General features: G+C 41.7%; 5 protein-coding genes and 1 pseudogene across 6 annotated transcripts; 3 read left to right on the forward strand and 3 right to left on the reverse strand.

The window, feature by feature from the left end:
- Window positions 1–18413: 18413 nt before the first annotated feature.
- On the forward strand, window positions 18414–24759 carry LOC115728201. Its single transcript, XM_030658536.2, has 4 exons — window positions 18414–19774; window positions 22128–22699; window positions 22800–23019; window positions 23250–24759. Exons 1-4 carry the CDS (start codon window positions 18536–18538, stop codon window positions 24597–24599), a joined length of 3381 nt encoding a protein of 1126 aa, XP_030514396.1. The 5' UTR covers window positions 18414–18535; the 3' UTR covers window positions 24600–24759.
- LOC115728206 lies at window positions 19757–31852 on the forward strand (annotated as a pseudogene).
- Window positions 31853–32259: 407 nt separating this feature from the next.
- Window positions 32260–33670, forward strand: LOC115728207 (uncharacterized protein At4g14100-like). The gene is made up of 2 exons (XM_030658544.2): window positions 32260–32826; window positions 33301–33670. Exons 1-2 carry the CDS (start codon window positions 32319–32321, stop codon window positions 33447–33449), a joined length of 657 nt encoding a protein of 218 aa, XP_030514404.1. The 5' UTR covers window positions 32260–32318; the 3' UTR covers window positions 33450–33670.
- An 815-nt stretch (window positions 33671–34485) lies between these two features.
- On the reverse strand, window positions 34486–57246 carry LOC115728202 (protein NRT1/ PTR FAMILY 6.1). Its single transcript, XM_030658537.2, has 5 exons — window positions 57235–57246; window positions 36982–37277; window positions 36575–36792; window positions 35791–36371; window positions 34486–35674 (listed from the first exon to the last, which is right to left on the reverse strand). Exons 2-5 carry the CDS (start codon window positions 37238–37240, stop codon window positions 34804–34806), a joined length of 1929 nt encoding a protein of 642 aa, XP_030514397.1. The 5' UTR covers window positions 37241–37277; window positions 57235–57246; the 3' UTR covers window positions 34486–34803.
- On the reverse strand, window positions 43414–46822 carry LOC115728205 (peptidyl-prolyl cis-trans isomerase FKBP19, chloroplastic). 2 transcript variants are annotated; one of them, XM_048279501.1, is made up of 12 exons: window positions 46771–46822; window positions 46649–46725; window positions 46446–46530; window positions 46212–46346; window positions 45571–45656; window positions 45380–45430; window positions 44978–45058; window positions 44856–44900; window positions 44532–44587; window positions 44008–44083; window positions 43798–43926; window positions 43414–43711 (listed from the first exon to the last, which is right to left on the reverse strand). In XM_048279501.1, the coding sequence occupies exons 2-11, from the start codon at window positions 46715–46717 to the stop codon at window positions 43831–43833; spliced, it is 780 nt and encodes a 259-aa protein (XP_048135458.1). In that variant the 5' UTR covers window positions 46718–46725; window positions 46771–46822; the 3' UTR covers window positions 43414–43711; window positions 43798–43830. The 2 variants fall into 2 exon arrangements, with proteins under 2 accessions (XP_048135458.1, XP_030514403.1); XM_030658543.2 differs by lacking the exon at window positions 46771–46822 and having other exon boundaries at window positions 46622–46732.
- LOC115730162 (transaldolase) lies at window positions 50505–54627 on the reverse strand. Its single transcript, XM_030660758.2, has 7 exons — window positions 54307–54627; window positions 53534–53705; window positions 53211–53260; window positions 52286–52586; window positions 51385–51573; window positions 51108–51290; window positions 50505–50917 (listed from the first exon to the last, which is right to left on the reverse strand). Exons 1-7 carry the CDS (start codon window positions 54501–54503, stop codon window positions 50672–50674), a joined length of 1338 nt encoding a protein of 445 aa, XP_030516618.1. The 5' UTR covers window positions 54504–54627; the 3' UTR covers window positions 50505–50671.
- Window positions 57247–60948: the final 3702 nt, after the last annotated feature.

Consider the following 60948-nt stretch of genomic DNA (forward strand, 5'->3'; position numbering starts at 1 on the left):
TTCGAGACTGAGACTACAGGTCAAACGAAGGAAAAAGCAAGATAATAACGATAATAATAATGAAGAAGCAGAAGAAAGTTTAGGGCCTTCAGACTTTCTCCGTATGACCCGCCAGGTAACAATAAGGAGTATGATGACAAAAGACAAGCCCCGAGTACTATCGTAGTCGATGATAGGTGGATTGACTTTCAATATTTGCTAGTATTTGATGAATATCTTCATAAAAGAATTTGTAGATCGTCACCATTTCTCCTGGCCATAATTGGCGTCTCTATTCAATTTGACAGAACAAATCATATATAAGTGAAGATAGGCAGAACAGATCCTCATAAGTGAGGTAAGATCGTCATGATTGAGGTCCCGTATGGGTTAGAGATGATTGATCTAGAGAGATTGAAATCTAATGCTGGTCAGATATATGGTAGTGCATGAAGATGGATTAATGGAAGATTGGCAGCCATGGCAAACTCATGGATGAGGGGGACATTCATTAAGGTACATGTGTATCAGTCCTAGAGAAACAAAGTTCTATTTGTGACAACTGTCGGCTCATGATTCGATATTGTAAACCTTTTTTCAAGTAAAATAAGCCAAATTTTGCTATACACTCAAACAATATTGACATATTGTAATCTCTCGAATTGGCTTAGTAGTCAAACTTAAGGCACGTGAGTGTCTGAATTAGGCGCATGACACGGATTTGATTTTCACACATTGTAAAAGGCAAACAACTTCATTATTGAGTAAGCTCGTGTTATATTTCATCCATGAGATTAGTGAAGTATTTCAAGAGAAAAAACCTACACTGCTTCCGATAAGTAGCTAGGGTCAATTGTGCAAATTGAATGAGATTCATATGCTTTACGTCCACACTAAGCACACTAAACATAGAAAGAGAAAGCTTCATATGAGCTGTAATTGGATAAGTTATGCCGACGACAAATAAACTTGATATTATCAAAAGAGAAATCTCTCTTCTTGGATATGAAGCAAAGTATTCTGTCCTATCCAAAGGACCATCTATGTATATCTGTCAACAAATCTAGACTTCAAGAATCAGAAAAGTTAACCCACAGAAAAGACAAGCCAGTCCTTGTTAATTGCAAACTATAAGTTCAAGAGTTTCTTTCATGTGCAAGTGGCGACGTCTTCATCTTTGAGTTGAACCAAAACATCGAAGGCTGTCTTAAATCATTAAAAAAAATCAACAACAACAACCTGGGGTTATATGATCTTACAACAAAACAAACCTCTCTTAAACACTTGCAGAAAAAGGATGGGGTTTATGAAATTGCATGATAAGAGAAATTAAAATCCTCCCGACAGTCATTTTACTCATAATGTAATGGATGAACCGTTAATGTCTTTTTTTTTTTCCACTTTGAAATGATGCAAGCGATAATGTTCAGTTAGACAATAATGAAGATATGATTCCCAACCGAAACATAGTTGATTTCTTGTTCACATCGCCAGAAAGATCTCGTCAACCTCTATGAACTCAGTATGGGATCGCAATCCATAAAACGACCCATGAAAAAGAAAATCTATTTGGTACGAACGCTATCGTGATCGGGACAAATTCATATGGGAAAGCTTGTCTAGACATGGTGAAAAAATATGTGACGATTGAATAAATCTGGCTCGTTGAATCGAAAAGATTAACCTTTACTAGAGCTAGCTTGAAAAGTTTATACGCATTTCACACTGTTTACACACAGTTGAAAATATCCCATCATTTTCTAGTAGCTAGTAAACATGTGGGGGTTCGAATTAGATAGATCTGCTTAGCGTAAGATCACCCGACGCAAAGGTAACAGAGGGAGATTAGCAAAAGACTAATGAAAAGATCATTGGGTATATGCACTAGATTAATGAAAAGATTTAACAAGAAAGAGGGTTTTGGTAGGCCGCACATTGAAGAGTTAACAAATGATGGGGTCTTATTAATTAATGATAGTAAGACACATATGTTGGGATTTGCTAGATTTGGTTGAGTTCATTCAAGTGGAGGGATTGGGGGGGAAAAAAGCAACAAAGGGAGGGATGGTGTGATGCGAGGGAACAGGAGCCCTTGAGAAGGGGAGGGGAATAGGAGCGAAACAAGGGAGGAAGGATCGAGGAGCCTTGGATCGATCCTTCGTGCGTTTGTGGATACGTGTGAGCCTTTTGGCTTCCCTCGTGCCAAAAGTTTCCCCCCCAAAAAAATTGGGTCTCCCCCTCTTTAAATGCTCCCTAGTTCTGGCCCTTGTATTGTGCGTCTTGTGTTCTATCCACTGCAAGCTGGGAAAGACGAATAGAGAAACTTTGGCCCTTAAACTATTTTATTTTCTTAATCGTTCTTCCTTCACGTGCCTTCTAGATCATTAGAGGATGAGAAAGCATATTATGTTAGTACTTCGTCTCGCGCGAATACCGATATGATGATCGAGGCCTTGCGGTGTGGATCCTGATATGCGGGACCGTGGGCAAAGGATTGTCGAAGTTTAAGGTATGGGGATAAGGAAATCAATAAATGACTGGATGACTATGTTTTTGGCGGATCTGATTGGAGGAAATTTTACAAACTGATCGGGACGCTACATACAAAACCCACATCCTTACTCTCTCCCTCTCTCGCATTTGCATCGCGGCCGCCACATTGTTGCGATGCCGCCGCCAATAGCCTTGTACCCCCTGGATCCTCTATTTCTCTCTTGCTTGGGTTGGATTGAGAAGGTTTAGGGCGCGCATGACAACACTTCTGCAGAATTTTTGTTCCAAAAGTGCTTCTAAAGTAGAGATTTGTCTAGCAACGCAATTTCTGGAGCAAAAATCCGTTTGGTTATGCGATTTCATTTTTCTTCTCCTAGAACATTTTTTTGCTAAAGAAGTAGTTTGGGAGCCACTTGAAGAAGTAAAAAAACAAAATTTACTTCTTTCTGGAAGAAGAAAAAATTAACTTATGATCAGAAGTTACTTTCTAAAGTAGAAGTGTTACCATGCGCGCCCTAAAAGCCGTCATGACCTCGGTTTCCATGGATCGAATCGGATCGAAGGTCGCACAAGGTCTTGTGGAGGTCTGTAGAGGAGGAGGGGCATACGTAGGGGCTCTCGATGGCATGGTGAAGGCTCGTTGGCTCGGTGATGGCGGCTCATAGGCTCGACGATGGTGACCCGCAGGCTCGGTGATGGTAGCGGCTCAGGCTTGCTAACATCAGCAGTGCGGTGGTGACGTCAGTGGCTACTCCACAATTAGCAAGAGTAGAGGGCAAACTAGGGAGGGAGGAAGAGACAGATAGAGAAGATTTGGCCACCTCATTAAGCGTAGGGTTTTTCCGGTAACCCCACCAATCAAAGTCTGAGTCGGAGGAAAACACGAACCAAAGGCGAAAGGAAAATTTGATGATTCGAGCTTGAAACATTTAGAATTGTTACCTATTCAAAGTTGAATGCCCAACCATTTACTCCAAATCGCTTAAACTCCTTCACATAAAAGGAGAAAATCGAAATGTATATGCCCACCTTAACTCCACAAAAACGATTGCTGTTTCGTAAATAGTTTTCATGTTGAAGCGGATGGATCAATTCCATGGCCCATTCCGCTCTCGTGGAAACTGAAGTTAAATAGACATGATGAACGGGGACTAAAAGCTCTGCATGACCCAAAAGGGCAAAAAATACAGAAAAGGAAAGCTGTAAGGGCATGTATTAATTAATCCTTGTTGGGTGGTGATTTAGTTGTGAAGATACATAGACAATGCACACGCATTGGTGGGTGTGTGTTGACATCTTGCCTGCCTATTGTGGGATTAGAAGCCCTATATGTCTTGGCATCGAAGACAACCTCATGAGCGACTTGAGCTCTTTGTCTCCGGGGAGTTAGTCTCGAATTTCAGTATCAATTACATAGGCCAAATTCGCATTGGTTTAGTTGAGAACAACCCTTATCACACATCTCTTAATAAAAACTAGAGAAGAAATATGTATGTAAGAATTTCGGTAAAGACACCGCTTAATAAAAAGGATAACTTTAAATTAATTATTCTTGTGCTTTAATATTTTTTTGGATAATCATAAAAAAAAAGAGTCATAAACCTATTGTACGGATGTCGATTCAGTCATAAACCTTTTAATTTGATTAATTTAGTCCTAAACCTTTTGACAATTTGTCAATGTAGCTATTTGGGCCAATTATGGCCCACAGTAGGCGACGTAAATGCCGGTCGTCTTACGTAGTACACCCAACACCGGCATGGATAATTTTTTCCTGCATTATTTATAATATTTTTGAATTTTTTTTTCCTTTTTCTCTTTTTTTTTTCTTTCTTCTTTTCCTTCTTCCTTTGTCAATTGCTAGGCCTCGGCAATGGCTAGCGACCAGAAATAAGCAAGGCCCAACCTAGCCAAATTTGGCAAGGGTGAGCCTCGTTCGAAGTCGGCGAGGTTGGCCCTTGCCTGTGGCTGGTCGCCGACCATTGCCAAGGCTGGCAGAGGAAGAAGGAAAAAAGAAGAAAAATTTCAAGAAAATTATAAAGAATTGAAAAAGTGCAAAAAAGATTGTTCATGTTAGTGCCGATCGTGCCACGTAGAAAGACCGGCATCTACATCGAAGCAATTGCCGGTCAAAATTGATCGAAAGGACTATATTAACAAATTATCAAAAGATTTAGAACTAAATTAGTCAAATTAATATGTTTAAGACTGAATTGGCGTCCGTATAATAGGTTTAGAATTTTTGTGATAATTTTCTTAATATTTTTTAGCGGCATAGATGGGGCTTCCACCTGTGAACATCAAATAGCTTAGGAGAACTTCAGTAAGCCGATAGACGAATGCAAAATAAGAATAGAAACTCAGTTAGGAAAAGGTTGACTCTAGAGCTTGCGGGAGGACGTTTTATAGCTCGTAATTATCTGGTCAATCCTAGATTTACTATATGCCAATTCAATTTTAAATATTTTAATTTTGTCAATATCCTCCTAACGCTTTACACGAAATTCCAATGGAGTTATCCGATCAATTCTTGCCTAAAATCGCTAAAATTGTGGTGTGCTACATAGGACGGCCAGCAATGACTGGACCGCCACGTTAGAGATTTTCTGGTGAAAATTGATCGGAAGAACTACATTGGAATTTTGCGCAAAGATTTAGGAAAATTTTGACAAAACTGAAAAGTTTAAGACTAGATTGGCATCTTTATAATGGGTCTAGGATTGATCAAGTAACTTTCCCTTTAATAAATTCACTTAGATCATCAAAAGCCTTTCTGAGAACTTAAGACTTTGCTCTCGTGGTTATGCGCAAGAACAAAATTGACTGTGGACTCTTGTAATTCTCCAACAGTTGGCAGCGCCACTTGTAATATGTGAGAATGTACTTAAAATAGAGACCAGTCCAGCATTGGGATTCATACGGAGATAGCGCACTTCTGGGTCGAACTTAGATGTCTTGTGGACAGTTGTAAACAAATGCTCAAGCATGTACGATGAATTACAAACCTTGTTGGGCTGCCAGTGCCGGAAACCGGACATGGTCCAAAAGAGTGCCGAACCATTATAAATCTTCTTCGCCAACCACACATATCTCAAAACTTTCAATTTATTTATGTTTGATTTAGGAGTTCTACGTTCGAGCTAAACTTCTACAAATTAACAAGCTATCAATGTACTACACTTTTTATTCGGTAAGTTCAGTTTTCTTCATGAACTCTAGGGAAATGGAGGACAAGATTTATTCGCAAGCCCAAGCCCCAACTACTTGCACCCGTTATTGTCTATGTTGTTCTCTATTCTTCTACTATGCATGTAAAAATTACAATGAATCGTATTTACAAATTCGATATAGACCTGGCATCCGAACCGTCGAAGTATCTCACATTACTTTTTTATGAAATTTATGTACACTTTATATACATTTGGTTTCATTCCACCTATTAAGTTTAACCCATTCGGTTGGACACTTTTTAACATAATATCAGGATTATGTTCTGGCCCAATTTATTTTGCATGTACCCTTGCGTGTCCGTCAAATTTCACAAGCCGTTTGTATCTCGGATCCCTTATTTAGTGAGATTTATATGCTCTATTGATTTGGACATTGGCTGATTTAGACCAATATAGGTTATAAAAATCCTGAAGTTGGACTCCATACATGCCTTGTTCACATTGCTTCCCAACCATTCTCTAGTTGAGATCTACACCATCTCATCTTCAAAATTTTCACTTTGGCTCTTCCCCCAACCTCAATAGGCTTAGTCGCTCTTGCCCTTTAATTAATCGCGGACACATCTTCCACTCCTTTTGTCTCTTTTCTAGGTATGTGCTGGGTGGAAAAACATATGTTCATGGGTTGCTTGGTTACTAATTAAATCATGTTTGTCGGGTAATCCGATAGTAATCGCACGTTAATCCAACACTAGGCCCCCTCCCAATTGGTCAGCAAAGCTTCGAATCGAGTTTAGTAATCCGGGTCGATCTGAACGGGAAACGTTCACACTTATCCATGGGGATTACTTAATTAATCCTCACCATGTAGTTTAAGTACCTAATCATATGCCGGCAGGCAAGAGAGCTGGCTCCAAGTTGATGCCAGACCACGAGAAATCTTTCTTTAATTAAGGTTTTAATGAGAGATGTTGACATCGTTTTCTTAAACGGGAGACTCACAAGATCCAAGAACACAATATTAAATTGGTAAATTTGAAAATGGCGCAAGTCAGGTTGGTGAAGTGATGATGTTTATACGTAGCAGATTTGCAAAAGATGGGGAAAAAATCCCTATGAGAAGGCCCTTTGTAAATGAATTAGGCAGGCCGGTGATGGAAACATGGGCCTTCAGAATCGGATCATTAGACTTTTACCATAGTTAGTCGATGCACTAAACTTTTCAATTTTCTCTTACATCGGATGCACAGACCAGAATCTCATTAATTTTCCGTCGAAATGCTGACTTGTCGAATGCGTGACCAATGTTATGAAAGCCGTGTGACCGCCATATCAGCATGTTGTCGTAAAATTGATGGGTTTCGGTCAAAGTGTCTCATCAATTATGAAATGATGAAAGTTTAGTGCATAAAAATGGAAGTGCAATGACTTCATGACAAATTCCATTACTATTCAATAACCCAAGTTCGTAGAAATGGCAAAATGTTTCCTTGCATGTCCTCGTGTGCTCGACATCGATTTGTCATTAGTTTCTTTGATTGCATTCTATTCATGACATAGCATCTAGTAGTACGCTATTTGTCATGTGACACGTGATGTCATTTTTTTCACAAAGGTCGGGTAGTTTCCGAGTCAATTTTTGCGCACCTTGACTTATCTACCTCTCCAAGTGATCTTCTTTTTGTGGTCGAAAAAGAACTTACTATTCATTTAACTTTCAGTACTGGAAAAACAAACAGAGCTAGCATCTAGACAAATTATATCCTAAAGGGGTTGGGGGGCCTTTGGAAAGCCAATTAGGAGAGAGATGTCCTAGTCTATGGGCCTTTGCCATCCAGTTTGCACAACAATTTGCTCCTCTTGGAGTATAGACAACTTTGATATTCCTTAGCCGGGCTAGAATTCCTTTGCACTCCAAGTGATCTTAAATGCTCGCTTTTCTATATCGACTTGGTTCATCCAATTTTTTATTTTTAAATTCTTTCGACTAGGTTTGAACCAAGGCTATTAGGAACAAAACGAAGCATTCTATTTTCACATCACTCATCCTATTACATGCTTTGCCATTCGCGGATACATGTCATGTCATATTCATTTTATATTCTGCCACGTTAGACTTGTGTATATACTTGTCATCTAATCATTATCATACTACATACTTTGTCATTCATCCATCTTATTAAGGAAAAATTGCCTAGGCAATCCTAAATCTTGTGTATGGAATTGAATCAAGTCATAAACTATTCAATTGGTTTAATTTAGTCCCAAACCTTATTCAAAAAGTGCAATAAAAAAATTGCTTGCGTGTCACTAAAAAAATGTTTATAGGGAATTGGTAAATCACACTTTCAATATAATACGAGGACTTGATTGCATTTTGCAATAAAAGTTGAGGACATAATTGCACTAATTGAAAGGTTAACAAGTCGATTGCACTTTTTGCTGAAGGGACAAGGCTTGATGGAAGCAATTCAAAGATTTAGAACCCAATTACATTATGTACATAAGGTTTTAGACTCATGGTGCATCTTTCCCATATTTTTGTAACCCAATTCTTATCTCAATGAAAATGATGCCTTCAAAGTTTGTGAATCTATCACCGTACGACTTGTCTGCTTATCTTGTGATTTAGGATGCACTCAAGGAAAGTCTTACTTGGATGACAGGGCAGTCAAACTGGTAGGTCAAGTCCAAAATGGTTCAACCTATATTAATCAAGTTAACTTTACTTGACCCATTTTCATGCAATGTAAATTCAATGACTCGTACTCGACACATACCCGACTTGGCCCATATTACCAAAAGTTCTAGGGAAACCTAAACCCATCCATTTAATCCACTTTAAACTCTTCAAGTGTATATGTTATTTCAATTAAAACTTCAACTCAAATAAATAAATAAAAAAAGCAAATTAAACAATAAAAAAATTAGTACATAAAATTTAAAAAAAACCTAGGAATTGAAATACTCATAAAGAATTGTAGGGTGGCCAAACTGATTTTCTAACTCGAATTTAATGAGCCCAATTTCATATGAGTCACTCATTTTTTTTTTTTTATAATTTTGTAGGCGCCCTAGGAAGTTCATTCCATGACAGTGAGAATAGTTGCATTAGCAGAGAGTTCATATTCCAAGGAACTTCAAGTAAGTACCTTGCTCTAAATGAGGTGGACGACCCACTTCACTAGAGTCGTAGCTCGGGCTCTGGTGATTCAACCGAGAGGTGGCCACGAGCCGTGAACCGCCGGCGATTCTGGTTCATGAACCAGCGGTTCCGGTTCCGGGCCAGTTCAAGGTCGGGTTCCGGTTCCGAATTTAAAATTTAATTTAAAATAATAAATTATGAAATAAAAAATAATAAACTATCAATTATAAATTATAGTCAAATTGTACATTGTAATCAAATTTGGGGGGAAAAAAAGGAAGAGGGAATGGGCTTAAACTTAATGAATTATCATTAAGCGCTTACATATCTTCTTGGGGATAGAAAAATCAAAGCCCATGTAGTTCTTTTACCTTTGATAACCCCAACTTACCTCATCGTCATCGTCGCTACTTGTTGTGGTACCCGTGGCGGTGGTATCTCCACTATCATCATTGAAGAATTCATCGTCTCGATCCAGTTTTTATTGTTGAAATTTAGCCTTTATCCAATCATGGATACAAGCTTGAGCCTCCACAGCATCCGGATTTAATCTTGAATGGCGGTCATCCAAAATTAATCCTCCAGCGCTAAATGTTTGTTCAACTACAACTATTGAAGAAAGGGTTGTTAACATCTGTCTTACAATGAGAGCGAGGACCGAGAATTGGGTTGAATGAGTCTTCCACCACTCCAGAATTTTGAAATTTGTGCTGTGTTCGAAATCACGGAGCTCAAAAACAATGGTTAAATAATTTTCTAATTCGAAAATATTACATGTTGCTCTCTTTTGTCTTTTTGGTCTATTAATTAGCAGATTGTACCATCTACTAAGTCTACCACTCTCCTCCCTTTGTAAGCCACTAGGTTGAGAAGATCCACTTCCACTATTACCTTAACCATATATGTTACAAAATTCATTATATAATGCTACTACAATGTTTTTTACCTCTTTGTGTATAGTTTTAATAACTATTGTTTCATTCAAATGTAAACAATCATAGTAATAATCATTTAGATAATCATACAAACCATCTAATTTAGTATGTGGATCGAAAACAATAGCAACCAAATAAATAAAAGGAATACAGGCATAATAATGTAGCCATTTTGCTTTCATTGCTATAATAGTCGGTGCTAATTGAAAATCTTGCTCATATTCACAAAAAATACCAGCAATGTTAACACACTTTATTAAAAATAAATACGTAGTAGGATAATAAACACCAGTTAATGTATAAGTTGCATCATTAAAAACTTTCAAAAAATCTAAAATTTTTTGCAAACAACCCAATCGTGAGGGAGTAAAGTAATTTCAGAAACATTATTTGAAATAAACGTACATAATAAATCTTTATAAGTAAAAGATTGATGAACCAATTCGTAAGTAGAATTCCAACGAGTCGGAATATCTTTTGAAAACCTTTTTTATTTTTGTCCATGTGATTTACAAAATCTGCCACATTCTTTCATAACTTGGGGACGACTTCATAAAAATTTAATTACTCTCTTTATTAGGGTGAGAAAAATCTCAAGAGTTCGTAAACTATCTTGTATACATAAATTTAAAACATGGCAAGCACATCTAATGTGAAAAAATTGTACGCCAAAAGAGGATTTACAAATATTTTCTAAATCGGGAATGAAAGCGGTATTTGACGCGGCATTATCAAAACCAACTGAAAAAACTTTATTAATTAAATTATATTCTTCTAAAATTTGCATAATCATTCTATAAATATTGTTGGCGGTATGCATTTCATTAAACACTCGAAATGCATGTACTCTTTTTTTAATGTTCCAATCGTCACCTATCCAATGACATGTGATACTTACATAAGAATGAATTGCTAAGAATCATTCCAAATATTGCTACCTATATGCACAAGTCCATTAAAATCCGCAAAAAAAAAATTGCAAAGCTTTTTTTTTGTTTTTTATACACCCTAAAAAGGTCTCGTTTAAGAGTAGTTCTTGGAACAGGTTTTTGCTTGCGGAGTACATGCAGCATTGATGAAAAAATTCAAACCAAAATTTTCTCCAGTAGTAAAAGGTAAATGTTCAATGGCAACATATTGAGCTACTGTTTCTTTATAAAGTTCATCACTATAACGAAATAAATGAGAATTGTTAGGATTGGTGTACCCGAAAATTTGTTGTTGCCTGGTGTCAATCCCCACTTGCGTTGCATGTTTTTACGCCAAATGCCGACGGTATGTTCCATATACGTCTTCTTTTATTAAAATTGTACAATTTCGTACAATATTTACAATTTATCTTGTATTTGTCTCCGCTTACATGTATCTTATCGAAGTGTTGCCATAAGTTGGATGTACTCTCCCGGGCCTGCCGTTCCAGCTCCTTTGTTGTCGACGTTTCTTTGATGCCAGCAAAAGAATAAAAACTTTCTTGTGTTGAGACATGTTCAACGTTGGGAACATAGTTGATATTATCATTATCGTCTACTCAACATATAAACTTACGATGATCATGATGTTGAGAATAATCGAACCTCCCCTCCCCATCGGCATCGGGCTCTTTCCCCTATCACCAGTTCCGCTTCCACTTGCCATTTTTTTCAAAAAATTGAGCGGAAAGCCGATTTAGAAAATTGACACAATTGAACCGGGATGGAGAAGATTGAGAGAATTGAGAATTTGTGCGAAAAAATGAAATTGGGGGGGGGCGGCGGAGGGGAGGGCTCGGAGGGGGCCCGGGTGTGATGGGCCCGGTTTCCCCAATTGGGCCGCCCTCGGGCCTCGGTGCCTCTTTTTTTTTTTTTTGCTGGTTCCTAAGTTTTTAAAATTGGAACTAGCCCGTGAGGGGCCGGGCCGATTCCGGTTATTCCACGAGCCGGTTCTGGCAAGCCGGTTCCAGGCCCAAGCCCGTTCGTGGCCATGTCTAATTTGACTGTCCAACGATCCTTTTTCCGGTTCAATGTCGGGTCTCCATCTGCACAAGTGGTGGTGGTGGTTCAGCATTTTGGACATCGAACCGGTTAGATGTTGTAGCTTCGACTCGAGCAACAATCCTTCCCTTGCCTCCGCTGCAAATGTGGTTCCGGGGCTGCCTAACCCATCTTAGGGGGCTCGGAGGGGGCCCGGGCGTGATGGGCCCGGTTTCCCCAATTGGGCCGCCCCCGGGCCTCGGTGCCTCTTTTTTTTTTTTTTGCTGGTTCCTAAGTTTTTAAAATTAGAACCAGCCCGTGAGGGGCCGGGCCGATTCCGATTATTCCACGAGCCGGTTCTGGCAAGCCGGTTCCGGGCCCAAGCCGGTTCGTGGCCATGTCTAATTTGATTGTCCAACGATCCTTTTTCCGGTTCAATGTCTGGTCTCCATCTGCACAAGTGGTGGTGGTGGTTCAGCATTTTGGACATCGAACCGGTTAGATGTCGTAGCTTCGACTCGGGCAACAATCCTTCCCTTGCCTCCGCTGCAAATGTGGTTCCGGGGCTGCCTAACCCATCTTAGGTTGAGGCTAAGGCTGAGGTTTTGCTTCTTCCGTCGTGGATGAGGTCGTGGCTCAGCTCACTCGATCGGTGAGGTTACGCGTGTTTTTACCGAATGGTTCCGATTAGCATACTCTCGGCACGTGAGAACTACATTTGAATTTTCCGATCCCATATTAGATTTACATGATTTATTGGCTAGATAGTATCCGTGTCGATGTGATCCGAAACAAAGCAAGAGTTCCTCGATTACTTGGCCTTCTCTTCCACACTCTTGGTGCCTCGGACCCACTGTTGAGTGCTATATACATGAGTGAGTTAACATCGGTTATTTTTTGGCCAATTAAGGATTAGTGATGAAAAATTCAGTCGCATTTGCTCCTCCCGGACATTATCAAACCATTGTCTCATAACTTAAGATCCTTAAGACAAACAAGTGGATTTAAGATCCAATTGAGTCGAGCACGGGCAAGACTAAGTCAAAGGGTTGCCTTCGAATCGTATTGCACCACGATCTTGCTTACTACGTTTAGCCTGGGCTTGTTTCGATTGGGAAAAATACCAAAAAAATCCTAAACCTATTGCATTTGTACCAATTCAGTCAAAAGCCTTTCAATTTGACCAATTTACTTCTAAACTTTTTTGCATTAGTACAAATTCAGTTCATCCAGTTAATTTTGGTAGAAAATCACCGACGTGGACATTGATGGTAGGAGTGATCGGTTCCCGGTTCGGTCTGGTTTCCGGGCGGTTCCATTGGACTGGACACATACCCAAAAAAAATATGCATCATTTCTAACATGGAGCACATGAGCTTGGTTACTTTTAAAAAATAAAACAGAGTGTAATTAAATAGATTTCTACATAGGAGAATCAAAAATAGCGAGTGCCAATAGCTTCTCAATTTGGTAAAATTTTTTGGACACCCTTAACAAGTAAAGAGATGGTAACTTTAAAAAAAAAATTCGATCGGTCCGGTCCCGGGCGGTCTGGTCCGGCGATCCGGTCCTAGGACCTTAGAACCGAGAACCGGACCGCTCCCTCTAAAATCGGGGAATTGGACCACCGATCCCGGTCCGGGTGCTCCGATTTGCTCACCGCAAACCGGTGGTGTCACGTAAGACAGCCAACACTAAGGTGGACATTTTTTTAATATTTTTTTCCCTTTTTTCCATTATTTTTTAATTGCCTTTTTCTTTTTTCTTTCATTTTGTTCTTTTCCTTCCACATTGGCCAGCAAGGGCCGCCGGCAACCCTCGCAGACAACCGGGCAAAGGCCAACTAGCCCTCGTTGACCGCTAGCGAGGGTTGGCCGGCCATTGGCGAGGGTTGGTTCGCCTTCGTCAATCACTACGAGGGTTGCGGCTAAGAAGGCCCAAGGTCACGACCTTTGCTAGCCAATGTAAAAAAAAATTAAAAAAGAATAAGAAAGAATAAAAATTAATTTTTTATAATTTTTTTAAAATGTCAACTTTAACGCCACATAAGATCGCTAACGCTGAGGTGGAAATTTTTTTTAAAAATATTTTGTCCCTTTTTTTCATTCTTTTTTAATTGTCTTTTTCTTTTTCTTTTATTTTGTTCTTTTTCTTTCAAATTGTTCGACAAGTGTCATTGGCAACCCTCACCGACCACTAGGTGAGGACCAACAAGCCCTAGTCGATTGCTAGTGAAGGTTAGCTAGCCCTCAACGGTTGTTGGCGAGGGTTGACTAGCCCTCACCGGTTGCTGCGAGGGTTGCGGCCCTCGCCAAATCTAGCCGAGGGTCGCGAGGGCCTTTGCGGCTGAGAAAGCTTAGGGCCATGACCTTTGCCAGCCAATGTTAAAAAAAATGAAAAAAGAAAAAAAATTAAAAAAGAATAAGAAAGAATAAAAATTAATTTTTTATAAATAAAAAATAAAAAATTGAAAATGTCACCGTCAACGCCACGTAAGACGGTTAGCACTAAGGTGAGCAATTTTTTTTTTATATTTTGTCCCTTTTTTCCATTCTTTTTTAATTGTCTTTTTCTTTTTTCTTTTATTTTGTTCTTTTTCTTTCACATTGGTCGGCAAGGGTCGTTGACAACCCTCACCGACCACCGGGTGAGGGCTCGCCAGCCCTCGTCGACCGCTAGCAAGGGTTGGTTGGCCTTCGACAGCCGTTGGCGAGGGTTGATCGGCTCTTGCCGATTCTTGCGAGGGTTGCGGCCCTTGCCAGATCCGGTCGAGGGCTGCGAGGGCCTTTGCGGTTGAGAAGGTCCAAGGCCATGACCTTTGCTAGCCAACGTTAAAAAAAATTAAAAAAAAATTAAAAAGAATAAAAAAGAATAAAAATTAATCTTTTATTAAAAGTAAAAATTTGAAAATGTCAACGTCGGTGCTATGTAAGACGGCTAGCACCGAGGTGGGAATTTTTTTAATATTTTATCCCTTTTTCCATTCTTTTTTAATTGTCTTTTTCCTTTTTCTTTTATTTTGTTCTTTTTCTTTCACATTGGTCGGCAAGGGTCATTGGCAACCCTTGCCGACCACTAGGTGAGGGCCCGGCAGCCCTCATTGATCGCTAGTGAGGGTTGGCTAGCCGTCGACGGCCGTTGGCGAGGGTGGACTAGCCCTTGCCGGTTGCCGCGAGGGTTGCGGCTTTCGCTAGATCGGGCCGAGGGCCGTGAGGGCCTTTGCGGCCGAGAAAGCCTAGAGTCATGATCTTTGCCAGCCAATGTCAAAACAAAATATGAAAAAAAAAAATTTAAAAGAATAAGAAAGAATAAAAATTTGAAAATGTCAACGTGAACGCCTCGTAGGACGGCCGGTGTCCACCTCAACGATTTCTAGTTAAAATTTTCTCGAATGTACTGAATTGATACAAATACAAAAAGCTTTAACACTAAATTGATCCAATTGAAAGGTTTGAGATTGAATTGGCATCAATGTAGTAGGTTTATGACTTTTCTAGTACTTTTTCCTATCTCAATTCCTATCGATTATGAGTTTCAGGACTTAATTTTTTCGGTAAGCTCTTATATTGTTCCAACATAAGACAAGAGGGATCATATTATTGAAAGGAAGCGAGTTGGAAAGTGACAAGGGAAAGTTGTTCGAAAAATTTCTAAATCGATTACACTTTTATCAATTTAATAAATTAATAAACTATCGTAGGAGAATTTATATATGACAATTTTTGTATGTTTCGAATGAATTTAGGTATGTATCAAACTATGCAAAAGTCAAATAGTAAGAGAGACAAAACTTTAAAAGAAGAACAAGTAAGACAGGATAGGCACTTCGAATAAATTCGGATGTACTTTTGTCATAACTTAAACAAAATCATCTTATCCAACACGAAACATATGGAAGGACTGAAAACTTTACAGAAAGTTATTGTTTACCTCCATGTGACTTGTGAGTTAAGTTACAAAGTCTTGAGTTTAAGTCATTATGGGGACCACCTTGTCTAGGACACATGCAATGGCGGATCAAAAATGGAGATTAGAGAGAGGCGAGACAAAGATTATTCTTCTGGCAAAATTGTTACCTCGAAAAGAATAAGAACTTTTTGGACCTACGAAAGTGGGGCCACCACTATCCCCGTGGATCCGTTACTGTAAACGTGTACGGGCTTTGATTAGACCTGATCATGGGCCTCGTGGCAAGCTGGCCCCGTCCAGCCCTCGAAGCACCGCTTTGGTCATTTTGTTGTCGTGCTTCGGCTCAATCTTGTGTAAGTATAGCTCTCTGGGCATTAGCATGCAAACTCAATCCCAAGAAGTTTTTTCTTTCTTTATTGCAGTTACTCCCAAGAAGTTGGCGCGCAATTTCCGGGGGAGGGTAGAACGGGAATTTCACCGGTAGCTTCTCCCAGGTGCAATCCTCCTCGTCGAAGATGGGAATATTGCAATAACCTCCCCTTGAGAAACAAGGGCTTGGTGTAAAAGAAGGCTTCTGGCACACGGGGAAGACCCACAAGCGGCGAAAAGCAGAAGCTCGAGTCGATGTTGAGTCCAATTATAAATTGTCATCTCATCTCCAAATTGATTATGAACTCACGAAATTACTGAGACGTTCAAGCTCAACTCAAGTTCAAAAACACACCACTTAGTCTTAGTCATTCGGCCAAACTCCCCTCTCTCCTAATGGAGCAATTTCAGACGGGATACGGATTTCGTCCGACCGAGGAAGAACTCATCAATAATCACCTGATGAGGAAGGTGCTTGGATGCGCCGACGAATGCGCCATCCCCGAGCTCGATGACTTCTACGCATGGGATCCTTGGGATTTACCGAGGGTCCATCAAGGTGAGTGTCATTCGCATACTTGTCTCATTTTCGCTTTGGCGTGTGCCGCGGTACTTATTTTGTGACACTGTCAAAAGCTATTGCGCATAGAAAAAATTTGTTCATTGTCTATTCGCCATGCACGCGTGCAGAAATATCGAACGTTCCATCGGATGGGTGGGACTGGTTCTTCTTGTGCCCTTCTCCTTACTACCTATCCCAGAACAGCGATCGCGTCAAAAGGAAGACTAGGAGCGGTACTTGGAAGATCACTAGCCAGAGGGACGATATCAGAGCCCGAGACACCAGGATGCTGATCGGCACGAAAAGGATTTTAACCTTTTACAAAAGCCGGGCGAAGCGCGGATGGATCATGCACGAGTATCACCTGAATCCCGAGCTTCTCGATGGATGCAGCTCGATCCTCCAGGTTCTCCAATTGGTCCATCTAAGATTTCTCTTTTCATGTTTTTTCCACGTGCAAGATGAATTAGCGAGAAGTGAATCAGTTCCGTGCATTAGGCTGGCCGAAGAATGTGAGATGATGGTTCTTTGGAGCTATATCTATAATAAGCCAGTTGCACCATCGTATTATTGTTAATTTTTTCGTTTTGACCGTGTGACATTTTACTTTAACATGTTCTGTTTTGTACTTACGTTCCGCATGGCAGTTAAAGGAATAAACAAATTATTACAGGTACCGTACATCCTCTGTCGCTTGAAGAGGAAACCAGAAGAAAGCTACGATGTTAATCCAAGTTTCGAAGGAGGTTCGACCGTAACCGATGACGCTCCCGTTGCTCCTCAACATGAGTCTATAGAAGACACGGATCCGGAGGTAAGTAAATCCCAAAGGACGAATCCTTCTTTTCGACCGAAATAATGTCCCACGCACCGAGTAACTCGAGAGTCTTTTGACGCGGTAATTTTTTCCGTCCGGCATCAGGCATCGTATCAAACGACTCTGGCGTCGCTCTCCCAATTGGAGATCCTCGGCGACAACCCGCCGGATTATTGCTCGCATTACTCTTATGATCTGCAGCCCCACGTGTACGGCAACGGCCAGGTAAGACGCACGCCGTCGCTCATGGCATGCGCTGATAGTTCAATGGATCGGCGAAACAGATTAACCATACACTAATTCGTAATCAAACTAATGATCGCTGCGTCTGGTACAGGGCAACGATTTCTATGATCCTTGGAGCTGAGGAATCACCACTATGAGCTCTTCAGACAACGTGGCTTTGCAGGAATCTTGGGTTAGAGAATTTTCATGTGCGTTTTTTTTTTTTTTTTTTGGCGGGGGAGGGTCAAAATAGTTTTCATGTACTGTAAGCGTGCGTGTTTTGTTTGCCTATGTAATATTTTGAGAACGACTGTACTGCATATTATGTAATGGGCTTGTGCCAACTAGATAGTTGGGCTAAAATTGCGAGTACGAAACCATCATTGCGATATCGATCTTCCGTTGCGGCGGTTCGGGCAATTTCGCAGCGACCCGTTTCGGCGGGATGCTTTTGTCTAAGTCGACCGGCTCGGAGCAAACTCGAAAATATATTTATAGTTGGATGTGATCGAAGATAATGTGAAGCTTTGACAATATCAAAGATTAGGGGTTGACCGGCAGGAGGAAAACGAAAAAAAGAAAACAAACTGGGCCGTTCTCATAATATCATGGGCTGGGCCCCGTCAATTTGGGCCCATTCAACCCATCGGGGAACCGACCCAGCGTCACGCGCGAACTCGCCGGTCCTCGAGGCTCAGCGAGTCACCTGTCCCCATTCACTGCATAACAAAACAAACAAAAGAGAAACAATTGTGAACGTTGATTAATCCGCCAAAATCCGAGGATCCGACGGCCAGTATCGATCCAGACACGTCACCGCCCGTCTCCAGAGTCGCGCACAGCGTCTCCTCCAGATTTGGTCACTCAACTCGAAGACCAGCAGACCAGCCCAAGTACTCACAAGAAAACCCTCGCTGTCTCTACCTCCGTCACGTCGCGCGACCGCCGTTTTTGGCTACACACTCGCCCGTCGCCGGCGAAGATGATGCCGTCGGAGCTCCAGCCTCGGTCCTTCCGCCCGTATATCTCCTCCTCTGTCAGCGCGCCGACATTCTCCTCCCACGACAACGGATCGCCGCCCTACTCCCATGCCCCTCACGGCTCTAGCCCTAGCTCCGGCGATTTCTCCGGCGGGGGATCCCGATCGGCGAAATCGTCGTCTCGTTTCGCTCCTTCCACCTTCTCTCACAACGCCCGCGTCGCCATCGCCCTCGTCCCCTGCGCCGCCTTCCTCCTCGACCTCGGCGGCACGCCGGTGGTCGCCACCCTTACTCTCGGCCTGATGGTCGCCTACATCCTCGATTCCCTCAGCTTCAAGTCTGGCTCCTTCTTCGGCGTCTGGTTCTCTCTCCTCGCAGCTCAGATCGCCTTCTTCTTCAGCTCTTCGCTGATCTCGACGTTCAATTCGTTGCCTCTCGCGCTTCTCGCGGCCTTTCTCTGTGCGGAGACAAACTTTCTGATTGGTGTGTGGGCGTCGCTTCAGTTCAAGTGGATTCAAATTGAGAATCCTTCGATTGTGCTCGCGCTCGAGCGGCTTATCTTCACTTGCGTGCCAATTGCAGCCTCGGCACTCTTCACTTGGGCGACGGTGTCCGCAGTTGGTATGAACAATGCTGCATATTATCTAATGACGTTCAATTGCGTATTCTATTGGCTTTACTCGATCCCTCGAGTATCGTCTTTTAAAGCTAAACAGGAGTTGAAGTATCAAGGTGGAGAGGTTCCAGATGATAATTTGATCCTCGGGCCGCTTGAGAGTTGCATTCACACACTGAATTTGCTCTTTTTCCCTTTTCTCTTTCACGTTGCATCGCATTACTCTGTGATTCTCTCCTCAGCTGCTGCAATTTGCGATTTGTTTCTGCTTTTCTTTATCCCTTTTTTGTTTCAACTGTATGCGTCGACAAGGGGTGCACTTTGGTGGGTGACAAAGAATACCCATCAGCTGCAAAGTATTCGCTTGGTGAATGGTGCAATATCGTTGGTGGTGGTTGTGATTTGTTTGGAAGTAAGAGTTGTTTTTCACTCTTTCGGGAAGTACATTCAGGTTCCCCCGCCATTAAATTATCTTCTTGTAACAACTACAATGCTCGGAGGGGCTGCTGGTGCTGGTGCTGGTGCTCTCGGTATGGTTTCTGATGCTTTTAGCTCAGTGGCTTTCACTGCTTTGGCTGTAATCGTCAGTGCTGCTGGTGCAATAGTTGTGGGATTTCCTATAATGGTATGCATTTTAATTACCCTTTTTTTAGATTTGAAGTTTAAACATGTGTGAAACATGCATCATTTGTGGACATTGAATTAGTGTCACCATTTAGTATTTCTTCAAGTGTCCTGTTAAGCGTTCAACAAGTAACTGGAAGCGTTGTCATGGAGTAAAGGGAAAAAGCAGATGACTTCAGTGCCGATGAATGACAAGTTTGGTCTTTGTTTACAAGTTTTCATTTTTCTTTGGAAGTGTATTATTGCTTTCAATAAAAATTCTCTAGCACATAGCTTTGGACTTCTCTCTTTTCTGGCATTTTGGTAGGCTATAGGTGCTCGATAAAAAAAGTACTGGTTATTCTATCGCTAAGGTAATATGCTGAATAATTTATTCTGTATTGCCCGAAGCTATGGCTATTAGTACGAGTCAACTATTTAGTGAAATCTTAGTTAGCTTGTCATTACATGAGCATTTTAGTAGGTATGTTTTGCCTCCACTTTAACAGTGACACTAATCCCAATATGGGAAACATGAAACTCAGTTTTTGCTGGAAAAACCCTCTCCCACAATCCCATGTCCAGGACGGAATGACCCTCTCCCCCGTGCCTTGTCCCTCTTTACCATTGCTGCTATGAAACCTATGACATTGCTGATGTAGTGCTACATATTGGCCGTTGCATCATTCACACTACTTTCATATACAGATGATGTAATGGTAAAAATTGCACAACCTCATTGTAGCTGCTTCCTCTTCAATTTGGAATCATGTCACTCCATCCCACCACTTCAACCGACACCTAAACTGTAATACATGATTATTCAAAATAACTGGATCCCATTTTCTGTTTGCTCCCACTATTATATTCTTTTCCGGCCAATATGCTGCTGAGGGTGAGGGTGGTTGACAAAGGTGGCGATACTCTGATTTTGACAATAATGGGGTTTGTTTGTGCCTTTCTTTGTTCTTTGTTTTATTTTATCTATTTATTTATTTTTAATTTTTTTGGGGTTGGAGGTGTTTGGTGTGTAGTGAGGAAGGAAGGGCAGAACAAAAAACTTTTGCTGATGTTGCTTTGTTTGATATGGGATGTTCTACTTTGGCTTCTTGCTATGGTGTTTGGAGAGGTAAAGGCAGAAGCTTCGAAGGGCACATGTCTCTTTGCGAGATTATTTTGGCACTGGGAGATGGATAAAAGATTTCTTTATGGCTAAGAATCACAAACCTTTATGTGGATAGTCATGTAACCTTTTCTTTCCCATACTGAAGTTGTTTCCCCCTTTGACTGGTGGTTTAAGGAATTGATAATGTAGTCCCCTAAGATTCAAGGTTCAAAACTAACTTAGTCTATCTATAGTATTGGATGAAAAGAATAAACTTCCTTGGATTTTGAATGTCTGCAGTTGGACTTTACGCCTTTACAATCTGGGTCGATAGCATATGGAAGGTGGCTCAGTCCTCATGAATAAGTGATGGTGCATTCTGTTACTCGTAGGTTGCATATCTGATTATTTCATAACATTTTGCCACATGAAGGGTTCATGCTCGCAAGCAGTGTTCTCAAAGGCAAGATGGGAGCTTGTCCCTATGTGCCGAAGCAAGGCAAGTCTGGGGATTGACACCTTGCCTGGTCTCAAGGGAGGCGACTTCACGTAGGCACTACCTAGGCGAGTGTTCACGATGACTAAGGTGACTGGAGAGAAGTTAGAACTTGGACCTAATTTAAAGGTGGCCAGGACTATCATCTTGAGTGTGGAGAGAGAGAGAGAGGTATGCCACAGATTAGAGTCGTCTGGTATAGTGCCCTGGAGGCAAACTGAGCAGGTTGATGTCATTGGCTAGAGGTAGAAGATCATGCAGCTTCTTTGTTTTATCTTAGTGCTGACTTGTCTCGGTAGTGTGGCCTAAACTCTGATCTTTTCTTGACTACAGGCCTAAAAAAGGTCGGAATATGTAGAGGACTTTTCCAACTTAAAAGCCCCAGCAATATTCCGGAGCATAGTCCTAAATTAAGATGCAATTGAACTCTACTTCTCTCGTGATATAAAATGGACAAGTTTGCTAGCATATGAATCCGAACCTTTTAAGTTAGAGCCTCGCATTGCTCTGGCAAGTGCCTTGGGCGTTTAGCCCATCAAACATTATGGTTCTAGTGCCTTATGAGTGCTTGGCAAGTCCTGATTTGATATCAGCAATTCCTTAAGAAAATAAATTGTGAGCTCTGGCAATCTGCAAGTCCTAATTTGATATTTGAACATTCTATAGCTGGTTGCAGTTGAACTTTTCATTGCTTGGTTAAATTTTTCTATAGGGAGTTTCACTTGGCATTTACAATCAATCATGGATATGACAATTTATTATTTTATCTTGCAGTTTCTTCCATTGCCATCAATCGCAGGCTTCTATTTTGCTCGATTTTTTACTAAGAAGAGCCTCCCGTCGTACTTTGCATTTGTGGTTCTTGGAAGCTTAATGGTTGCATGGTTTATTATGCATAATTTCTGGGATCTGAATATCTGGATGGCCGGCATGTCATTGAAATCCTTTTGTAAACTCATTATGGGAAGTGTTGTTCTGGCCTTGACAGTTCCTGGTTTGGCTCTTCTGCCATCAAAACTGCATTTTCTGATTGAGGTTGGCTTAATCAGTCATGCCCTGCTTCTATCCTACATTGAGAATCGGTTTTTCAGTTATTCCAGCATATACTATTATGGGTTTGAGGAAGATGTTATGTACCCGAGCTATATGGTAATATTGACAACTTTTCTGGGTTTGGCTTTGGTGAGAAAACTGTCTGCAGATCATCGTATTGGACCAAAGGCGGTTTGGGTATTGACTTGCTTGTACTCTTCAAAGCTAGCCATGCTGATCATTGCATCAAAATCTGTTGTCTGGACATCAGCTGTCCTGCTGCTGGCAATATCTCCTCCTTTGCTTCTTTACAAGTACTGAGCTTAGTTTTTCATCGAATAATATTTCAGGTGTTTATCATCTTCCGTAAAATGTTATAATTAATCCTGGTGTGTTCTTCCTTGTGCATTGCAGGGATAGGTTCAGAACTGCTCCAAAAATGAAAGCCTGGCAAGGCTATGCACATGCTGGAGTAGTTGCTTTATCAGTTTGGTTTTGCCGTGAAACAATTTTTGAAGCCCTCCAATGGTGGAGCGGAAAAGCTCCATCTGATGGTTTACTTTTGGGTTTCTGTATTGCCTTGACAGGATTGGCTTGTGTACCTATCGTTGCTCTCCACTTCTCGCATGTCATGGTAAGGATTGTGCTTATGGAGTGGGGAATATGCTCATTCTGTGTGGCGTTTTTTTTTTTTCCTGGCTGACTGTCTCTTTGGCATGTTTCTGTATGTGGATTACTTTGGTTTGCTACCATTCAGGAGTGTTCAAACTTCCATACCTTTTGAGTGATCTATGCTGACGACTTGCCTACGTTTTTCTGTCCTTCCCTCACTGAAACTAATGTTTGTTTCCTTTCGCCTTGCAGCCTACTAAGAGATGCCTAGTCCTCATTGTGGCTACTGGTCTGCTGTTTATCTTGATGCAGCCCCCAATCCCTCTGTCGTTGACTTACCGATCTGAATTAATTAGAGCTGCCCGTGAATCTGCTGATGACATTTCAATCTATGGATTCGTGGCACCGAAGCCCACATGGCCATCATGGTTGCTTATTGCAGCTATTTTGCTCACTCTTGCTGCTGTAACATCCATCATACCCATTAAATACATTGTTGAGTTGAGAACGTTTTACTCAATAGCCATGGGAATTGCTTTGGGCATCTACATATCAGCAGAGTACTTCCTCCAAGCTGCTGTCTTGCATGCCCTAATTGTTGTAACTATGGTTTGCACTTCTGTACTTGTGGTGTTCACCCATTTTCCATCTGCTTCGAGCACAAAGCTCTTACCATGGGTGTTTGCGCTACTTGTTGCTCTCTTCCCAGTGACTTATCTGTTGGAGGGCCAGATGAGAATTAAAAATATCCTTGGAGATGGTGCTATTGGTGAAATGGAAGAGGAAGAGAAGAAATTTACTACTTTATTGGCTGTTGAAGGTGCAAGGACATCTCTTCTTGGCCTGTATGCAGCGATCTTCATGCTCATAGCATTGGAGATAAAGTTTGAATTGGCCTCATTGATGCGGGAAAAAGCTGTTGAAAGGGGTGGGATCAGACAGTCTCGATCTGGCCAAAGTAGCTCTGGTACTTTCCCTCCTAGAATGAGGTCCATGCAGCATCGACTTGCATCTAATGCTCCGACCTTCACTGTCAAGAGAATGGCTGCTGAGGGAGCTTGGATGCCCTCGGTTGGGAATGTTGCCACTGTGATGTGCTTTGCCATATGCTTAATCTTGAATGTCAATCTCACGGGTGGCTCAAACCGTGCCATTTTCTTTCTGGCACCTATTTTGCTTCTCCTCAACCAAGATTCTGATTTCATCGCCGGATTTGGGGACAAGCAAAGGTACTTCCCTGTCACAGTAGTTATATCAGGATACTTGGGCTTGACTGCCTTGTACAACATATGGGAGGATATTCGGCATGGGAACCCAGGTTGGGGGCTACACATCGGTGGGCCAGATTGGTTCTTTGCGGTGAAGAATGTGGCACTTCTAATTCTTACTGTTCCCAGCCACATTCTTTTCAACCGGTTTATTTGGAGTTACAGAAAGCAGAACGACACCATGCCATTACTTGCGGCCCCTCTTAATCTGCCATCTATTTTGATAAGTGACGTGCTTAAGATTAAGATATTGGGTTTGTTAGGTATAGTGTACTCCTTAGCCCAGTATCTAATTTCTAGACAGCAATACATATCTGGTCTGAAGTATATTTAGGCTCATACATGTTTTTGTACCATATGATTTGGCAATTTTCAAAGGAGATGTGAAAGGTCAATTTCTTTCCACTTTTCTTCATTGGGGGTTTTGATGCCCCATAATTGCCAGAACAGTGTGAATCCCTGAGTTATGATAGCTTTCCTTGTTACTCTTGAAATTACTATCCTTTCAAGCATATCTCCTGGTTTGGGATGCATCACAAGCTATTTTCCGATCAAGGAGGCAGACTAGGTCTCGCAGGTAAAGTAATCCATTACTATCACTCCTGATGAGGGTTGCAATGTCATGTAGGGATAAGGCCACATGTGTTCTTTTGTGAGTTTGAGCTATGGCAAAGCTGTCATGCTATCCCCTGGGGACTAAGTGTTGTAATGTTGCAGAAATGTTAGCTGGTTAGTGTACATCCTTGTCATGCAGGTTTTGTGCAGGTGAATTAAATTTTTTCTGGTGCCATCAAAGGTACCGTTGAAGTGGAGATTTCCCGGTGTCGAAATTTTTTATTTCGGTAATCTTCTTCACTGCGCTTTCTCTCTCTCTCTCTGCCAGCCTACCCACGTGTGGAGGAGTTGGTCTTCGAATTACAGAGGGATCTATACAGATTGATGGGACTGTGCATACAGTGTTCGCCTTTCAAGTTTTCCATAGGATGAAATACCCTGCTTTCACTTTTGAATTGAGAGAATCTCATTTTGTTCAAGTCGATCTTTCTTTTTTCTAATGTTTACTTACTATACAACAGTACCCTGCTTTCACTTTTGAAGTATACAATTGTTCATTAAAATTTCAGAGTCCTGATATTGATCCACAGCTGATCAACAACAACAGTAAATCGATGGGTGAATCGTGAAACAATCCAATATTAACTTACATTACTACTTTTGCAAACCGTCACAGGCTCAAGGTCGAATAGCCGATATTGGGAACTGATGGGGGGCGAGTCAATTTCCCTTTAGATTGCGATGATCTTGCTGATCTTACGTTGAACAGGGGCCAACTCCATCGTCGTTGACTTAGCACTCGGACTCGGGACCTTAGTCACGTTTCCTAACTGTGGATGAATCAATATACCTATTGATTTGGCTGATGGTGAAGGGTTTTTATCATTGTCAACGGCTCGTTTGTGACGGTGGTTGGGGTTTCGAGAAATGATTTCTTATTTTTAATTCTTCCAAAATTAAATTGTAAACAAATGTCCCATTAAATGGCGCTAAATACCGACCAACAAAAAAAAAAGGACGCATTTTTGAGTAACAGTTTTTGCATGAAATGATAAGGGCGGCTATATAAGCTGAGTGATGGATGTAGACAATGCCATTTGGGCCCGTGGGCCCGGAACCAGCCCGTTGACCGGGCCCCGGAACCGGCCCGGTTCCGGGCCGGTTCTGAACCGTGAAAAAAAAAAAAAAAAAAAATGGGGCCGTGGGGCAGATCGCAGAGAGCCCAAAGTCTCTCTGCCTCTCTGCCCCGACCCCGGGCCCACCCCACCTTCCCCCCCCTCCCCGCCCCGCCCCGCCCCACCCCCCCCAAACCAACGGCTCTTTGGGCCGTTGCCAACTTGCCTATAAATACATATGCTCCCCTTTTCATTTTTATCACAAATTCTCCGAACAATATCTCAAATCCTCTCAAATCGCTTAAATTCTCCCAACTCTCTCAATTCCGACCCAATTCTCTCAATCGGATTTCCGATCAATTCTCTCAAAAATGGCAAGTGGAAGCAGAAATGCCGACAAGGACAAGATGACTATGGGAGATTCCGAGCATCCCATTCCCGAATATGATCCTCGTGAGTATGCATGTCCCAATTCCGAACGTCGAGCACATCTCAACACAAGAAAGTCTTCATCCTCTCACCGGTGTCGAATAAACGTCAACGGCAAATGAGCCGGAACGGAAGGGTCGAGATAACACATCCGACTTGTGGCTACACTTCGACAAGGTACGTGATGAAGGCGAAGGTAAGTATAATATAAAATGTAAATATTGTTCGCAAACATATAAATTTACGAAAGGAGACGGCCACGGAACATTCCGTCGGCATTTGACGAAAAAACATCCAACGCAAGCGGAGATCGACAATACGCAACAACAAATTTCCGAGTACGCCACTTCTAATCCTCATCCTATATTTCGTTACACTGATGCATTTTATAAACAAACATTAGCTGAATATGTTGCCATTAATCATGCTCCGTTTAATACTGGTGAAAATTTTAATATGAAATATTTGATAAATACTGCGTTGGTTCTGCAAGCGCCAACTATTCCAAAAAATACTCTTAAACGCAAACTTTTTCATCTTTATAAAAAAGGAAAAAAATCTTTAGCAAAATTTTTTGCGGAATTCAATGGACGTGTGCATATAGGTAGCGATATTTAGAGTGATCCTTGGCAAATTCATTCTTATATAGGTGTCACGTGTCATTGGATAGGTGACGATTGGACGATGCAAAAAAGGCTTATTGCATTTCGAGTTTTTGATGAAAGACATTCGGCTCATAATATTTATAGAATAATTAGGCAAGTTTTAGAAAAATATAATTTGATAAATAAAGTATTTTCAATTGGTTTTGATAATGCCGCCGCAAATACCGCTTCTATTCCCGAATTAAAAAATATTTGCAAACCCACTTTTGGCAGACAATTTTTTCACATTAGATGTGCTTGTCATGTTTTAAATTTATGTGTACAAGATAGTTTACGAACTCTTGACACTTCTCTCGCCCCAATAAAGGGTGCAATTAAATTTTTATGGAGTCGTCCTCATTTTATGAAATCATAGGAAAAATTTTGTAAACAAAATGGGAGAATGGCAAGAAGATTTCCAAAAGATATTCCAATTCGTTGGAATTCTACGTACGAGTTGCTTCGGCAAAATTTTGATTATAAAGATTTATTATGTATGTTTATTTCACAAAATATTCCCGAAATTACTTTACTTCCTCAACATTGGGACATTTGCAAAAAAAAATTTAGATTTTTTGAAAATTTTTAATAATGCTACTAAGACTTTATCTGGTATTTATTATCCTACTACGCATTTATTTTTAATAGAGTGTGTTAATATTGGTAGTGTTTTTAGTGAATATGAAAATGATACCGAATTAGCTCGAACTATTTTAGTAATGCGAGAAAAATGGTTGCATTATTATTTGTAAATTCCTCTTGTCTATTTAGTTGGTATTGTTTTTTATTCACGTATTAAATTAGACGGTTTACTAGATTATTTGAATGTGTATTATCATGATTGTTTACAATTGGAAGATTCAATTGATATTTCAAATATACTATGAAATGTTAAAGAATCTATAGTAGCATTATATGGAGAATTTTGTAGTAGATATGGTTTAAGTGATTACGGATCTTTACAATCTACTGCCTCATGTAGCGAAGGTGGTAGTTCACTTAGTAGAGGGTATAATATGCTTAAGAGTAGGCAAAAAAAATAAAAAAGGGGCAACAGGTAGTATTTCTGAATTAGAAAAATATTTAACCACTCAATTTGAGTTTCGTGATACGTAACATAGTACTGATTTCGAAATCTCGAAGTGGTGGAAGAGTCACCAAATCCATTATCCAGTTCTCGCCCTCATCGCTCATCGGATATTAGCAACCATTTCTTCAACGGTTGCGATTGAACAAACATTTAGTGCTGGAGGATTAATTTTGAACTCTCGCCGTTCAAGATTAAGCCCGGACTCTGTGGAAGCTCAAGATTGTGTCGACGACCGGACGAAGGCGAAATATCGACATCAAGAGCTAGATCGTTAACACGAATTTTTTAGCGATGATATTGGAGATACCACCGCCACGGGTACCACAACGGGTAGCGACGATTGACGATGAGGTAAGTTGGGGTTCTCAAAGGTAAAAGAACTACATGGACTTTGATTCTTCTATCCCCAAGAAGATAAATAGGCGCTTAATGATAATTCATTAAGTTCAAGCCCATTCCTCCTCTCTTTTTTTTTCCCCATATTTTATTACAATGTACAATTTAATTGTATTTTATAATTTATAATTTATTATGTTTATTTTATTATTTATTATTTTAAAAATTAATATTAAAAAAGGAATCGGAATGAATCGCCGGTTCCGAATCGGAATCGGAACCGGCCCGGGAACCGCCGGTTCCGGTTCGGAACCGGAACCGGAATTTCCAACGGCCGGTTTCGGTTCCACCTTTTCGTGGAACCGGAACCGGCCGTGTCTAGATGGATGGGTCGAAACGAAATCGTGGAACCGGAACCGGCCGTGTCTAGATGGATGGGTCGAAACGAAATCCTCCCCCTCTCTGAGAGAGAGTCCCTCAAATTCAAATCCACAATTCCACGCCACGCGATGTCTTCCTCACGTCTCCAACCCATCTTCACCCTCTTCCTCGTCTCCACAATCACGTCCTCTCTTCTCTCCATCGCCCCGACCCGATGCAAAGACCTACCCGACCCGAACCCGACCCCGACCCCGACGGCATGGCCGCACCAATTCTACGCGGCCCTTTTCATGAACAATTCGGGCTCCCTCCAGCTGGTCGACCTCTGGTACGACTGGCCCAACGGCCGCAACCTCAACGTCATCCGCAACCAGCTCTCCTCCTCCCTCCTCTACGACCTCGATTGGGACAACGGCACCTCCTTCTACTACACCCCCGCCGGCGCCGGCGGCGACGGCGGAACCTGCCGCACCGTCCACTTCGAGGTCGGGATCCTGCGGCCCGACTGGCTCGACGGGGCGAACTAGCTGGGTCGGCACCACGTGGACGGTTTCCTCTGCGACGCGTGGGAGAAGGTGGACTTCATCTGGTACTACGAGGACGTGGCCACCAAGAGGCCCGTCTTCTGGGCCTTCTTCAACGGTGAGTGCTTGATGCTTTCTGGTCTGAATCAAGATTAGCGTAGTGTTCATTACTTGTCTTTGTTTGATTTTTGTTGACACGTCTGTTAACCAAGATTTAATCGCCTGTTTCTTCTTTAATTATTCAAGGGATAAAGCATGTTCATTCTTCTTGCCTTGCCTCCGGTCTAAATGTCCGATTACAAACTTGGATTTATTATGATGAGTGTGTTATGTGTTTATTTCGCGAAAAATTAATGATTTAAAAGATAATTTTTTAAAAGTAATCGTTTTTATCGTTTATAAAAATGAATGAAGAAAGTATTTTTTTTTTGTTTATAAAAATATTTAAATATAAATTATTTTTCATATAAATCAAATTAATGATTTGAAAATTAATTTTTTAAAAAATAATAACTTTTACCATTTAAAAAAATAAATTGAAACTATATTTTTATCATCCACTAAAATATATGAACTTAAAGTCTTGTCCATAACGAAAACTTATCATTTTTAAAATTATTTAATTTTCGCGAACCTTAAAGAAAGGCTTCGAGACTTTTTTCCATTTTTGCAATATCATTTCGGAACTTGTTGCATTTTATACTTTCTCGTTCAGTATTGTTTTGTCGTTAATTTCATGGATGAAAGTAAGGGTATGGTCTGTTGACTAGTTCATGTGCGCCTGAGTTCCTTTTTTTCATTGTCTTGATTTTAAAAGGCCAGATTATTACTAAAAAAGTTTTAAATCTATTGCAATTGTAACAGTACAATCTCAATTTTTTTTTTTTGCTAATTGAGTTCGAAACTTTTTGTAATTATGCCAGTTCAATTCATTTGATCAATCGGAGTTGACGTAACACATTGGCGCTAAGGTGGCAAATTTATAATAATACTTTAATCTTTTTCGAATTTTTTATTATCCTTTTGCATAATTTTTTCTATTTTTTTTTTCTTCTTCATATTTTTTGGTTTGTGCCAGCACCTTGCGTTGGCCCCTAGGCAAAGCCTACAAGCCCTCTCGGCTCACGGGCGAGAGCTCGCGACCCTCACCCTACCGTGACAATGGTTGTGAGCCCTTGCTGGCAAGCCCTCACCCAAGGGCTGGCAGAGGTCGCCAGCTGTTGACCCAAACCAAATTGAAAAGATACGAAAATAAAATTGAAAAGCATTGAAATATTATTAAAACATTGCCACGTCAAGACGACTGGGTAAATGAAATGAATTGGCATAATTGCAAAAGATTTATAATTCAATTGACCGAAAAATTTAAAAAAGTTAGAATTGAATTCACACATAATTGTAATAGGTTTATGATTTTTTTTAATGATTCTCCCTTGAATGTTGGTACCAAAGCATATTCATTTTGAGGAAGCGGGATGCCGATGTCGTTGTTAGTAGCAATTAAACTTGTCAAAATTGGTCATAAACTCTTTTTTTTTAACTCATGTATGATGGATTGAGTTGTTATATGTGTTAATTACATTTAGGAAATAGGTTTAAAGATAACATAGGCGTTGAATAGATTTACAATTTACTTAGATCAAATTCATTTATGTAACTCTTTTATCATTTTCTCTCGCCCTCGTTCGATCTCACGCACACCACTCCGCATGCTTACCTCGGTTTGGGTATGGATTTTTCCTGAATTTGGTTGAATATGGAAGTATTTTAACAAATAGATCGAATCGGATATGAGTCGCTAAATTTGTAATGTATAGATTTATTTGGGTCAAACTATTTTTAACACGATCCACCCGTTTGACACTCTAGGAGTGATTTATCGGCAAATGTTGTCTACTTCGCCACTTTGGAGTACGGCGTTGAATAAATAGTTGACATAGGTTGTGTTATATTAATGTGTGAAGGTATGAAAGCTCGTGTGATGACATTTGAAGTGGGAGCTATGCTGGAAGATGCAGAATGGCAAGCCCCCTACTTATTGCTTCGGGGCGAAGGAGGAAGGAGAAGATGCTGCCAAACTCGCCGCTGCTTCTGGCTTTTCTGGTAGGTATCCGGTGGTCGGCGGACTCGGAGCGCTGAGGCGTTCGACGAGTCTATGAAGGTGAGTGAGCGAGCTCTTGGTCGTGCAATAAACACTTGTATTCTGATATGCCGGGAGAAAAAGCAGTGATGTCTTGATAACGTTCGGCTGAAGTGGTGTCAACGCAGTGCCACCAAACTATGCCGTAGCGAGCATTGGACCATGATGCTTCGGGCACTGAAAATGAAAGATCATTATGGTACGGGGTGGTTATATGATAACCCTTTGAAAAATACGAGGATCGGAAAGAGTACAATGATGATTTTGAAATTTGAACAAGAATATTGAAATCGTTAATGTCCTCTAAATTTGATAATATTTATCATGCTTCATATAGATTCGAAAATCCAAATGTAGCATATCGAAATAAAAACATTGGGAAACTACTAAGGACACATTAATTGACTCGTAAACAATTCCAACCTCATAACATGTCACCTCCTTTTATAAATTTACAAGATGAGACAACATTGCCTACTAAGGCTTCATTTACTTAGCGACAAATGAACGACTCGCTTGTATCGCTTATAAAAATGGTTGAATGAAAATAATCTAATCATTTACGAAAATAGTTATACATAAATTATTATTAATATCGAAAATGTTTTTTATTAATTAATCCTGTCAAAAATTATGGCCGATCATTTTTAGAATTTTCTCTTTTTTTTTAAAAAAAAAATTTCGCCAAATAAACGGGCCAAGATCGAGAGAGTTTGGTAATCGAACGAGTGGAGTTCGGATAGCTTCACGGACGGCCTGAAATCGTTGCAAGCAAAAAGCCATGGCCAAGAGTCCATCTCGAGTCACATTCCACAGTCCCACACCCACCCGGAAGAAAAATGCCATCCTCATTCCTATTCTCCATCTCCACTCTGTCCCTCCTCCTCCTCCTCCTTCTCCTCCTCGCCGTCGCCGGCGAGCCACCGACCGCAGCCAGATCCCGGACGGGCGAATCCGACCCGACCCCGACGCCGTGGCCGCACCAATTCCACTCGGTGCTGTTCATGAACTCCACGGGCTCGCTCCAGCTGATCGACCTCTGGTACGACTGGCCCAACGGCCGCAACTTCAACATCGTCCGCGACCAGCTCTCCGCCTCCCTCCTCTACGACCTCGAGTGGAACAACGGCACCTCCTTCTTCTACACCCTCGACGGCGACTCCCCAAGCTGCCGCACCGCCCAGCTCGAGGTCGGGATCCTCCGCCCCGGCTGGCTCGAGGGGGGTAGCTATCTGGGTCGGCGCCACGTGGACGGGTTCCTCTGCGACGGGTGGGAGAAGGCGGATTTCATCCGGTATTACGAGGATGTCGAGACCAAGAGGCCCGTCCACTGGCGTTTCTACACTGGTGAGCTCTGAGTGACTCGGAGGCTTTTGACTGAGAATTTGGGTGTGTGCTAGTTCCTAAATGAGTGGGCGGCGGATTAGTTTACACATTCTAATAATCCAACTTCATTTTGATCTTTACAGAAAGAATTCCACAAATTATAAGCAAGATTAGAAAACTCTAAGCTAATCAACCCACATGATTTCGAGTTCCATCTGGGTCAAATCATATAATTTATTCACGACTCTGTCAATTTTAGTATTTTAAAAGAACTTGTCAATGAGATAGACAAGCTGATTTTGAGTGGAGAAGAAAATGAGGGAGGACAAGTGAGCTGCTTGTTTCTTTTCTTGGTGAACATCAGGGCCTGTGAGTTGCTTCCTGAATTCAATTCTGCTCTCAGTTTCTGATTCTTGGTCTTGACTCTTTTGAGTATGTGCATCTGTAGCTGGGTTAGTGTTAACTCGCTTGGGATTTGTATGTTGTTGATTGAAGGGAGAGAAGCTCACGTGATGACATTCGAAGTCGGAGCTGCACTTGAAGACGCCAAGTGGCAAGCCCCTGCTTACTGCTTCGACCAGAAAGAAGTGGAAGAAGATGAAGTGGCGCCGAGAGGAGGAGGTTCTGCTTCTGCTAGTCTCTGAAACGTGCAAAAGTTTCTGTTTTGATCCCTCCCCACAGTACTCTCCAGCTGTTTCACTAAGGCTGATGATCAATTCACGGCCATCAGTAGTTTTAGTTATGTGACACTGTGTCATCTGCTGGAGTTCTTGTTAAGTCTGATGCGAAAACTGACTTTAAATATCACAACCTGAGCAATAAAACAACCGGAAGAACAACACATCCAATGGTGCGGTCCTTTGAGAGTTGAGTCTTGTTGGCGTGGACCAGGGGTGTCCAAAAGAACTGAGAATTAGTCTGATGTCCGATGGAACCACCCACCCTGGAACCGATTGGTCCTGAACAACATAGATGGAGTTGGACCCCAGTCATTCAAAGAGTGGGGACTTTGGGAACGAAAATGGGGCATCCCCATTGAGCTGCTTCGAGGGCTTGTGGATGCTTCCGTCCTCTCTGTTCACACAGGCTGTGAGGCTATTCACCACCTCTCTGCGCAGCATAAGTGGCGAATGATGAGCCGTTGGTTTTGGTGGGACGGATCGAGAATAAGTAGGTTGCAGGAGTAATGTGAAAGAACACTGAGTTTTGAAAAATGTCACAGGAGATGCTCTTGCATTGATATGCTGATGGCACGGAGCGATACTCGTGGATCTAAACCGATCCGAGGCAAATCTGATAAAGAAGCCATTGGGAAGGCATTTTTAAGCGTGTTAATCTGTTTCAAACTCGGCCATATAGTGATGAAACTCTCAGCAGCTCTAGGAGTAATCTGTGTGTCTTGCGATAGCTTGCTCCTCTCACACAAGCTAAATAGATTTGGTAACCTATTCTCACTGTTAGTTCAAGTGGATCGAGATGGTCTTATTCTTACTCCGATCGAAGTAACCCCAGCACATCTCAGCTCGAGACCAATCATTCCACATATCGAGTCGAAGTTGGGGTGGATGAACCTCAGATCGACATTGAACATGGTTCCGTCGAACTTGACTCTTGTATCTGCTCTTTCTTCTCGACTTATGCCCTAACTTGAATCTCATCATAATATTTGCTCCGTAAATCGACACCACAACATTTCTTGTAGAATATGAAATCTTTGTTTTACATTTTGCGACGTTACAACTCATATAGGATTCCTAACACAGGCTTAACCTTGTGAGGAAAATTCGTGTATGTGGTACTTGCAATGGATCCGCGGATGATAAAACCTCTTGTCACCTAATACCCCAATGATCTACACTAGAATGAACAGAACAAAGAGAAACTCAAACCCTAAAAATGGTAAATTATAGATATAATGCAGCCACCAATCAATGCATCTGCTGCGTCGTCGCGAAGCTTGTATCGCTTTGGGTCTACAGCATCATCTTCCTGTCCCATCTAGTGTTTCTCGGTTTGTATCTTAACCGGTTCCCTCGTCTCGGCTTTGTGCCCTGCCCTGTACTTATACCTCCGCGCCAAGTACAAGAAGACGCCGAAATTGATCAAGCTCAAAACCGTGAGCAGCCAGTAAAAGTAATCGAATTTCCCGGTGTTGATGTTTTGGGAAAGCCACGACGGCCGCCTTTCCTTCTCGTTACCTGTGACTGATTTCACGATGTTGTTCAGTATAGAGGCTGCGAAGCAACCTAATCCACCAGCCAGAGCGGCATAAGCAGTCCCTATGCTTTTCATTGCATCTGGTGCTTCCTCGTATAGAAACTCCAACAACCCCACAATGCAGAACACTTCGGCTATCCCAATCAGGCAGTACTGAATCAACAGCCAGTACGCACTCAGGTTTGGCATCGAGCTCAGGAAGCTAGCCACATACCCGTGCTCGATGGCATAATTCCTCCTGAACCTCTCGAAAAGCCCTGCCCACGCCACGGACAGGATCGAGACCGCCAGCCCGATCCCTACCCTCTGGAGCTGAGAAACGCCGTGCGGATGGCCCGTGACTCGTCTGCACAGAGGGACGAACAGGGAATAGTACAGAGAGAGTATGAGGAATATGCTGAGGCCCGGGAAGACAGGCATGCACGTCACGGGGAGCTTGAGATGACCCATGTGGGTGTTCATCGTGTAGGCCTGCTGGACGGAGAGGGTCAGGTATTCGGTCAAGACCAAGCTGAGCATGATTGTGCAGGCTGGGATTGGGATGAGCTTGATGAGGATCTTCACTTCCTCAACTTGGGTCACAGTGCAGAGCCTCCATGGACTAGGAGCTGGACCATCCTCCTTCAGCTGCAGAGCCGCCTTGTCCAAGCACCTGCGAGGGGATGAACACGTTATTTATCGAGCACACATCGATGGTCGCGTCCTGAAGATGTAAATCGGTAAGAGGTGTCGGCTTGTCCAAGGAAGAAAGCGGCAGAACGTTTCTACCTAAAATCATCTGTGTGGGCAATCTTTCCACTACCCTTTATGGTGGATTGTTTCCCGAGAACTTCATAGAGGCCTACGAATTCGCTGCTCGAGAATTCGGCTTTCCTCTTCCGGAAAGCGGCGACCAGAACTTGGGCGACCCGCGTCAAGGGACTGCCTCCTGGCAACCTGTGCCGGTACAGAGGCGTGCCCAGGAAGAACACCGTGTTCGATATTCCCATGGCAATGGCCAGAGAACCGAAGGCCAAGCCCCACCCGCGTTCCTTCTGAATATAAACGACCAAAGTGAAGGCCACGATCGCACCAACCGTGACAGAGAGAAAAAAGAAGTTGAAGAACCTATCCAAGTGGGACTTGTAATTTTCGCTTCTCTCGTCAAACTGATCAGCCCCGAAAGAAGAGACGCACGGCCTGATTCCGGCGGCGCCGAGCCCGGTTATGTAGAGGACGGTGTATAGGTAAAGCATCTGCCAGGGTTTGGCGGGCTCGCAGTTTCCTAACAGGAGCGAGAGCTCATCGCACCGCTCTTGGTCCGGCATGAATATGCCCATGGTTGCACATAAGGTGATTCCAGTCAAGCCCTGCAGACAAATATTTTGCGCCAAAGGAAGACAATCATCAGAATCCTGATGCAGGTCGTGGCAAGGAAACTCAGAAATTCACACCGACGTGCCTAACTAAAGAGGGCACCAAGAAATTTGATCTCGCGACAAGATTAGCAATTTGAATCGATTTAGGACAACTACATCTGGACCGAGATTTTAGGCCGTTTCACGAATCTCACCGCAAGATAAATCGTGGTGAAAATTGCTATTGTCCAGTATCGGCCTAGGTATGCATCGGCTAGGAAACCTCCTAGGACGGAGGAGGCTTGCGATATCCCGAGGAAATTGTTAACCGCGTTCGATGAACTGGAAAAGGGTTTGTGCATAACGTAGAACATGAAAGCCACCATGTTCACCGAGAGGCCAAAGTATGCCATTCTCTCTGCCATCTCATTTCCTGCAGAGAGAGAGAGAGAGAACAGTTAAGCTCTTACAAAGTTTGCAACGAGGACAAATAACCAGAGCAATTCTGTCTAGACAGTATTTAATTCCTCACTGGCTTAGAGTATCGATCACCAGCGAATCTCCATGATGTCCGATTCGCCGGTCATCGCTTTCTCCTTTCAAAAACATTCATTTCGCTCACCGAAAATGAAGAAGGCCGCGATCCAGCCGCCCGTCTTCGACAGGTCGGCGATCGGCTTCCCGCGGATATTGACAGGGGTAGTGCCGCCGGTGTAACCCCGCCCGAAAGCCGTCCTCCTGTCATCAGACTCGATGAAGAAGTGGCCCAGCTTCTTCCTCCTAACCGACTCGGAGTTCCCGTCCGCACCTGTGCTCACACTCATCCTAGCCTGGCTCCCTGGGAGACCCTCCAGCGACTTTATCTCCCCGGTAGCCGTCATCCGAAACTTCCCGAACAACAAAAGAAGAGCAACTACCCTCTTGACCAAATGAAGAGATTTACCTCATCAGGACTAGCGTGGTCGACAACTACAACTGAAAAGAAGAGAGAGAAAGAGCACAAAATTTCAGTTGCAAGAACAGATTCACACGCCCTTGTAATTGGGGAAGATGAACTAAACATTCCATTCTAACCAGTGCACAAGAGCAAGTGCAATGCCCAGCCATTTGACTATTGTACTCCCAGCTTCGAGCCTTTTAAAGGGCTAGTCGGGACAGATGGCAAGTACAGAGACCCATTTTTTCCCCCTTCCAGAAGTAAATAGCAGAGAGACTGACAATTAAAGGAGAACCAGCTAACTCTGCACACGGTGACCCATTGAGGTTTGAAGGAGCCTGCATTGATTGCCGCACAGAGAAAGAAGCATGGAACCGGTATAGACCGTGACCGGGGCGGGCGCATTAATGGCTGCCACCGGTCTTGGAGGCTGCGTCCGCCATCGTCGAGGTCGATGCTTGCTGTCTTTGTCCGAGAAAAGCTTGTCATACAACCGACTGATGTTCATTCGTTTACGTTGTTTCTCTCTTGTGCTGTTGATTTAGAATGAATGTGCATTGGAAAATTGATCATCCCTGGTTAGAAGGGAAGGCATCAATACATCATCAGTATCACAGTAGAGAAGGCGCAAGGTGGCAGATAATTAATGGTGGATCGGACCGTCCCACTCCAGATAGAAATGGGCATTTATTAGAGGTTATGCAGGTGATTGGCCCAACCACCACCACCATCGAACTCTGATTTCTCGTTGCTTTGCGCGAAAGAAAATAGAGATGAGGATGGCGACCTTAGGATGCATGTCTTCCGCTCAATATTTCTAGAATCCCTCATGTGGGGATTGACCATTCTACGGAGGTGCCCGGCTTTGACGTGGAATTTTTTTTTTTTTTGCTAATTTTAAAAAAATCTGAATTTTTATTATGTAATTCATTTTTATTTTTGCCTTTTTTCTTTTTATAATAGAAAAAAAAGGAAAATAAATAAAGGATTAACAAAAAATCTTAGAAAATTTTATAATAAAGAAAGGCAAAATTCATCCATGACATCCATTGTAAGTTAAAATTAGCCAAAAGAACTACATTGTCAAATCGTTGAGCTATGAACTGAATTGATAAATTAAAATGTTTATGACAAAATTAACATTGATCTAATAATAGGTTTAAGATTTATTTCTTTTTTTAATAATTTTTGCATAATCAAATTGCCATTATTAGTCGATATTATCATCGAAAACCGTCAAGTTTGTCATTTTACTTTTAAGTTTTGCATAGGTTCTATCAATTTGCAAACAATCGTTACATCAAGAACTGGCGCATGCAGTGGACTCCCTCGAGAACGATAAAGCGTATGTCCTCAAACTGCACAACCACTGAGGAGGCAGAGAATTTACTCGAGGGAGGATCTTCTGGGTGGCTTTTGATGCTGCATTAGTTGATCAATGAATGCCCTCAAGGACCCAAAAATCATTTAATTCTTCAGAATTGATGTAGATGTGGTTGCTAAAGTTTGATGAGCTCAGAAGTGACGATTGTGCTATTCCCTTTTAGAGGATTTTTTTTTCTTTTTATTTTTATTTTTATTTTTATTTTGCGGCGTACGTATTATTGAAAGATATGATAAGTGTCAAAAACGATTGATGTGCGTCACGCATTGCCTCGTCTTGCCATTTTTTTCTAGCTTTTATGCGAATCCCATTTCCCCCATCAACGCAATGCATCTTTGCACTTAGCGGGAAGCAATTCGCATGGCGAGACGGGAAATTAGAAAAGAGCAGAAGCGTTATTTATACCATTACTATTTAAAATTTGGGGTTTTTTTTTTCCCCTTCGCGTTTCGATTAGGCATTGCAAGTCCAAAGTACAATTTCGATAAGTATGGTACTCGCGGTTGGTGATCTAATAATGTATTTATTGCTCTCTTGAAGATCATATGGACTATTAGATAATTACTTGGAGAAGAGACAGAGTCGTTGGGAGCCTGGCTTCATCATCTTACTTAGTAAAGAGGGGTAGAATGTGTCGGTCAATATTGAATCGACCTCCTTGAATTGCCAATTCCTTCTCGTTCTTTGCCTCTTTCTTGCGTTGAATGCAGAAAGAGACAGGAAGAACATGTGGAGAGGATTGGACAACCTTTGGCAAACAAGAGATTTCCCTTCTATGTCATGAATTGAGAAACCTTATTAGTTACTTGTGGTTCTTCTGTAACAAGACATGCCAGGTCGTCAATGGTCGGGTCGGGCTTTCATCATACATGACCCCGAAACACTATAGGAATATGTCCAACGCAGTTGGGTCGGTACGAGTCGTGATTGGAGTTTCTTTTCTCATTAGCTATCTGCAAGACATCATCTTACACACAAACGAGATGGAAAATAACATATGTTCTGGTCAGATTGTGCACAGGCAGCTTACGGGCAGGGTGGCTGAAAAAGCTGAAATTAAAGAAAGGGCTTGTGTGGATTGTACTAAACTTTAAGGACAATCCAAATTGGAAATATATGATTGAATAAAAAAGAGACTTCCTTGGGAACACCTCACGTGATTCTAGCATCACTTCCACAGAAATCCACGTGACAAAGTACTAACTTTTATTTTACCTTTTTTTTTTATAATGATGCGAGGATGGTGAATTTAAAAAAGAAAATAAAGAAAAAAAAATTGGACCGAAAACCACTGTGCAAGCATAGGATATAATCAGGAATCTTTTACGCTCTTTTTGAGATTGCGTGATCCTTAATCATGTTATGGCACGACCGAAAAGTTCCTTACTCCGGACCCCACCACCCACCCCCCACCAAAGGGTGGGACCCAGTTCAGGCAGCAAATTTTTGTTTTTGCCTTTTTCCACTCTTGCCCAAAAAAAAAAGGGGGGAAAGAATTGTGGGTTTCCATCGGGAAAAAAAAATGGGATAATGATTTATGACACAAATGTTCCTCGATACAAGTAGTCCCTCAACCTTAGCCCCGGCAAATGTGCAAAGCGATTCCTGAATTTTAACACAATGCACGATATCATTCCTGAATTTTTTATTTGTCCAATGTGGCCGCCGAAATTTTGGTACATGTTTAATTCGGTCGCTGAATTGAATGAAAATATTCGATGTCGTCATTCCATTAATTCAAGTTTAGGGACAACATTCATAATTCCATACAATTTAAAGTACATAATATTAAGTCGTGTGCAGTTCGGTATCATCATTGGACGTGACTAGGTTATCGACGTGTATGAATTTTCTAAATTTGGCGGTTTAACATCGATTTTCTTTTAAAAACAAAGAAATAGAATTTTTCGTTCCAATTAATGTGTACTTAAAAGACTGTTTTGCTGATTAATAATGACTATTAGTAGTATTATGTTATTCCCAGATCGCTTGGGTTATATTTGATTTATAGTATGATTTATTTTTTCATAAAAAAAGAAAAATAAAAAAAGAGGGAAGGTAGCTGGGCAATGGCTGTGCCACTACCACTGCCACTGCCCACCAACGTCAATGGCTCCAAGGGTCGAGGGATCCTTGCTTGCCCTCTTAAGCGGCTGGCTATGGTTGGGCAGTGTAGTGGTTGCCGGTCGTCATCGTTAGATTTTGTGTGAGACCATTGTCAATTATTATAAATATTTTTGAATTATTATATTAAGACGTGATTTAATATTTAAATATTTTATCACTCCTTCTCATGCTTAGTTTGATTTTTTTATCTAGTACTAAGCATGGACATACTTAATTGGAAAGACAAATGGAACTTGAAAAGATTTGAAGACTTGGCTTAATAGTTAGTAATGATCTTATAAAATGTCACGGGCACTGCCTAACCCAACCACTTGCTTTTTTATGCATTTTTCAATTATCAATTTGAAACATTGCCTTCTTCTGATTTCTTTTTGAACTTAATTTTTTTTTTCCTTTTCTAGTTTTACCTATGTTGCTTTGGACCTTTCTTACAGTGTGTTAATTGACTGTTATTTGGTGGAAAAAATTATCAAAAAAGGCATAGACCTATTGTAATTGTGGCAATTTAGTCATATATTTATTTTTTTGCTAATTAAGTCCTAAACCTTTTTATTTGCGTCAATTCAATCTATTCGATCAACTTTGCCTAGCTGGCATTAACATGGACGCTCGAATTATTTATTTATTTAATCTTTTTTTTTCCTTCTATAACGGATCGGCGACCGGCTAGAGGCGAGGACCTTGTCGGCCACCGGCAAGGGCGAGTTTGGCCCGGCCTAGACATGGTGAGGCTCACCCTCACCCAACGACGACTAGGCTCAACCTCGCCATGGCGGCAAGGCTAGCCTTGTCCTTGTCCTTGTCCTTGGCCAGTCGCCAATCTATTGATGATTGGCGATTGGCTAGAGGAAGAAGGAGAAGAAGAAAAAAGAAAAATATAAAATTATAAAATATTATTAAAAATTATCAAGTCAACGCCGACAATGCCACATAAACCCCGATCGGCGTCCACGTCGGGGTTGACCTGCCAAAATTGACCGGATGGACTTAATTGATGCAAATACAAAAAGATTTAGGACTCAATTGACAAAAAAAAATGATTTAGGATTGAATAAGCATAATTATTGTAGATTTAAAATTTTTTTGATAATTTTCCCCTTGAACATATGCGAGAGTAGGTCTAGCCTTGTTGGGTGCAGTGGCCAACTATGAAATTTGCACGTAAATTTTACTTTGTACCTCCTTGTGCAGTTACATCCTGGAAGATAATGTAATATTTGTTGTAAATACATGTTGGCAGAGAACGTTGGAAGGGTATTTTCCTCCATATGGGTTTGATGATTATTCAAAGAGAATGTACAAAAAACTTTCTTTCATATCGGTGTGATGATTATCAGAAACTTTCTTCCATATTAGTCGGAAATAAAAAGTTTTCTCCACGTGTCAATCACGTGATGGCAAAAAAAAAAAAAATTCAATTGACATGTGAACAAATATTGAGTCATCTACAAGTGTCATTTTGATGCCAACATTGTGTCCAAGCTCGACATTACACATCATTTCCATTAACATGATTAGATGACATAAAAATGACATGCTTGGGGAGGCCGGGACACTGGTCGGTGGATCGCCCTTGCCGTAACAACACGCAAGGACAGCATAGTCCTACGGTTGTTTATTGTCTTCTAGTATTTTTTTTTTTTTTGGGTAAGGTAAGTATGTATTGATCTTCCAAAAAGTTAGGTACAAGGAAACCGGACACAAAAACCATGAACTCAATATGGCACATCAAGTGACATAGGGAGTTCAACGGTGAACCGGCCGCAAGATACAACCGAACAAGGGCGAGCAAGGGACCTAGAGACTAGAACACAAAGAGCAAAGCTAAATGGAAACAAAGAAGAAAGGCGTCCAGCCTCAACCAGCACTAAACAAAAGCTGAATAACGGAGGGGGCAACAAAGCCAAAGCATAGGGTAGCGTCAGCAAGTCACCAACAGCAAAAGAGGTCCACAAAGTAACTCCGGAAGGGAGAGCCAGCAGCAGATTGTTGTAGGAGCGCGAGAAGGGTGAGTGCAGCACGCGACCAGACAGGAGGAGAACCATAGCTACGTCAAAGTTGATAAGGCAAGAGCAGAGGAGGAAGGTTGGTGAAGTAGCAGTATCTGTAGTAGTAGACATGTTATGTGATAAGGGGGCAACAATTGTAGCAGCAGATTAGAGAGCATCTGTATTTGAGCATCCATCTGCGTAGGACCCTGGTGTGTTCTGAACAGCAGCAAATCAGTGGTGGTGCGACTTGTGCAGCAAGAACATTGCTAAGAAGGTTCATAAAAAATAGTGGCCGAGAGACCCCAGTTATTTTGGATGCGTCTGTTACGGGAATGATCTCGAATATGCCCCAAAGATGTAACTTTATCCTTGACGAGTTTAGTAAGGTGGAAGAGCATTGCCGGGGGGAATAGTTGCTTGTTGCGAAAGAGGATGTCATTCCTAGTGGTCCAACTAATGTGACAGAGGGCACCTAGGGCGAATCTCGCAATCCTATTGTCTTCTAGTATTAGATTTGCTATTCCTTATAATTCCAGATTTTCGAAATATTTCAATTTTTCTAATAAACAGCAGTGAAATGAGTCATTTTGTGCTTGAAGAAGCTTCTGGTCATGCTTCTCTGTAACATAATAGAACTTAGCTAAGCAGTCGCACTTAGCTACCGGAAAATAGAGACAGGATACATAGCAGCTAATTTGGGCAGATAGATAAGGAATTCATACTTTCTACAATGCACCTTACAGAACAAAAGAGCCTCTCCAAGATTGATAAAAAAAAAATTGATTAGGTGACTTCCTCAATTTCCCTTCGCTTGATAGAGATGACTTCAATATTGTTGGGCGGGCGCTGAACTAGATAATGCACTCTAGGCCATAGGAAAATGCCCTCTCCATCACTTGTTGCTTCCTGTTGCCTGGATTAAGTACCTGGTTCAATTACTCTGCGAGCGAAGAACTTTTCACCTTAGCCAGGAAGGTACACTGTAAAACAAAGACTAACCTCATGCGTCAACTGAAGACATGTTTCAGTTGATCAGCTCTGGATGATTTTAAGAAGCTCAATATCAAAAAGAAGTGTCTTGTCTATCAGCCCTTGGTTTCTCAGGACAAAGTCCAGAGCTCGCTGACCCTGATAAATAAGTTGCTTTTAAATTTCGTCAAGTTGGTAGGCTAACCATCTAGATGTAATCGGGAAGGACATTAATGTTACCGAAAAGGTAGTGGGCTTTGGGCCGCTTTTGTTGAAGTCATTCTCTGGATATCCCAGTTCTGGCGGCACTATGATCCTGCATTGCTGTGAATAAAGATGTGAATTTGAATGTAACCAGTAGAAACAGTAGAAGCCTGACTCTGGCCATTGTTTCCCTTTAAAGGTAATTAAATAGGATACGAAGGAGAGGATCTTCAGTCAGAATTTTATTAAGTAAACAATATAGAACTGCATCATAGTACGCTGACTGAAACTTTAGAGGAAACCATAAAATACTTTGAGCATTGTGCTCATTGTCAAAGAACCCAGCCATTTAGAGAATATAAGAACTTAAGCTGCCATTACCTTTGGCAAAGACTTCTTTTAGATTTTTTTGTCCTCTCTTGTTGGCATCAATCATGACGCGTTACAGGCATGCATAACTAACAAGCATTTGGATCATCAACCCAACGAGAATATAGCCAAGATACAGATACACTACTCAATACACTTGAACAGGAACAAAGGGAATACAGATGCAGCACCTTCTAACACCCCCAAGGGCCATGCCAGCAACAGCTTCTTCAAATGCTGGTATTACCTGAAAATGTGAACGGTAAGTATGCTTTTCTATCTAACTTACTTCAAGTATCAAACAGAAGGCACTTCAAAAAGAATTGCAAAGTTGGGATAGATTAACATATACAAGTACATTTTAATATTTGTAAAACCAGGGACATGCATGAATGATACAGAGGATAGCTCGACATTATCCTAGATCACGCAAAATGCTATTTGATAAGGGAGTAAAATATACTTTTTGATTCCACGTTATCTACCATAGCCGTTAAAAGGGAACCGTAACTAACCTCTTGAGATCCTATCTTGAATTTGAAGAAGTCCTTATCATTTCCCTGCATTAGAGGAACAAGGGATAGTGCTTTAAGTCAATGACCGAGTGATGGAGAGCATAAAAAAGAAGACTATATACCTCAAAGGAACCGCCTTTTGTCTTGTTACGAGCTTCAAATATGCGGCCATAGTATCCAATAGTATAACCATCCCAGTCAACCTGTGATTTATTCAATCTGTCACTGACATCATTGACATTAAAAATCAAGCAATCCTGCAATGATATCATACAATCATATCGATAAGAAGGCCATTATGTTCACTCATTGTTTCTTCTAGATTGATTTCACACCTCGAGATTGAAAAGTATCAAATGTACGAAACTTTGTCATTCATTCTGTAAGAAATATTATAGTCTCCAGATAAAGAAATAAAAGCTTATCCCAGTTGCAGACAACCCCTTCTATCAACTAGAAATAAAATGAGTGCAACACGAGCTATGATGAAATTAAAACAACATAAGTAAAGGATCATCACTCACCACTACAATCTCCCCCGCTTTGGGGGTGGGACCATCTCCAACTCTCAAGTCCTGCAGTCCTTTAAGCAAGGAATTAAGATAAATGAATGAAGTATTCCTTTAAGCAATGAATTAAGCTAAACGATTACAGAACAAGTGCTTCTAGATGGAACAAAAAAGGGTTTTGACTATAACATTGGCGTATCAATGACCTTGTACTGAAGACCTGAATCTGTTTCTGTGTAGTCTGGATATCGCATTTTTGTCTTGCCATAATCCTTCCCTCTAAGTGCCGGCACTGTGACCATACAGCAAAAAAGAAACTAGAATAAGACTCGTAACCACCTTGAATGTCAAGTACTTAAAACACCTGAAGCAGGCATAAGCAGTCTCATAAGACATTTATACATTAGCTCTTGATGATGGAAGTTGAGAACAAATGTCAGGATACGTGAAGCAAAACCAGTTAGCAGGCAGGTCAATCAACACTAACATGGAAAGCAGAAAACCATGCGCCAAGCTCGTGAAGATGCCATGACATCAGCAAATGTATCATATCAACGCACAGACTTGCACCAGGATTACAGAACCCGACGGGCCAGACACTCCTCAAACAGAAAAAAGAGCATTCAACCAAAAGCCAACAGCATCATCCAACAGGACCGGCCCTCACTCAGGCAAAAAAGTTCAAATCACGACCTTATTAATCTCCATTTCACATCACGTGGTGGAGCAATGTCTCGACAAACGTCGGCAATCTCACACAAAAGCCTCTTCCAATTTGGATGGAAACGCAGAAGCAGTGAAACGACATTGAGAGAGAGAGAGAGAGAGGAAAGGGGATAAAATTTACTGTCGGCGAATTCGGAAGCGAGAGCGACTCGATCGCCACAAACGCTCCACAAGACGCCAATTAGCGTCCCCGCGGTCGATGGAACCAGAACCTCCCGCCGCCGAAACTCGCGCGCTCTTCCACTGCAGTATGGCTCTATTGCAAAGACAAAGATTGAGCTAAGCTAACACAACAAAAGTCAATGCTAGCTCGTAATGGAGCGGAGCAGAGAATAAGAGCCAATTCGATACTGACCGGAACCAGAGGACAGAGACAGCCGAGGATGGAGATTCGTCCGCGCTTGCCGTGGAGAATGAGACCTCGCGGGTCCGTTTCGTCTCTGCACAGGTTCAAAAGGCGATAGGGGGAAATGCGTTGACGGTTCAGCTTTTTTTCTGAAAATGGAAAAAAAGGGCTAAAAAGAACGAAACCATTTACAGTAGAAAGAGGGGAAGCACCGTCGCGGAAGGTCTTGGAGATGGCGGCGCGGACTTTGGCAGCGGTCCGATGGCTGAAATGGACGCCATTAACGCACGGAGAGACGCTTCCTCCCTTTGCCAGGCAACGTCCAGAGAGATAGAGAGAGAGAGAGAGAGAGAGAAGGAAAGACTTGTGTTTCGCGGGAAGATAATGGCCTCAGCTTTCCGGACCTTGTCTCCAAGAAAACAAAAAAGGGGAGGGCTTTCTGGACATTTCCTTTGATGATTCTTATTTCCTCGTCAACTTTAATGGAAAATTTCTAGTTTCGCCCCGGGGGTTGGGTGGGTACGAGAGCTTTAACTTTCGTGCCCTCGTTGCGTCAGGTGGGCTCCACGTGGGACCTACCAAATTTTGTTAAAGAGCAATGATTAGGTAACACGAGTCCTTGATCCGTGGCAAGATTAACGACTTGATCTGAATCATAATAAAATAAATAATAAATAATTAAAAATTATTGTGAGATACATTCTTTCAAAAATTTCGTAGCTCAACTCCCGTAATCGTTCGAAAACTGTTACGTTAATAAATTCTTCTTACGAAATAGACTACATGATTCGGGTGCACCCAATATTTGTTCACTCTTGGGAACTTGCTACGCGCTAAATAAGCATATGCAAAACAACCGCATTGTTCCTCTATCGCTGCACAGACCATGTCACCATTGCCTCCTCACAGCCGTCATTGTCCCCGCCGTTTGCTTGATCATCGCCCGCTCCCAGGATCCACCCTCTATACACAATGACAAAGACAAAGGGACGATAACCACGGATGTTGTGGCCAAGGCTGAGATTGCCGCCCAGCCTCAAGCAACCCCATATATGGGTTCGCTCAGGCAGGCGGCCTCGAGTCTAAGGTCATGAAACTCGGATAGCAAGGTCGAGGCATTGAGGGAGGCTCAACCGGTCCCAACAGTAGGGGTGTCAAAACTAACCAAAAAACCGACCTGAACTATTAACCGAATCGAACCGAACCAAAAATTTGTGCATTTTTGGTTCGGTTCAGTTTTGGTTGAGTTAATTGAAATATAACCATTTATTTCTTTTGGTTCGGTTTATTTTGGTTTGGTTCGGTTAACCGAATCGAACCGAAAATCTTTTTTTTTTCTTTTAATTCAGCCTCCCCATCGGCGCTTCGCAAGCCTCGAGCTACCTCAACACACCAAAAACCTCCACCTCCTCCTCCTCCTGCTCCTCACACTCCTACCCACGGCCACCCGTGCCACCACGACCAATGCCACCACCGCCATCGTCCCCAACCCCATCCTACCCATCGCCCTCGTTTCCTCGCCGCCTCCACCACGACGCCGCCGCCGTCGCCAATAAATCAAGACTTTTTCAGTAGGCTAAAATTCAAAATCAATCCTAACGAGCTTGTTCAATCTCGCTAACAACAACTATGGCGGTCAACGCAATTAGTTCAAAGCGGGCTAAGACGGGAACATTGAACAGTGAACCGCGAGCTTCTTCCAATTCCATCACCAAGAAAGGACCCACCCGTGACTTCAATTTCTCTCATGAAACCTCCCAATCATCGTTCCGTCAAGCGGCCGGATCTCGCGAGGAGAGGGCTCACGGCTGTCGCTCAGGCCCTTGCCGGCCACCGCAAGGGTGGGTCGGGGCCGCGAGGGCTTGCGACGCCTTTGCCTTCATCTACGAGGGGCTTCGGGGTGCCCGACTGCGTGGTGTGCCTCTCTACGCCGAGGGAGGAGGGTGAGCGATTGCGAGAGCTCGAGTGCCTCAACGGGTGGCTCCAAGACTTGAACTTCAACCGCCCGCTGTCTTGGTCGTCGCTCGCGTTCGGTGAGGCTATGGACACCGTGGGGAGGCGTGTTGGGGCGTAACCGGTGGAGTGGTTTCCTTTGCTTTGAACCAAGCCCGAGGCCGTGGGGGCTCTGAATTTTGGGGGCGGTGGTAATGGGCCAGCAAATCGGTTGTGCGAAAAAAAAGAAGGGGAAAATTAAAACCAAAAATCAAAAAAGAAAAACCGAAAACCGAACCAAACCGAACCGAACCGAATTGCTAATTTGGTTCGGTTCATATTCGGTTCAAGGCGGGTTCGGTTCGGTTCAAGCTTTTCATCTTAATGGTTCGGTTCAGTTTAGTTTTTGAAAAAACTAAACCGAACTAAACTATTGACACCCCTACCCAACAGCCAGTGGCAGATAGAGAGAGATGAGAGGGTCCACAATGAGGCTTTCGTAGCCGATGAAGTGCACGGCCGCTTGTGTGAGGTTCCCAGCGATGGCCTGACAACAGTGGCTAACGGGGGTTCCTCCGTGCTCGTGAATTGAACAACTGGCGCTCAATCGTCATGACTTTACCCATATTCCATGCGAAACTCGAACCTAAACTTGATGTGCTAAACATGACGATCTGACAAGCCGCACCATAATCCCAAGCCAGATGCCATATCGTACGGACTTCGAACAGGGGTTGTTATACAACCTGTCCTATATACCCTCCAACTTAGGTGGATACCGCACTTGCAATAACTAGGCCAAGTAAACAGGACATGACATTACCCGATCGCAGTTCCTTGCAGTTATATCAGTGACCGAATAGCTCTTGTGCCTCACTAATCTCGAACCAAATGAACGTCCATGTGGGTCAAGGTGAGAGGAATGGCGATCTAGAAGACAACAACCAAAACCAGAAGAAGCTCATCAGCACTTAGCCATGTAACAATAGGGGTGAGCATGGTTCCAGAGTAGAACCGAGAATCTAAAACCGGAACCTATAGGATCCGCTCTGGTTCTAGGTTTCAAGGTATGCGGGGTAGATTTCGGGTTTCAAAAATTGAAGAACCTGTTCCAACGGGTAGATTCCGGGTTCCACTACCTAGAACCCGAAACCTAAACCCTAGATTCTGAAATAAATTTTTATATTTTTCTTGGTATATATTTTTACACAATCATACAATGTTCTATGGCATCCGATAATGAGTGCATAAGTTGGAGCCAAACAATTTTTAGGTTTCGGGTTCCAAAAAATAATAAACGTGTTCCAATAGATTGGTTTCGGGTTCTAAATATAACTTGTACATAACCTAAAATCACTCATCTTTATTTTTTTTTTAGATGTTGTAGCGTTCACTCTCATTTTGCTTAACTAAAAATGAAAAAAAAAAAAAAATTGATAAGCTCTCGGATATCCTGGAACCAACTCTAGAACCTATGACACGGTAGGTTCTAGGTTCCAAGGTGTAACGAATAGGTTCCGGGTTCCAAAAAATGAAGAACATATTCCGACGGATAGATTCTAGGTTCCAGGTGGAACCTATAAGGAACTTGGAACCGTTCACTCCTATGTAACAGACGAGTGTTCTGTCTCCAGTTCTCTCAAATTCAGACAATCCTTCTATAGCACTGCGAGACGTGGTAAAGACTCGAATGCAACGAACATGAGGAAAAATGGAAATCAATCGAGTAAGGTAAGGACATCTCATAGTGACAGCATCAGTCAAGTGACATCGCCGCCGTCACTGTTTGAAATCCCTCCCTTAGCCACAATAGCTCCCAAGATTTTGGTCCTCCTTTCATCCTTGAGCTGCCTATGCTTCTCAATAAGGTCTTGAACTGCCTGACAACAGTATGGCAGAAAGTTTTGTCACCCTCAGCCATTCATTTTCTGTCAATGTTTTTACAGTTCTAGGCAGCGTGAGGAAAGAATCGGACTTTTGACTATGAAAATTCTTGAAACCTGTCTCACAAAGGAAGACAATGTCTAGTCCATGTAACAAGCCAATCAACGGACTGTAAAACTCGACCGAGGAGCAAAGCTCTATCATGGTGCTCGGCAATCTTCTCACAACATACAAGACAAAAACCAGAGGGCCTTTGAACAAGATCTAGAAAGACTTTCTTTAACCACAGCGCAATATAAACCACTTGAAATACAATATTGTAATTGAAAGACACTCATCTACCAAATTTACTGCTGGAGTACTTCATTCACTAAGCTTTTATTGAGCCACACTGGCAGCAAGTACAGGAACAATAAAGATTACAGGCTAACCAGGTTGAGAGAATTTGCCTTTTCTTGCAGGGTATCAAGAAGGCTGTCAAAACTCTTCTTGAAGGAATCCACTCCTTCAATTTCAAGCTGAGTCCCAACGTAGCTCCAGTCGATTCCCAATTTCTCAAGAGCACTGTAAATACCTTCAGCTTCGGAAACATTAGAATCAATTGTCCTGGATACAATGCCGTGGTCAACAAATGCTTGGAGAGCTTGGTCGGGCATGGTAGAAACCTATTGAGATGGTACACAATACGAACATTATACAAGAGTAAAAACTAGAACACTGCTCAATGATCATACAACAATTTTGAGGTGAAGTCGTGAAATTCTTTTATATACTAATTTATGATCCAAAAGAGTGCAACATTACTTAATGTATCCTACGGAGTGCAAAACAAAAGAGGGGGAAGAAGCAACTGACAGTGTCTGGTCCAATGAGAGGAGCAACATATAGGGTGTCCGGATATGCTGGGTTCTTTACACTAGTGGACGCCCAAAGAAGCCTCTGTTTCTTTGCACCTTTCTTTACAAGAGCCTCCCATCTTGGACCAGAAAATTTCTTCTGGTAAAGCTTGTAAGCTAGAGCTGCCTGGGCCACTGCAGCCTGCAATGATGAATGCATCACAACATGAGCATATCATTGCAAACATGACTTAGTTGCATGTCCTGAGAATTTATCAATGGTTGTAGTCATGTACCTTCCCTCGAAGATCAAGGGCCTCAGGTGTTCCAATCTTCTCGAGCATCTTGTCAATGAGGGTGTCCACACGACTGACAAAGAAGGAAGCAACACTTGTAACCCTGGAGAGATCAGCTAACCCAGATGCTTCAAGGCCATCCAAGTATGCATCCATGACAGCTTCATATCTAGCCAATGAAAATATCAACTGCACATGGTAAAAAAAAGGGTACTTCATTAGTACATGGGATGGAATGTGTTCTTAATACCTCATGGAAGGCACTTGCCACGTTGAATACAGCAACATTAGGATGCAGTCTGCAAGGTTTTTACTTGAAGGCAATTTTTCCCTTGTTATTTTACATAGCTTATTCTAAGTGCTGTAATACCCAACATCAAAGTGTCAATACATGTAAAGCACAAAGCAGAAAGAGAACTCGTTCAGATAGGTGTCAAGGGCCAACATTTTAATAGCAAAAAAAAAAAAAAATGTGAGCGCACACTAATGAATTTGATGAAGCATCCACCAAAGTATGTGTATCATCAGAAAAAGGGAAAGGGTTGGTCAAGGTTAGGCATCCACCATCCACCAGAATGCAACACTTTGGTTGTTTCGTGAGAACTCTGGTCATTATATACTCAGGACCAGCACAATTAGTACCCACATGCTTCTACTTCCAAACCAATACAAGAGAACATAGGCTCTCAGGTTTCGAGAGCTCCGTTGCCCAACTGTTCTTCATTATACTTTGGGTCCTATATTACGTAAACAGCCCAATTAGTTAGAATCCTTATAGCACAGCATCCATGGAACTTAGGACAACTATCCAAGATAAAATCGTTTGGCCTTACATATGACGCACTGGCCTACAGATTTAAGTACCATAATTGACACAGATGCAATGAACAGAACGACTTACAGTCACATTGACACTGATCCCATTGGAGATGACTTGCTTTATTGAGGGAATGCAAGGTGCTGTGGCAGGGATCTTGATGTAAACATTAGGGCGATTAACCACTTTATGAAGCCATTTTGCTGCCTCAACAGTCCCTTCAGTATCATCTGCCAGTCTAGGGGAAACTTCAACAGAGACATAGCCATCGCCACCATCAGTTTGATCGTATATTGGCTCAAAAAGCTTGCATGCATCTTGAATGTCCTTCACCACAAGCTCCCAATATGCACTTTCAATGTCTTTTCCTGATTGCACAAGCTCTCTGCAGAATTAAGCATATAAACATAAAACAACAAGATCGTCGGAAATAGTTTGGCAGAATTACATACAAGAATCAAGACGATCCAAGACCAGGTCACTCTCCTCCTTAAAAGGGAGCTAATACTAGGTACAGTCAATGGTTCTGAAAACATCCCATAACGATCACCAAATTAAGGAACAGAGGTCCACCTACATATTTGAGCAGGATTTTCTTAAGACAATGAAGCAGGTCCACATCTGACATATATTTATCTCAATGCAAGATAACTAAAATGACATCTCAATTTCCAGACTCCATTGTCTCGTAATTTAAAGTGAACCACAATCTCCATTTAGAACAACCATTCGAGATAACAATAGCCTCAGCTTTTGAAGCTTTTTGTTAGCTTGCAAAAATGACAGGTTTTGAGCAACTCCCACATGACTCTTCATGTTTATTTACCCTTAGTGACAGTTAAAACGGTGAAGAATCTCCATTTAGAACAACCATTCAAAATAACAATATCCTCAGCATTTGAAGCTTTTTGTTAGCTTTCTTAAAATTATAGGCTTTGAGCATCTCCCACATGACCCCTCATGTTTATTTACCCTTCAGTAACAGTTTCAACAGGGAAGAGTTCATTACCTGAACTGGTCATTATAAGCATTTGAAGATGATATAGCTTTCTGGAAAATCTGCAAATTAATTTTCATATGTTGTCAGCATGGATAAACAATTATAAGAGAGTAACCAAAATACTGATGGAGCTTCAAGAAAACCCTGCTACCGTCATCAACCTTTCACGGTTTCATTCTCCTTAACTTGTTATCCAAATTAATCAACACTTGTAAGGAGGGAGAATTTCTGCACGATGAAGGCCATAAACAAGCACAAACACAGGAGTTCTTCCCCTAATTCTCCCTATACAAGCAAGAGCACAGTCAAAGAATGAGAATTGCTCCAATTACCGCAGGGTTGCTCGTCACCCCTCTCACGCCACTGGCGATCAGAGGAATTAGGTCCGTCACAGGTCTGCAGAGGTTGTCATACCAGGGGCTCTGGCCTTCTCGCTCATACAAATCATGCAGCGCAGTTCTCTCGACTACACTGCCATTTGCAACGTTCTGAGAGCACGTGACCCTGCGACAAGAAATAGGAGAATATATTCCCGGCCAAAGCAAATGAGGAATAAGATGCAAAGAGCGACTGATCAGTTCATGCAATTCCAATCTAATTCCAGTGGCACTGAGAGTTTCAATTCGAAATGCAGAAATCATAGACCCACCGTAAGGCAATCAGAGGATCCTAATAGTACAACATCGAAACTTGAGGACATCTAACGAAAGTTGCATACATACTCCACACTAATATTAGTCCCTCGAAGACTCTATCAACCGTGCAAAGAGAGTCCTATCACCGATACGTGGTCGTCAAAAAAAAAAAAAAAAAAAAAACAAAGTGAAAAACTTGCTCAAGAAAACCAGGAAGCAAAGTAGCCCGCATTAGCCACAACAAAGATAGGGATGCCGAGATCCACGTCGAAGTTGACGAGATCGGTCACTCCAGCAAAAAAAAACACACATCCAATCAGCGCACAGAGAAGCACCACCGACAGCAGAAATGGAGGGGAAAACGAATCAAACGATCGGGAACCATCAGAGCAAGCTCCGGATCACGAGCAGAGAGAACACAGAGGCACGAAATTTCACGCGGACACGCCACGAGCGAGAGAGAAACTCACACCAACGAGCTCCGGGAGCGACGGTTGCTTCCCACGGAAAGCCCGGCGGAGGAGGAGGCGGCGGCGACCCGGGACAGGAAGGCGGTCCGGGACTGGAGCTCGAGGAAGCAGAGAGGCCGCGACGACCGGGGGTGGCCGACGGAGGGCCGCAGCGAAGAGCAAGGGGTGGGGCTCGAGAGCTTCGAGATCGTAGCCATAGCAGAGAGAGAGAGGGAGGGAGGGAGGGAGAGAGGTGTTTTTCAGCTTCTCGTGTCGTGATACGAACGATGACGCAGAGCGGAGGGAGAAAGCGAAGACGAAGGAAGATAGGGGTAGGTGAGAGAGAGAGAGAGTGGGGCTTTGTCAACGTGACCCTGCCGTCTCATTTTTATACGCCACAGGCGGAGGAGGACGGAGAAGAGACGCGCCACCTTTCGGTTGACCCAACGGGCAGGTGGCGAGAGGGATCCGTAACAATTTTTCCTCTTTTTTATTTTTTCATTTTGTGAACATTTGGTGGGACTTTATTATTATTATTATTTTTTTTTTTTTGGGGTGTTGGTGGAGATCCGAATTCGAGGACCGGGCGGAGGGTCGGATTCATCGACTCATGCAAGTCACATGCGGAAGTCGATAACATAAAAAATCCCCCAAGTGGATTTGCCAATTTTTATGGGCTATTAATGAAAAATTTTAGAGTAAACGTGCCATATTAAATGCGTCGTGTGAATACAAATTTAGGCTATCTACAAGATTTGCCTCGCTGGCAAATCATGAAGCCGGTTGAATCTTCAAATGCAACCATCGGGTGAAATCGAACAAGAGGTGAGGTGACATCCAAGGCTAGGCAGAGTGGATGGGGACAGGAGAAGGGACTTTTCGGGTGATGTTGCGATCGCCGGCCGGAGAGGAGTAGTTGGCAGAGAATTTGGAAGACCAAAGAGGAATTTAATGCGGGACGGATGATGATTTGAAATAGAAGGCCAATGACAGAAACCGTTCTCACTCAATTCATAGAAACTCGCATAGTATGACTTATATAGTAGAATAAAATTGTATAGAACCATACCCAAAAAAAAAAAAAACCATAGAAATTCGCCCATAAAAGGGAATAATCCCAATAAATATCCAAAAATTCTCTTGGGGATAACAATATCTTTAAAAAAAAATTCCTCTCACTAATACTTCTAAATTTGTACAGGTGACCCAAAAATTCCCATTCATATTAGTTAATAGCTATTAAAAATCCGACATTACAATTTGTGAACTACGACAAGGAAATGGATCTGACGTGTCGTGCGCTGCCACGTCGATCAAGAGTGCGGCCACGTCATATTTTCAATGGCCACACACATTGCCACGCCGTATTCTCAACGGCCATATGGGCGAAGGCATTTTCAGATTATTGATATAAGTTTGAGGGTATCCGTGAGATGAAAAGAAAGTCAGAACATCAGTGTCTCACCACAAAAAAAAAAAAAAATTGGATGCAATTTTCCAACAGGAGAGAAACCCAACACCATCTGTTGACTGAATCTATAGATATTCATCCTCAAGGAAACTCCTACCTAGGTTTCCAATGAAAAAGATTGCAAGAGCAAGAGGATCCAATAGCAGCACAAACCAGACCACAGCCCACGGATTGCTAAAGGAGTGATCTTTGAAATGCGGTTCATCATGGGCTGGGAACTTCAGTTGCACCCAAGTTTTTTGCACTCAACCCCCACAATTATTTTTGGGTATATTCTTTTGTTAGGAGGTTTTTTTTTTTTTTTTTTCATTAGGGGGGGTGTGAAGTGAGCTGGTGGTCAAGTTAGACAAAAAAAAGAGGTTTAGTCAACACCCACCAGTCCTCCAATCCTCATTTCAAACTTAGTAGTTAGTCCTGAGGCAAAACGTGCAAAAACAGAGTAGGCTCTGTTTTGTATGAAATGCTGTACTGCTCTACCTTGGATCTTGGTCCCGTTGATTTGTTTAATGACCAGGAATCAACAATTTGTAGTGTTGTCCGTACCTAGGCAGCAAGTTGTCTGTGTTCTGTTCTGCGTGCTACCTACCAAAGAAGCATTGAGGAGAGAGCGAGAGAGAGTAGGTGGGATAGTGAAAGCATTAGTGTGTGTAGGTCTTTGAGAAGTTAAAGAGAGGAAGGCCAAGTGTTGCGGGGTCAGGGTCAGTGGGGTTGATTAGCAATTTGGCCTGTCCTTTCCTCTTAGTGAAAGTTTGCTTAATCATCCGTCGTTCTCCACCCTTTTTGCACCTCAAGAGATGTTCTCAAGTCTTTTCGCTAATCTTAATCATTCACCTGCTTTTTTTTTTCTTGGCTGCTCTTGCTGTTGGTATAGTATTGTATCGTTTTCTTAAAAAAAAAAAATAGTGAGATAAAGCTGTGTCATCCTTACTTTCTTTTTATAAGTAAAAGGATGGGAATGAGCGTCGATGTTCGGTTTGAGTTAATTGTTACTGCTCATTTTGACCGAGCATGTCACCGCCACGCTACTTAATGAGGTTAAGACAAAGCCAGAGTTGTCCTAGGGGTGATGCACACCACGATTTTTAAGATCAAGTAGTGATCGGGGGATTTCGAACTAGTGACCAGGGGAACTCCAAACTGGAGGGGAACTAGGTGCCACGGCACCTAAATTAAGGGAGGAACTGAACTCAGCAACTGAAGCAGCACCACCGGCGCAGCGCTCGGAGATCGCCCCTCGGGGCCGAGTTGGATTGCTGAGGGATCGCAACGGTGAGCTCCCATTTTTCTCGCATTGATATGATATCAGCAGTACAAGAGTGAAGAAGTACAACACGATCCGTTGACGTTCTCAATTCAACAAAGCTATGTTTATCTTGGAAAGAAAAGCCCGAGAGAGGTCATTTGGCAGAGGCCGTAAACAGCTTTTTATGGAGCGAAGATCGTCGCTCTAATAATGTTCCGTGCTACTCGATTTCTAAGACGCGCACAAACATGTACAGGTCTTGAAAGCTGCAGGTCAGGTTTGGCTCCTATCGAACTTTGAATTCTCAAGATGGATCAGCGCACAATGATCTGACCGCGACTCATTCGGAGCATCGAATTGCCTTCGGGAGATGATCGACGTCAAAAAGAGTCTCCAGAAGAACGGGACGAGACCATCTACAAACGCGGAGGCAGAGCAATGTCGCAGCCCAAATTTAAGAAGCTTTGCCCGAGCCCAAGCTAAAGAACAAGCAAGATATTAGCAAGAGTGTTGAGATGCACGTGTAAGAGTTATGTTAGAGAAGTCTCACATCAAAAAACTTGCGTGAGATTAACTCATTGGATTAAGCTTTTGAGTAAAAATGGGTCCAACAAAATATATTGGCGGGATCGGCTTTGGACTTCCTATTGGCAAGCAGTAGACTCTCGGTTCTCGCTACATCAAGATCCGATCATATTCTATGATGCACCGGCTTGTGCGATGGGACGAAATCCGTGGCCGAGGGGACAATCAATTTTAAACTCTTAAGACCAAAACGCAAAATCCAGAAGATAACCGCCTTGTCTTTCCCTAGTTTTAAGTGGGGAAAAGAAAGATTGGACCAATTTAAATCTGCTCACATGTCCAAGAGCCTTATGTCTGCAACAAGGAAAATTTAAAAAAAAAAATTAAAAAGAGCAACACTATTGCCACTCCCATTTTGACAAAATCACTCCTATTTTTAATCAATAGACCTAAAAACCCTTATCTCTCTTCAAGTTATTGTTTCTTTTTTATCAACCTAAACAACATAACTGCCTTTATTTATATTTTTCCTTTTAAATATCAAATTCACAATATAAATATCAAATTACACCCAATGAAATATTATTCTACAATGCATCATGCTATCACTTTTCCTAGAGAAGTTCCTTATTCTTAATTTATGATATCATGCTTTTAATTAGAAAAGCTATATAAAATGTTATAAATTTCTAGTTGTAACGACTTATGAACACACAATTAATTAATTATTTTTTATGAAATAGTTTGAGGGAAACTTTATTTCAAAGTTGAAATTTAAAATCTATATAATTATCTAGCAGATTTTGATCTTGTGGGTGATTTTCAAATGGACTTGCAGGTTTCTAAAGTTACAAATTGCTTATTTGTGCTTTTTTTTAGCTGTTCACATTTTAATATCAATTGCAAGATGGGGTTGAAAATTTATTTACACATTCTGCACTTTCAAACTCGCGTAAAAATTTTTTAGGGGTAAACTTAAAGCATATTTTAAATTTTTTATCCACTTGCTATGAGATTAAATTTACCATCGATATTAATTCCTTTCTTTATATCAAGAGTTGAACAACACGAAATTTCAATTTTTTTTCTTTATGTGTTTAACCTTTGTTAATACATATCTAAATACAAATATATTCGACATTTTATTATGCTTTTAACAAATTAATCTTTTTCATTTTCTGATCAATTTTCCTTTTCCGTTTTTATCAAGATCGAATAAAAATAAAGGTAGATTTGTGGATTATCCTGATAAAAAAAAAAAGAAACATTTAATTAAAGAAAGAGGAGTGTATTTTAGTAAGTTAACTAGCAGAAAGGAGTACCTTCGTCAAAATTGGAGTGAAAATAATGCCGCTGAAAAAAAATTCAATTTATTGCACTTGTGCTTAATTGAGTCCAAAGCATTATAATTTGGCCAATTGAGTCCATCTAACCAATTTTGTCGGAAATCACTAATGTGGATGTTAGCCGTCTAACGTGGCATGGCCGACGCCGACACGGATAATTTTTACAATTTTTTTAACCATTTTTTTGAAATTTTTTATATTTTTATTTTCTTTCTTCGTTCTTTTTCCTTTTTCCACTGAAAAATGAAAAGAAAATAGATAAGAAAATGAAGATTTATAAATAAAAAAAAATTATCCACGTCGGCGTTGATCGTGCCATGTAGAACAGCCCCAAATTGATTTGAAAGATTATATTGGCAAATTGTCAAAATTTTTAGGACTAAATTACTTAAATTAAAAGTCTTAGGATTAAATTGATATAAATACAATAAATTTAAGATTTTTTTTTTTTATAATTTTCCTTGTCTGCAGCAACACCTCCTTCTCCATTGACTATGCCGAACTGTGGTCTATAACTGTGGCTCACGGTGCTCTTCCTAGCCTTAGAGCAACTGTTCATAGCAGTTATGGTTATGTGGCTGCCTTCTGAGTGAAAAGAAGCATAGCCTATAACCTTCGAATTATGGTGAGAACTTTTCCACGTAGAATCCAATGAGAAAACCTTTCCTACGACACTTTTCGCGATCTTCTCGTTCCATTTGACAACGGCTTCCTTGCACGACAAACGACTTCATCCACATTTTGAAAGCCTCTCTATGTCATTAATTGAGAACAAGAAGTGTAAGTTATGGCAATTGGTAATTAAGAATAAATCCTGGTCGCCTCATCTACCGACCGCATATTGTTTTTCTGGGATAAATCGTTCTATCCCAGTTAGATTCTCTTTCTTGACTTATTTATTCATTTTCCACGAGGGGAAGAAAAACCACAGGGTAGACCCCCGTGTCTCCGGCCCCCGACTGATTCTACCAAAGAATTCAAAGGTGATGTGATTGGATTTGCACTAACAAAAACCATAAATTTCATTTTCTTGATTATGGTTCTCGACGGAAAGTACTATTGAATTAAACTTTGAAAGCGACTTCATCCATACTTTGAAAGCTTCTCTCTATCATTTATCGCGAACAAGAAGTATAAGATGTTTTTTCGGTGAGAATTTCGTCCGGTCCTTGTTGTCTCCGACCGTCGACTAATTCTGCCATAGAATTCAAAGATGTAGTGTTGGGGAGCGCATAGCAAAAACCCGATATCTTTTGCTTGGAGAGATCACGAAGAGAAAGCCCAAGTCTAAGCCCGTTAATATATCCAGTTGGACCTACCTTCATTGAAAAGCTTAAGCCAATGAGTTATGAGTCGACTGAAATATATTAACTACTTTACTCTATACCAACTCTTCGCTGTGGGATGTCTCTAGCACAACTCCGGAATAAGATATCCTTATACATGAGAATACTTGGATTAATAGGGAGATTATTAAGAATAAACTCACACGTGAGGGGGTGATTGTTAGAGAAATCTCATATCGAAGAATTGGCATGGAGTAAAGTAGCTAATATATCTCGGTTGACTCATAATTCATTGGCTTGAGTTTTTGAGTGAAGGTGGGTCCAGCTGGATGTATTAACGGGCTTAGACTTGAGCTTCCTCTTCGTGATTTTTCTAAGCAGAAGGTATCGGGCTTTTACTGCGTGCTCCATAACATTATGTGCAACCATAAATTTCAAATTCTGGAATATGGTTCCGAGGGAAAGAACTATTTAAACTTTGAAAGCAACTTCACCCACACTTTGAAAGTTTCTCTATGTCTTTTATGGAGAACAAGAAATATAAGCTGTGGCAATTGATACTCACAAATGAAACATGGCCATCTCATCCACAACATTTTTTTGTGAGAATTTCGTCTTGTCCTAGTTGCATTATATTTTTTAACTTATTTATTCATTTTCTACGTGCATAAAAAAGACTGCTGGATAAATCACCGTGTCTCCTACAGCGGCTGATTCTACCATTAAATTCAAAGGTAAAGTGATTGGACTTGGCAAAAGAACACGTAGAGTGCTAATATTTATGCACGATGC

Source organism: Rhodamnia argentea, chromosome 5, assembly GCF_020921035.1.
Source record: "Rhodamnia argentea isolate NSW1041297 chromosome 5, ASM2092103v1, whole genome shotgun sequence".
NCBI classification, from domain to species: domain Eukaryota; kingdom Viridiplantae; phylum Streptophyta; class Magnoliopsida; order Myrtales; family Myrtaceae; genus Rhodamnia; species Rhodamnia argentea.

Bases quoted from the DNA above. Each gene is read 5' to 3' on its own strand.
- LOC115728201 (XM_030658536.2), top strand. From the start codon at position 18,536: ATGATGCCGTCGGAGCTCCAGCCTCGGTCCTTCCGCCCGTATATCTCC. The intron at 19,775-22,127 runs GTATGCATTTTA...TTTATCTTGCAG, and splicing joins TTGTGGGATTTCCTATAATG to TTTCTTCCATTGCCATCAAT. The intron at 22,700-22,799 runs GTACTGAGCTTA...TGTGCATTGCAG, and splicing joins CCTCCTTTGCTTCTTTACAA to GGATAGGTTCAGAACTGCTC.
- LOC115728202 (XM_030658537.2), bottom strand. From the start codon at position 37,240: ATGACGGCTACCGGGGAGATAAAGTCGCTGGAGGGTCTCCCAGGGAGC. The intron at 36,793-36,981 runs GTGAGCGAAATG...CTCTCTCTGCAG, and splicing joins CGCGGCCTTCTTCATTTTCG to GAAATGAGATGGCAGAGAGA. The intron at 35,675-35,790 runs GTAGAAACGTTC...ATCCCCTCGCAG, and splicing joins GCCCACACAGATGATTTTAG to GTGCTTGGACAAGGCGGCTC.
- LOC115730162 (XM_030660758.2), bottom strand. From the start codon at position 54,503: ATGGCTACGATCTCGAAGCTCTCGAGCCCCACCCCTTGCTCTTCGCTG. The intron at 52,587-53,210 runs GTAATGAACTCT...TTAATTCTGCAG, and splicing joins GCTTATAATGACCAGTTCAG to AGAGCTTGTGCAATCAGGAA. The intron at 51,291-51,384 runs GTACATGACTAC...TCATCATTGCAG, and splicing joins CCCTTGATCTTCGAGGGAAG to GCTGCAGTGGCCCAGGCAGC.
- LOC115728205 (XM_048279501.1), bottom strand. From the start codon at position 46,717: ATGGCGTCCATTTCAGCCATCGGACCGCTGCCAAAGTCCGCGCCGCCA. The intron at 45,657-46,211 runs GTAAATTTTATC...GTATGGTCACAG, and splicing joins CGCTTCCGAATTCGCCGACA to TGCCGGCACTTAGAGGGAAG. The intron at 44,588-44,855 runs GTTAGTTACGGT...TCACATTTTCAG, and splicing joins TCAAGATAGGATCTCAAGAG to GTAATACCAGCATTTGAAGA.
- LOC115728207 (XM_030658544.2), top strand. From the start codon at position 32,319: ATGCCATCCTCATTCCTATTCTCCATCTCCACTCTGTCCCTCCTCCTC. The intron at 32,827-33,300 runs GTGAGCTCTGAG...TGTTGATTGAAG, and splicing joins CCACTGGCGTTTCTACACTG to GGAGAGAAGCTCACGTGATG.